This window comes from Bubalus bubalis, chromosome X (genome assembly GCF_019923935.1).
Source record: "Bubalus bubalis isolate 160015118507 breed Murrah chromosome X, NDDB_SH_1, whole genome shotgun sequence".
NCBI lineage: Eukaryota > Metazoa > Chordata > Mammalia > Artiodactyla > Bovidae > Bubalus > Bubalus bubalis.
Genome location: NC_059181.1, coordinates 66,832,297 through 66,904,385, shown reverse-complemented (window position 1 = coordinate 66,904,385; position 72,089 = coordinate 66,832,297). Strand labels below are relative to the sequence as shown.

The following is a 72,089-nucleotide window of genomic DNA, read 5'->3' as shown; positions in this document are numbered from 1 at the left end:
GTACAATAAAAGAATCTTACAACATGATCAAGTGGGATATATCACACAGATGCAGGGATGGATCAATATCCACAAATCAATGAGATATATTAACAAATTCAAGAATGAAAATAATATGATCATCTTAATAGATGCACAAAAAGCTTTTGGAAATATTCAAATTCCATTTATGATAAAAAAAAAAAAAAACCCTCTCTCCAAAGTAGATACAGAGGGGACATATCTCAAATTTAATACACATCATATATGACAAACCCATAGCTAAAACTATGCTCAATGATGAAAAACTGAGGGCATTTCCTCTAAAATAAGGAAGAAGACAATGAAGTCCACCCTCACAATTTTTATTCAATATAGTTTTGGAAGTCCTAGCCAGAGTAATCAGATAAGAAAAAGAAGTAAAAGGAATTCAAATTGTAAAGAAAGAAGTAAAACTGTCAGTTTGCAGATGACATGATACTATACATAGAAAATCTTTAAAAAGCTATGGGGGGGGGTGGTCCTAAGATGGCAGAGGAGAGGAATAGGACAGGGAGACCACTTTCTCCCCCACAAATTCATTGAAAGATCATTGGAACGCTGAGTAAATACCACAAAACAACTTATGAACGCTGGCAGAGAACACCAGGCACCCAGAAAGGCAGCCCATTGTCTTCAAAAGGAGGTAGGACAAAATATAGAAGATAAAAAGAGAGGCAAAAGAGTTAGAGATGGAGACCTGGCCCTAGAAGGGAGTTGTAAAAGAGGAGAGGTTTCCAAACATCAGGAAACCCTCTCACCAGCAGATCTGTGGGGAGTTTTGAAATCTCAGAAGGCAACATAACCAGGAGGAAAAAATAAATAAAACTCACAGATTACGTGCCTAGCCTAACTGCAACCCCAGCAGATAAGTAGCCCAGATGCTCAAGTCGGCCACCAGCAAGCGGGGGCTAAACAGGGAGGCGCAGGCTGCATTGCTTAAGGTAAGGACCAGGCCTGAATGTCCTGAGGTAACGTAAGATGGCAACCCAAACTGTGGGATAGCCAGAGAGAGGGGGAAGAAAAAAAAAAAAAAAAAACAGGAGAGAGAGAGAGAGAGCTTTCCCTGGAAAAGCTCTAATCTAAGGCACTGCTGGGCAGCTCACAGAACAAAGGACTGAGCGAATACCAAGGGAGAGCTAGCCGGTAGTGGACCAGCCCATCCATCCCCTGCCAGAGACAGGGAGGCAGGCAGGCGACAGCCAGAGCCATAAGGCAAGGGGCATCCTCTATCCAAACTGCGAGCAGGCTCCCAGTTGCTAACCAAGTCTTCCTGGGATCCTGGACAGTTGACATCCACCAGGAGGGTCGCAGCCAGAGATCAGCTCCCCAGAGACACATGGCACACATGAGACGGCACTCCCAATGTGCGCACCTGGGAAATCAAGCAGCCTGGACCAGGGAGGTGATAAGATGCAGTGCCCCACCTGGGGAGAGAGTGCTCACCAAGCACCTGGTTGCCTAAGCTGCTCCAACCTGGGAAAGGCATAAAACGAAGGCCCAACTGAGTCTGTGCCTTTGTGGAGTACCTGAGAACCTGAACCTGAGCAGCTTAGTCCTGGGAAGTGCACACAACCCAGAGCCCACCTTAGACAGTTCCCCTGCAAAGCAACCTGGAGCCAGCAATGTAGACTGGGAAAGCACACACATCGTGAGTGGAGGCAAACCCAGTGTGGCCCAGATACTGTGAGCATTCCCCACACACACCAGTGATATTTGTTTGCAGTGTTCCTCCCTCCCTGCAGCACAATTGAACAAGTGAGCCTAAATAAATGACCACCTTCCCCCCTTGTGTCAGGGAGGAAGTTAGATACTGAAGAGACTTGCAAACAGAAGAAGCCAAAATAAACAAAGAAGAGGGAACCACTTTTGAAGTAACAGGTGCAACAGATTAAAACCCTGTAGTTAGCACTGACTACATTGTAAAGGACCTATAGATCTTGAGAAGAAGTATTAGCTGGAACAAGGAACTATCTGAAACTGAATGGACCCCACACTGCCCTCAACAGCTCCAGAGAAATTTCTAGATATATTTTACTATTATCATTTTTAAATTTTTGTAAGTTATTTATTATTCCTTTAATTTTCATTTTTAAAACCTACTATTGCCTTGTAAAAAAAGACCCTATTTTTAAAGCAAATTTCATATTTTTTTATGACTTTTGCAATTTTGTTTTGTTTTTTTCATATTGTATTTTTGAGAGTCTAACCTCTATTCTAGATTTTTAATCTTTGTTTTTTTGGTATTTGTTATCAATTTTGTACCTTTAAAAATCCAATCTTCAGTGCCCATTTTTAGTTAGGAGTGTGATTACTGGCTTGATTGCTCTCTCCCCTTTTGACTCTCCTTTTCCTCCCCCAGGTCATCTCTATCTCCTTCTACCCCTTCTCTTCTCTATTTAACCCTGTGAATCTCTTTGGGTGTTCCAGGCTGTGGAGAACACTTAGGGAACTGATCACTGGATAGATTGGTCTCTCTCCTTTTGACTCCCATCCTCTCCTCCTGGTCACCTCTATCTCCTTCCTCCCTCTTTTCTTCTCTGTGGAACTCCATGAACCTCTCTGAGTGTTCCAGACTGTGGAGAGAAAATAGGGAATTGATTACTGGCTAGATTGCTCTCTCCCCTTTTGATCCCCCCTCTTCTCCTCTTTGTCACCTCTATCTCCATCCTTCCTCTTCTCTTCTCCATGTAACTCTGTGAACCTCTCTGGGTTTTCCTCACTGTAGAGAATCTTTTCACCATTAACCTAGATGTTTTATCATTGGTGCTGTATGGATGGAGAAGTCTTGAGGCTATTGTAAGAATAAGACTTAAAGCCAGAGGCAGGAGGCTTAAATCCAAAACTTGAGAATGCCAGAAAACACCTGACTCCAGGGAATATTAATCGACAAGAGGTCATCCAAAAGCCTCCATACCTACACTGAAACCAAGCTCCACCCAAGAGCCAACAAGTTTCAGAGCAAGACATACCAAGCTAATTCTCCTGCAATGCAGGAACATAACCCTGAGCACAAAAATACAGGTGGCCAAGTCACACCAAACCCATAGACACTTCAAAACTCACTACTGGACACTTCATTGCACTCCAGAGAGAAGAGATCCAGCTCCACTCACCAGAACACAGACGGAACCTTCCCTAACAGGAAACCCTGACAAGCCACTCATCCAACCCCACCCACAGGGAGGAACCTCCACAGTAAAGAGGAAGCAAAAACTTCCAACGTGCAGAAAGGCCACCCAAACACAGCAACCTAAACAAGATGAAAGGGCAGAGAAATATTCAGCAGGTAAAGGAACATGGTAAAAACCCACCAACCAAACAAAAGAGGAGGAGATAGGGAGTATACCTGAAAAAGAATTCAGAATACTGATAGTAAAAAATGACCCCAAATCTTGAAAACAAAATGGAGTTACAGATAAATAGTATGGGGACAAGGATGAAGAAGATGCAACATAAGTTTAACAAGGACCTAGAAGAAATTAAAAAAAAAAAAAAGAGTCAATCAATATTGCAGTATTGATTGACTGCAATAACTGAGATCAAAAGAAACTGGAGAGAGCCAAAGGTCGAATAACTGAGGCAGAAAATAGGATAAGTGAGGTGGAAGATAGAAGGGTGGAAATAAATGAAGGAGAGAGGAAAAAGGAAAAAAGAATTAAAAGAAATGAGGACAACCTCAGGGACCCCTGGGACAATGTTAAACACCCCAACATTCCAATCATAGGAGTCCCAGAAGAAGAAGACAAAAAGAAAGGCCACGAGAAAATACTTGAGGAGATAATAGTTGAAAACTTCCTTAAAATGGGGAAGGAAATAGTCACCCAAGTCCAAGAAACCCAGAGAATCCCAAACAGGATAAACCCAAGGCGAAACACCCAAGACACATATTAATCAAATTAACAAAGATCAAACACAAAGAACAAATATTAAAAACAACAAAGGAAAAACAACAAATAACACAAGGGGATTCCCATAAGGATAACAGCTGATCTTTCAATAGAAACTCTTCAGGCCAGAAAGGAATGGCAGGACATACTTAAAGGGATGAAAGAGAAAAACCTACAGCCCAGATTACTGTACCCAGCAAGGATCTCATTCAAATATGAAGGAGACATCAAAAGCTTTACAGACAAGCAAAAGCTGAGAGAATTCAGCACCACCAAACCAGCTCTACAACAAATGCTAAAGGATCTTCTCTAGACAGGAAACACAGAAAAGGTTTATAAATGCAAGTCCAAAACAACAAAGTAAATGGCAACTGGATCATACCTATCAATAATTACCTTAAATGTAAATGGGTTAAATGCCCCAACCAAAAGACAAAGACTGGCTGAATGGATACAAAAACAAGACCCCTATATATGTTGTCTACAAGAGACCCACCTCAAACCTAGGGACACATACAGACTGAAAGTGAAGGGCCAGAAAAAGATATTTTATGCAAATGGAGACCAAAAGAAAGCAGGAGTAGCAATACTCATATCAGACAAAATAGACTTTGAAATAAAGGCCGTGAAAAGAGACAAAGGAGGACACTACATAATGATCAAAGGATCAATCCAAGAAGATATAACAATTATAAATATATATGTACCCAACATGGGAGCACCACAATATGTAAGACAAATGCTAACAAGTATGAAAGGGGACATTAACAGTAACACAATAATAGTTGGAGACTTTAATACCCCACTCACACCTATGGATAGATCAACTAAACAGAAAATTAACAAGGAAGCACAAACTTTAAATGATACAATGGACCAGTTAGACCTAATTGATATCTATAGGTCATTTCACCCTAAAATAATGAATTTTACCTTTTTCTCAAGTGCATACGGAACCTTCTCCAGGATAGATTACATCTTGGGGCATAAAATTAGCCTTGGTAAATTCAGAAAAAATGAACTCATTCCAACCATCTTTTCTGATCACAATGAAGTAAGATTAGATGTCAACTACAGGAAAAAATTATTAAAAATACAAACATATGGAGGCTAAACAACATGCTTCTGAATAACGAACAAATCATGGAAGAAATACAAATATCCATAGAAACAAATGAAAATGAAAACACAACAACCCAAAACCTAAGGGATACAGTAAAAGCAGTGTGAAGAGGAAGGTTCATAGCAATACAAGCCTACCTCAAGAAACTGGAGAAAAATCAAATAAATAACCTAACTCTACACCTAAAGCAACTAGAAAAAGAAGAAATGAAGCACCCCAGGGTTAGTAAAAGAAAAGAAATCATAAAAATTAGGGCAGAAATAAATGCAAAAGAAACAAAGGAGACCATAGATAAAATCAACAAAGCTAAAAGCTGGTTCTTTGAGGACATAAATAAAATTGACAAGCCATTAGCCAGACTCAACAAGAAAAAACGGGAGAAGAATCAAATCAACAAAATTAGAAATGAAAATGGAGAAATCAAAACAGACAACACACAAATACAAAGGATCATAAGAGACTACTATCAGCAGCTATATGCCAATAAAATCCACAACATAGAAGAAATGGACAAATTCTTAGAAAAGTATAACTTTCCAAAACTGAACCAGGAAGAAATATAAAATCTTAATAGACCTATCACAAGCACAGAAATTGAAACTGTAATCAAAAATCTTCCAAACAAACAAAATCCCAGAACCAGATGGCTTCACAGCTGAATTCTAGCAAAAATCTAGAGAAGAGCTAACATCTATCTTACTCAAACTCTTCCAGAAAATTGCAGAGAAAGGTAAACTTCTAAACTCATTCTATGAGGCCACCATCACTGTAATACCAAAACACAGACAAAGATGCCACAAAAAAAGAGAACTACAGGCCAATATCACTGATGAACATAGATGCAAAAATCCTTAACAAAATACTAGCAAACAGAATCCACCAACATATTTAAAAGATCATACATCATGACCAAGTGGGCTTTATCCCAGGGATACAAAGATTCCTCAATATTCACAAATCAATCAATGTGATACACAACAGTAACAAACTGAAAGATAAAAACCATATGATTGTCTCAATAGATGCAGAGAAAGCCTTTGTCAGAATTCAACATCCATTTATGATTAAAAAAAAAACCCTCCATAAAGCAGGCATAGAAGGAACATACCTCAACATATTAAAAGCCATATATGATAAATCCACAGCAAAGATTATCCTCAATGGTAAAAATTGAAAGCATTTCCCCTAAAGTCAGGAACAAGACAAAGATGCACACTCTCACCACTACTATTCAACATAGTTTTGGAAGTTTTAGGCACAGCAATCAGAGAAGAAAAAGAAATAAAAGGAATCCAGGTTGGAAAAGAAGAAGTAAAACTCTCAGTTTAAAGATGACATGATCCTCTACATAGAAAACCCTAAAGACTCCACCAGGAAATTACTAGAGCTAATCAATGAATATAGTAAAGTTGCAGGATATAAAATTAACACACAGAAATCCCTTGCATTCCTATAAACTAACAAAGAGAAAACAGAAAGAGAAATTAAGGAAACAATTCCATTCACCATTGCAACGAAAAGAATAAAATACTTAGGAATATATCTACCTAACGAAACAAAAGACCTATATATAGAAAACTATAAAACACTGGTGAAAGAAATCAAAGAGGACACTAATAGATGGAGAAATATACCATGTTCATGGGTTGGAAGAATCAATATAGTGAAAATCAGTAGATTACCCAAAGCAATCTATAGATTCAATGCAATCCCTATCAAGCTACCAATGGTATTTTTCAGAGAACTGGAACAAATAATTTCACAATTTGTATGGAAATACAAAAAACCTCGAATAGCCAAAGCAATCTTGAGAAAGAAGAATGGAACTGGAGGAATCAAACTGCCTGACTTCAGGCTATACTACAAAGCTACAGTCATCAGACAGTATGAGACTGGCACAAAGACAGAAACAGATCAACAGAACAAAATAGAAAGCCCAGAGATAAATCCATGCACCTATGAACACCTTATCTTTGACAAAGGAGGCAAGAATATACAATGGAGAAAAGACAATCTCTTTAACAAGTGGTTCTGGGAACCACTTGTAGAAGAATGAAACTAGAACACTTTCTGACACCATATACAAAAATAAAATCAAAATGGATTAAAGATCTAAACATAAGATCAGAAACTATAAAATTCCTAGAGGAATACATAGGCAAAACACTCTCTGATGTAAACCATAGCAGGACCCACCTCCCAGAGTAATGGAAATACAAGCAAAAATAAAAAAATGGGACCTAATTAAACTTAAAAGCTTTTGCACAATGAAGGAAACTATAAGCAAGGTGAAAAGACAGCCTTCAAAATGGGAGAAAATAATAGCAAATGAAGCAGCTGACAAAGAATTAATCTCAAAAATATAAAAGCAACTCCTGCAGCTCTATTCCAGAAAAATAAACGACCCAATCAAAAAATGGGCCAAAGAACTAAACAGACATTTCTCCAAAGAAGACATACAGATGGCTAACAAACACATGAAAAGATGCTCAACATCACTCATCAGAGAAATGAAAATGAAAACCACAATGAGGTACCATCTCATGCCAGTCAGAATGGCTGCTAACAAAAAGTCTACAAACAATAAATGCTGGAGTGGGTGCAGAGATAAAGGAACCCTCTTACACTGTTGTTGGGAGTGCAAACTAGTACAGCCACTATGGAGAACAGTGTGGAGATTCCTTAAAAAAACTGGAAATAGAACGGCCATATGACCCAGCAATCCCACTGCTAGGCATACACACTGAGGAAACCAGAATTGAAAGAGACATGTGTACCCCCATATTCATCACCACAATGTTTACAATAGCCAGGACATGGACGCAACCTAGATGTCCATTGGCAGACAAATGGATAGGAAAGCTGTGGTACATGTACACAATGGAATATTACTCAGCTACTAAAAAGAATGCATTTGAATCAGTTCTAATGAGGTGGATGAAACTGGAGCCTATTATACAGAGCGAAGTAAGTCAGAAAGAAAAACACCAATACAGTATACTAACGCATATATATGGAATTTAGAAAGATGGCAATGATGACCCTATATGCAAGGCAGCAAAAGAGACACAGATGTAAAGAACAGCCTTTTGGACTATGTGGGAGAAGGCGAGGGTGGGATGATTTGAGAGAATAGCATTGAAACATGTATATTATCATATGTGAAACAGATCACCAGTCCAGGTTCAACGCATGAGACAGGGTGCTCAGGGCTGGTGCACTGGGATGACCCTGAGGGATGGGATGGGGAGGGAGGTGGGAGGGAGGGTCAGAATGGGGAGCACATGTACGCCCATGGCTGATTCGTGTGAATGTATGGTAAAAACCACCACAATATTGTAAAGTAATAAGCCTCCAATTAAAATAAATTTAAAAAAATTCAAAAAATAAAGAACATGGCATCTGGTCCCATCACTTCATGGCAAATAGATGGGGAAACAGTGGAAATAGTGACAGGCTTTATCTTCTTGGGCTCCAAAATCACTGCAGATGGTGACTGCAGTCATGAAATTAAAAGTCCTTTGCCTCTTGGAAGAAAAGTTATGACCAACCTAGACAATATATTAAAAAGCAGAGAGGTTACTTTGCCAACAAAGGTCTGTCTAGTCAAACCTATGGTTCTTCCAGTAGTCATGTATGGATGTGAGAGTTGGACCGTAAAGAAAGCTGAGTGCTGAGGAATTGATGGTTTTGAACTGTGGTGTTGGAGAAGACTCTTGAGAGTCCCTTGGGCAGCAAGGAGATCAAACCAGTCAATCCTAAAGGAAATCAGTCCTGAATATTCATTGGAAGGACTGATGCTGAAGCTGAAGCTCCAATACTTTGGCCACCAAAAGACACTGCTGGGAAAGATTGAAGGCAGGAGGAGAAGAGGACGACAGAGGATGAAATGGTTGGATGGCATCACTGACTCGATGGATATGAGTTTGAGCAAGCTCCAGAAGTTGTTGACGGACAGGGAAGCCTGGGATGCTGCAGTCCATGGGCTTGCAAAGAGTTGGACACGACTGAGTGAATGAACTGAACTGAACTGATGTCTTCTTTGGGGAAATGTCTATTTATGTCTTCCATCCATTTTTGACTGGGTTTGTTGGGTTTTTTTGTTGTTGTTGTTTTTTACATTGAGTTTTATGAGGTGTTTATTTATTCTGGATATTAACCCTTTATTGGACATATCATTTACAAATATTTCCTCCCATTTAATAGGTTGCTTCCTTGACTTGCTTTATCCAGCCAGAAACACAAAAATCACCCTGCAGCCTCTGGCCTGGAATACATATGACAGTGGAAGGGAGGTGAGGTCAAATACTCTGGATTCCCCTCCCCCTTCCTTATTACTTTGTGGTCAAAGCAGGGACTTAAGTACCCTTTTGGTAGCCAGCTGGTACTTGTTTTTACATGGTAGGTTAGACTTTACGTTTAGGGTGTTTTCATTTGGAAAGGCCCTCTTTGTCCAGCTTGGCATTCCAGTGTCGATCAGGTTCACTATCGCCAGGGTCTTTCATGGAGCCCTTAGGAAGTCTGAGAACGTTTTACAAGTTCCCAGAGTTTAGGGGTTGATTTGCTAACTGTAGTAGAGGTGAAATTGCTAAGGAACCATCCTTGGTGTGAACCTTCACTGATAGGCAGATGCTGAGTAAAATAGGCTGGGGCATTTTTATACCGTTACTCTTTGGGTATTTCTAGGAATGAACTCTTGAGCAACTTCACTTCACTTCAGGAATGAACTCTGGAGGTTGAACAGAAGAAGAAAAGTTTTTTTTTTGTTTTTTGGGGTTTTTTTGTAGAAGAAAGAAATCTTTTTTTTCCTAGGTGCAGCCCAAGTTGGGCTATTTGAGCCAGCACAGACTGGCAATGCCATTTTTCCTTTGTGGATGGGGATGTTGAGCTAAAATTACTTTTTTCTGCAACACTTGTTAATTTTTCCTTTTTTAAAAAACACTTATGCAAATGTGTATGTATATATATATATTTAATTGTTTTTTTCAAGAGACACTCTTTATTAGGTGTGAATCTCCATCCTAGGTGCTGTTGGAGACATTGTTTTGCTTAGTTGGGTTAAGGGGTTAACCCTGCATAAATTTCAGTTCAGTTCAGTTCAGTTGCTCAGTCATGTCTGACTCTTTGTGACCCCATGGACTGCAGCATGCCAGGCTTCCCTGTTCATCACCAACTCCCAGAGCTTGCTCAAACTCATGTCCATTAAGTTGGTGATATCATCCAATCATCTCATCCTCTGTCATTCCCTTCTCCTCCTGCCTTCAATCTTTCCCTCCTGCTTTCTCTTTTCTAAGCAGTCAGTTCTTCACATCAGGTGGCCAAATTATTGGAGCTTCAGTTTCAGCATCAGTCCTTCCAATGAATATTCAGGACTGATTTCCTTTAGGATCTACTGGCTTGATCTCCCTGCTGTCCAAGGGACTCTCAAGTCTTTTCCAACACCACAGTTCAAAACCATCAGTTCTTCAGTGCTCAGCTTTCCTTATGGTCCAACTCTCACATCTATACATGACTATCGGAAAAACCATAGCATTGACTAGATGAATCTTTTTTGGCAAAGTAATGTCTCTGCTTTTTAATATGCTGCCTAGGTATGTCATAGCGTTTCTTCCAAGGAACAAGTGTCTTTTAATTTCATGACTGCACTCACCATCTGCAGTGATATTGGAGCCCAAGAAAAGAAAGTCTCTCATTGTTTACATTGTTTCCCCATCTATTTGCAATGATGTGATGGGACCAAATGCCATGATATTAGTTTTTTGAATGTTGAGTTTTAAGCCAGCTTTTTGACTCTCCTCTTTCACTTTCATCAACAGGTGCTTGAGTTCCTCTTCACTTTCTGCCATAAGGGTGGTGTCATCTGCATATCTGAGGTTATTGATATTTCTCCTGGCAATGTTGATATTCCAGTTTGTGCTTCATCCAGCCGGGCATTTTGCATGATGTACTCTGCATATAAATTAAATAAGAAAGGTGACAATATACAGCTTTGTCGTATTCCTTTCCCAATTTGAATCCAATCCATTGTTTCATGTCTAGTTCTACCTGTTGCTTCTTGACCTGCATATAGATTTCTCAGGAGGCAGGTAAGATTAGTAAGTTTGGTAATAGATTTTTGAAGGTTAAAATAATGGGCAGAAGATCTGTATAGGAAATTTTTCCCAAGAAGACATGCAGATTAGCAACTGGTACATGAAAATATGTTCTACACAATTATTCATTAGTGAAACACAAATCAATACCACAATGAGATTTCACCTCATTCTATTAGAATGTAGGAAAGTGGTCAAAATGTAGAAACTTCCTGTTTAAGTTGAATAAGTACAAGAGATGTCATGTAAAACATGATGCCTCTAGTTAACACTGATTTATGATATAGAGGAAACTTAAGAGAATAAATTCTAAGAGTTTCATCACAAGGAGAATTTTTTTCATTTCTTTTTGCTGTATGTATATGAGATGACACAGATGACCTATGTTAATTAAACCTATTGCGGTAATCATTTCACAATACATGTAAATCAAACCATCATGTTGTATATATTAAACATATAGAGCTATGCATGTAAATTATTTCTCAAAATAGGAATAAAATAAGAAATGAAAGCCATTACCATCAACTTTATAGAAATTTAAAGGATTATAAGAGACTACTATGAAGAACTGTACATCAGCTAATCAGATAACCTAGATAAAATGGACACATTCCTAGAAACACAAAAATTATCTTCACTGTATTAGAAATTCTAGCTAGAGCATTTTGATATTTGGCAAAACTAATACAATTATGTAAAGTTTAAAAATAAAATAAAATTAAAAAAAAAATAACTCAAAAAAAAAAAAAAAGAAAGAAAGAAAAGTCATGATTTCCCTGTGCTTTCAATGCACGGTGTGCAGTTTTGATCCCTGGTCAGGGAAATAAGATCCCACATGCCAGGCAGGGTGACCAAAAAAGAAAAGAAATAAAAATCATTCAAACTGGAATGTAAAAAGTAAAACTACCCATATTTATAGATAACAGGATCCTGTATAGAGAAAACTGCAAAGAATCCATAAGAAAGCCACAAAAGCTAATAAATAATTTTAACGAAGATGTAGGGTACAAGAACAATACATACAAATAAGTTTGGTTTAAATAAATCAGCAGTTAATAATCTGAAAAAAGAAATAAATAGAGCAATTCCATTTATAATGCATCTAAAAGAATAATGAGGAGTAAATTTAACCTAGGAGATGAAAGACTGAAAAACTATAAAACACTACTGATAGAAATAAAGAAAACCTAAATAAATGAAGAGACATCAAGTTTTTATTGACAAAAATACTTAATATCGTCAAGACATTCATACTACTCAAAACAATCTATAGATTTAGTACAATTTCTAGCAATATTTGAACAGCTTAATTGGTAGATATGGAATATTGATCCTCAAATTCATATGGAATAGCAAAGGGCCCCAAATAGCCAAAATAATCTTTAAAAAAGCAGAACAAATTAAGAAGACATACACTTCTTAATATCAAACCTTACTACTAAGCTACAGTAATCAAAACAGTGACAGCATGATGCTAGCATAAGGATTGACCTATAGACAGTGCAATAGAAATATTCAGTCGCCATGTCATGTCAAACTCGTTGTGACCCCATGGACTGCAGCATGCCAGGCATCCCTGTCTCTCACCATGTTCTTGAGTTTGCCCAAGTTCATGCCCATTGAATCAGTGCTGCTATCCAACCATCTGTCTCTCACCATGTTCTTGAGTTTGCCCAAATTCATGCCCATTGAATCAGTGCTGCTATCCAACCATCTCATCCTCTGTTGCCCTTTTCTCCTTCTGCTTTGAATCTTTCCCAGAATCAGGGACTTTTCCAATAGAAATGAGAAGCCAGAAATAAACCCATATGCCTATGGTCAGTTGATTTTTCACAAGTGTGTTAAGTCCATTAAATGAGAGGAGGGGCCATGTCCTGTGGCAGAGTGTTGCTCTCTGTCAGGAGAGTGAAATTCCATGTTCTTGGACCTGAAGGCATGGATTGATCATCAAGCGAGGGTTCTTGGTTTCATGATGAAGGAAAGAATCCTAGAGCCAGACAAAGAAAAGTTAAGAGAAGAGGAAACAGGTCTAAAAATACAAAGAGGAGATTGGTTCAAGATGACAGGGTAGAAGGACATGTATTCATCTTTTCCTGTGAGAACACCAAAACTGCAACTAGCTACTGAAAAACCATCAACAGGAGGACACTGGAACCCATGAAAAAAGATACCTGACATCCAAGGACAAAGGAGAAGCTGCAGTAGGATAGCAAGAGGTGTGCAATCACAAAGGTATTCCATGCAAATAGAATTCATAAGAAAGCTGGAGTAACAAAACTCATTTCATACAAAATAGACTTTAAAACAAAGATTGTTATAAGAGACAAAGAAGGACACTACATAATGATCAAGGGCTCAATCTAAGAAGCAGATATTACAATTATAAATATATATGCACCCAATATAGGAGCACCTCAATGTGTAAGGCAAATACTAACACACATAAAGAGAGAATCAATCCAGTAATACAATAATAGTGGGGGAAGTTAATACTCCACTTTTATCAATGGACAGATCATCCAGATAGAAAACTAATATGGAAACACAGGCCTTAAATGACACTTTAGATGAATTGGACTATACATTCTTCTCAAGTGCACACAGAACATTCTCCAGGATTGGCCACACGCTGGACCATAAGAAAAGTCTTGATAAATTTAAGAAAATTGAAATTCTATCAAGCATCTTTTCTGATCACAATGCTATGCAATTAGAAATAAACAAGAAAAAAAAACTCTAAAAAAACACAAACACGTGGTGGCTAAACAATATGCTACTCAACAACCATTGGATCCCTGAAGAAATAAAAAAGGAAATACAAAATACCTAGAGACAAATGAAAACCAAGACACAATGGTCCAAAACTTATGGGATGAAGCAAAAGCAATTATAAGAGGAAATTTTATAGTAATACAATCTGACCTCAAGAAACAAGAAATAATCTCAGATAAACAAGCCAATCTTACATCTGAAGCAATGAAAGAAGGACAAACAAGACTGAAAGTTAGTAGAAGGAAGGAAATCATAAATATCAGAGCAGAAATAAATGAAATAGAGACAAAGAAAACAATTCCAAAGATCAATGATACTAAAAGCTGGATCTTTGAAAAGATAAACAAAATTGATAAACCTTTAATCAGACTCACAAAGAAGAAATGTGAGAGTACTCAAATCAATAAAATTAGAAATGAAAAAGGAGAAGTTACAACTGACGCCACAGAAATACCAAGAATCAGAGACTACGATAAATAACTGTATGCCAATAAAATGGATACTCTGAAAGAAATGGACAAATTCTTAGAAAGGTAGTCTCCCTAGAGTGAACCAGGAAGAAATAGAAAATATGAACAGACCAATCACAAGCACTGAAATTGAAATTGTGATTAAAAACATCCCAACAAATGAATGGGGGTATATCTTAGTGGCAGATCACATGCTTAGCATGTATGAAGCCCTGGGTTCTGTCCCCAGTACTTCCATCTTTATGAGCTTCTGAAATAGTTCCAAAAAATTGAAGAGGAAGGAAAACTTTCTAATTCATTTTATGAGGCCACCATCACCCTGATGCAAAGCACTGACTCATTGGAAAAGACACTGATGCTGGGAAAGATTGAAGGCAGGAGGAGAAGGGAATGACATGATGAGATGGTTGGATCACATCACTGACTTGATGGACATGAGTTTGAGCAAGCTCCGGGAGTTGGTAATGGACAAGGAAGCCTGGTGTGCTGCAGTCCATGGGGTCACAAAGAGTCGGACATGATTGACTGACTGAACTGAACTTGAGAAGATAAACAAAATTGACAAACCATTATCCAGACTCATCAAGTAAAAATGGGGAAGACTCAAATCAATAAAATTGGAAATGAGTATTGAGAAGCTACAACATACCTCATGGAAATACAAAGGATAATAAGAGACTACTACAAGCAACTATATGCCAATAAAATTGACAACCTGGAAGAAATGGACAAATTCTTCTAAAAGTACAACCTTCCATGACTGAAACAGACAGAAATAGAAAATATGAACAGACCAAACATTAATGCTGACATCAAAACTGTGATAAAAAAATCGTCCAACAAACAAAAGTCCAAGGCCAGACGGTTTCACAGGTTAATTTTACCAAACGTTTAGAGAAGAGCTAATGCCTATCCTGCTCAAACTCTTCCAGAAAATTGTAGAGAAAGGAAAACTCCTAAACTCATTTTACTAGATCTCTATCATCCTGATACCAAAATGAGACAGAGATATCACACTCAAAAAAGAAAATTACAGGCCAGTATCACTTATGAACATATATACAAAAATCCTCAACAAAATTTTAGCAAGTAGACTCCAATAACACATTAAAATGATCAGACACCATGATCAAGTTGGTTTTATCCCAGGGATCAAGGATTCTTCAATATATGCAAATCAATCAATGTGATACACCATATTAACAAATTGGAACATAAAAACCATATGATCATCTCAATAGATGCAGAGAAAGCTTTCAATAAAATTCAACACCATTTATGATAAAAACTCTCCAAAAGTAGGCATAGAAGGAACCTACTTCAACATACTAAAGGCCATATACAACAACAAACCGATAGCAAACCTTAGTCTCAATGGTGAAAAACTTAAAGCATTTCCTCTAAGATCCACAATAAGAAAAGAGTGCCCAGTCACCACCATTATTCCACATAGTTTTGGAAGTCCTAGCCATGGGAATCAGAGGGGGAAAAAAAGAAATAAAAGCAATCCAGATTGGAAAAGAAGTAAAATCTATTTGCACATGACATGATCCTCTACATAGAAAACCCTAACTATGCCCCAAGAAAATTACTAGAGTTAATCAATGAATATAGTAAAATCAAAAGATATAAAATTAATACACAGAAATCCTTTGCATTCCTATACACTAACAATAAAAAATCAGAAGGAGAAATCAACAATCCCATTTACCATTGCAACAAAAAGAATAAAATCCCTAGGAGTAAATCCACCTAAAGAGACAAAAGATCTGTATGCAGAAAAGTATAAGATACTGATGAAAGAAATCAAAGATGACACAAGCAGATGGAGAGATAGACCATGATCTTGGAGAGAATCAATATTGGGAGAATCAATATTGTGAAATGACTATACTACCCAAAGCAATCTACATTTTCAATGCAACCCCTATCAAACTAGCAATGCCATTTTTCACAGAACTAAAAGAAAAAGTTTCACAATTTGCATGGAGACACAAAAGACCCCAAAGAGCCAAAGCAATCTTGAGAAAGAAAAATGGAGCTGGAGGAATCAACCTTTCTGATTTCAGACTATACTGAAAGGCCATAGTCATCAAGATAGTATGGTACTGGCAGAAAATCAGAAATACAGACCAATGGAACAAGATACAAAGCCCATAGATAAACTCAAACCCACAGGGGCACCTTTTATTTGACAAAGGAGGCAAACATATACAATGGAAAAAACACAGTCTCTTCAATGAGTGGTGCTAGGAAAACTGGACAGCTACATGTAAAACAATGAAACTAGAACACTTCTGAACACCATACACAAAAATAAATTTAAGATGGATTAAAGACTTATATGTAAGACCAGAAACTGTAAAGCTGTTAGAGGAAAACATAGGCAATACACTCTGACAAATCACAGCAAGATCTTTTTTGACCACCTCCTAGAATAATGGAAATAAAAACAAAATTTTTTTAAAGTGGGACCTAAATATACTTTAAAACTTCTGCAAAGGAAACAATAAACAAGATTGAAAGACAACCCTCAGAATTGGATAAAATAATTGCAAATGAAACAACTGAAAAACAGAGTCCATAAAGCTCAAAATCAGAAAAACAAACAGCCCAATCAAAAAATGGCAGAAGACCTAAACAGACATTTCTCCAAAGAAGACATACAGATGACCAACAAACACATAAAGATGCTCAGCCACCACCAATTATTAGAGAAATGCAAATCAAAAGTACAATGACGTATCACCTACCTCACACAATTCAGAATGGCCATCATCAAAAAATCTACAAATAAATGCTGGAGAGGATGTGGAGAAAAGGAACCTTCTTAAACTGTTGATGGGAATATAAACTGATGCAGGCATTATGGAGAACAATATGGAGATTCTGTAAAAAACGAGAAATAAATCTACTATATGACCCAGCAATACCACTACTGGGCATATACCCTGAGAAAATAGCAATTCTAAAAAACACATGTACCCCAATGTTCATGCAGTACTATTTACAATAGCCAGGACATAGTGGCTACCTAGCTTGTCCAAAGAAAGGCAATGCGAAACTACTGCACAATTGCACTCATTTCACATGCTAGTAAAGTAATGCTCAAAATTCTCCAAGCCAGCTTCAACAGTACATGAACCATGAACTTCCAGATGTTCAATCTGGATTTAGAAAAGACAGAGGAACCAGCGATCAAATTGCCAACATCCATTGGATCATTGAGAAAGCAAGAGAGTTCCAAAAAAACATCTACTTCTGCTTTATTGACTATGCCAAAGCCTTTGACTGTGTGGACCACAACAAACTGTGGAAATTCTTAAAGAGATGGGAATACCAGACCACCTGACCTGCCTCTTGAGAAATCTGTATGTAGGTCAGGAACCAAAAGTTAATACTGGACATGGAACAACAGACTGGTTCCAAATACGGAAAGGAGTATGTCAAGGCTGAATATTGTCACCCTGCTTATTGAACTTATATGCAGAGTACATCATGAGAAATGCTGAGCTGGATGAATCACAAGCTGGAATCAAAATTGTCGGGAGAAATATCAATAACCTCAGATATGCAAATGACACCACCCTTATGGCAAAATCGAGGAAGAATTAAAGAGCCTCTTGATGAAAGTGAAAGAGGAGAGTGAAAAAGTTGGCTTAACTCAATATTCAGAAAACGAAGATCATGGCATCTGGTCCCATCACTTCATGGCAAATAGATGGGGAAACTGTGGAAACAGTGACAGACTTTATTTTGGGGTGCTCCAAAATCACTGCAGATGGTGACTGTAGTGGTGAAATTAAAAGACGCTTGCTCCTTAGAAGAAAAGCTATGACCAACCTAGGCAGTATATTAAAAAGCAGAGATTTTACTTTACCAACAAAGGTCCATCCAGTCAAATCTATGGTTTTTCCAGTGGTCATGCATGGATGCGGGAGTTGGACTATAAAGAAAACTGAGCACTGAAGAACTGATGGTTTTGAACTGTGATGTTGGAGAAGACTCTTGAGAGTCCATTGGACGACTGCAAGGAGATCCAACCAGTCCATCTTAAAGGAAATCAGTCCTGAATATTCATCGGAAGGACTGATGCTGAAGCTGAAATTCCAATACTTTGGCCACCTAATGTGAAGAACTGACTCACTGGAAAAGACCCTGATGCTGGGAAAGATTGAAGGCAGGAGAAAGGGACAACAGAGGCTGAGATGGTTGAATGGCATCACCGACTCAATGGACATGAGTTTGAGTAAACTCTGGGAGTTGGTGATGGACAGGGAGGCCTGGCGTGCTGCAGTCCATATGGTCACAAAGAGTTGGACACGACTGAGGAACTAAACTGACTGACTGAAACTGTCCATTGACAGATGAATGAATAAACATGTGGTACATATATACAATGGAATATTGCTCAGCCATAAAAAAGAATGAATTTGAGTCAGTTCTAGTGAGGTGGATGATCCTAGAGCCTGTACCTGTGGCGGATTCATTTCGATATTTGGTAAAACCAATACAATATTGTACAGTTTAAAAATAAAATAAAATTAAAAATAAAATAAAATATACCAAAAAATAAAAATGTTCAGAATTTTATCATAAGCACAAGGTACATGATAAAAAAAAAAAGATGAACAGGTGAAAGAAATAAAATGTTATTGTGGGAAAAAAAAGTGATATATGTCAGAAAGAGAAGAGCAAATATCATATATTAACATTATATATAGAATCTAGAAAAATGGTACTGATGAACCTACTTGCAGGGAAGGAATGGAGATGCAGATATAGAGAAAGAGCTTGTGGACACAGAGGGGGAAGGAGAGAGTGGGGCAAATGGAGAAAGTAACATCAACATATTAATATATACAGTATAAAATAGATAGCTGTTGACAAGTTTCGATATAACACAAGGTGACAAGCCAGGTGCTCTGTGATCACCTAGAGGGATCATGGGATGGAGGCAGGAGAGGCAGGCTCAAGAGGGAGGTGATATATGTATAATTATGGCTGATTCGCATTGCTGTACAGCAGAAGCCAACACAACATTGTAAAGCAATTTTTGTCCAATTATAAAATAAGCTTTAAAAATGGGCAAAGAACATGTGTACATCCGTGGCGGATTCATGTTGATGTATGGCAAAACCAATACAATATTGTAAAGTAATTAACCTCCAATTAAAATAAATAAATTTATATTTTTAAAAAAATAAAAAAAATTGACCCTTATTCTGAGAATGAAGTAAAAATCAAAAAAAAATTTTAAAATTAAAATGGGCAAAGAACTAAAATAGACAGTTCTGCAAAGAAGATTCCAAATGGACAATAAGCACAGGAGAAAATGATCAAAATCTTTGGTCATCAGGATAATTTAAATAAAAACTACAAAGAGGTATTACTTCATATCCATTAGTGTATCTATTATGTATGTAATTACAAGTGTTAGTGAGAATGTAGAGAAAGTAGAGGAGAAGGCACTGGCGATCCACTCCAATACTCTTGCCTGGAAAATCCCATGGATGGAGGAGCCTGGTAGGTTGCAGTCCATGGGGTGGCGAAGAGTCGGACATGACTGAGCGACTTCATTTTCACTTTTCATTTTCATGCACTGGAGAAGGAAATGGCAACCCACTCCAGTATTCTTGCCTGGAGAATCCCAGGGATGGGGGTGCCTGGTGGGCTGCTGTCTCTGGGGTGGCACAGAGTCAGACATGACTGACGCAACTTAGCAGCAGCAGCAGAGAAAGTAGAACTATCGTACATTGCTGTTGAAAAAGTAAAATGGTACAGCTGCTGTGAAAAAGTTTACCAACTTCTCAAAAAGCTAAACACAGAATTACCATGACCCAGCAATTCCATCCCTGCATACATACTAAAAATTGAAAACAGAGACTCAAACAGATACTTATATGTTAATGCTCATTGCAGCTTTATCACAATACCTGAAAGGCAGAAACAACCCAAGTGCCCATCATCAGATGAATGAATAAACAAATATTAGTATATACATACAATGGAATATCATTCAGCCTTAGAGGAATGACTTTCTGATACATGCTAAAATAAAAACCTTGAAAAATTACGCATGCCAGACACAAAAGCATATATACTATATGACTCCACTTAACATGAAATATCTAGATTCAGCAAATTCATAGAGCGAGAAAGAAGATATAAGGACACCAGGGTATGGAGTGAGAGGAGAATGGGAAACCATTGCTTAATGGTTAGAGAGTTTCTGTTATGGACAATAAAAAATGAAATAAATAGTGGTATGGTTGTACAACATTGTAAATATAATTAATGCCACTGACATGTGCACTTAAAATTATTAAAATGGCAAATTTTACATTATGTGTATTTTACCATGAAAAATAAAAACAGAGAAAAACATTCCTGGATAAATAAGAAATGAGAGAATATGATGCTAGAAGCTCTGCCTAATAAGAAATATGAAAGAAGTTTCTTTGGTATGAAAATAAGTTACCTCAGACCACTAATTCAAATTCATACACACAAAGAGTATCAGTAAAAGCATATATTGATTCATAATATAATTATAAATGAATATATAAATGCACATTTCTTTCCTTTTTGCTTTAATAAAAGCAATTGTCCAAAACAATCTGCATATAATGTAACATATAATACTATCATATACTAGGAGGGAGCAAAGCCATATCAGAGTAAGGAAATGATACAAGATAGTTAAGTTGAATCTACACAAAATAATGGGGGAAAAAAGAAATGATAAATAGGAAGGTTAATATAACAAACTCTATGACTATACTTTTGTTCTTTTCTAAGTTTCTTTAAAAGACATAAAATTATACAAAGCAGAGGAACCCCATGAGATCAAATTGACAACATCCATTGGATCATTGAAAAAGCAAGAAAGTTCCAGAAAAACATCTACTTCTGCTTTATTGCCTATGCCAAAGCCTTTGACTGTGTGGATCACAACAAACTGTGGAAAACTTTTAAAAAGATGGGAATACCAGACCACCTTACCTGCCTCCTGAGAAATATGTATGCAGGTCAAAAAGCAACAGTTAGAATCTGACATGAAACAATGGACTAGTTTCAAACTGGGAAAGGAGTACATCAAGGCTGTATATTGTTACCCTGCTTATTTAACTTATATGCAGAATACATCATGCGAAATAACAGGCTGGATGAAACACAAGCTGGAATCAACATTGTCGGGAGAAATATCAATAACCTCCGATATGCAGATGACACCACCTTTATGGCAGAAACTGAAGAACTAAAGAGCCTCTTGATGAAAGTAAAAGAGGAGAGTGAAAAAGTTGGCTTCCTTCAAAAAAAAAAAAAAAACTCAACCTTCAAAAAACAAAGATCCTAGCATCCAGTCCCATCACTTCATGGCAAATAGATGGGGAAATAATGGAAACAGTGAGAGACTTTATTTTGGGGGGCTCCAAAATCACTGCAGATGATGAATGCAACCATGAAATTAAAAGACGCTTGCTCCTTGGAAGAAAAGTTATGACCAAGCTAGACAGCATGTTAAAAAGCAGTGACACTACTTTGCTGACAAAGGTCCATCCAGTCAAAGCTATGGCTTTTCCAGTAGTCATGTATGGATGTTAGAGTTGGACTATAAAGAAAGCTGAGTGCCAAAGAATTGATGCTTTTGAACTGTGGTGTTGGAGAAGACTCTTGACAATCCCTTGGACTGCAAGGAGATCCAACCAGTCCGTCCTAAAGGAAATCAGTCCTGAATATTCATTGGAAGGACTGATGCTGAAGCTGAAACTCCAATACTTTGGCCACCTGATGCAAAAAACTGACTCACTGGAAAAGACCCCGATGCTGGGAAAGACTGAAGGTTGGAGGAGAAGGGGACGACAGAGGATGAGATGGTTGAATGGTATCACCAATTCAATGGACATGAGTTTGAGGAAGCTCCGGGAGTTGGTGATGGGCAAAGGAAGCCTGGGGTGCTATAGTCCATGCGGTCTCAGAGTCAGATACAACTGAGCGACCGAACTGAACTGAATTATAACAATGAACTGTTGGGTTTGTAACATTTAGATGTAATACACATAACAATAACAAAGAAGGGGAAGAAAGAATAGAGCTATACAGGAGTAACATTTCTGTTATTGGAATTAAGTCAGTATGAATCTAAACTAGATTCTGGTAAACTGAGATGTATATGGTAAGCCCTGCAGTCTAAAGTAACCAATAAGTAAATAACTCAAAAATATAGTGAACAATAATTAAAGTGTAATATTATAAAACTTAATACAAAAGAAAGTAGGGAAGGGAGAATGGAGGAACAAGAAAGATACACAACATACAGAAATGAAAAAGTAAAATGGCAGACATAAACTCAAGTACATCAATAATAATATTAAATGTGAATGAATTAATCAATACAATCAAAAGGCAGAGATAAAATGGATAAAATAATATCCAACTACATGCTGTTTATAGCAGAGAGTTTAGATTCAAAAATAAAAGTAGGCTGAAAGTAAAGATAAATCATGCAAAGAGCAGAGAGGGTGGGACAAATTAAGCGAGTAGCATTGATATATATACATTACCATGTGTAAAATAGATAGGTAGTAGGAAGCTGCTATATAACACAGTGAACACAGCTCAGTGCTGTGATGACCTAGAGAGGAGGGATGGGGATGGGGTGGGAAGGAGGCTCAGCAGGGGGTAATATATGTATACACATGGCCGATTCACATTGTTGTATGGCAAAAACCTACATAACACTGTAAAGCAATTATCCTCCAATTAAAAAACAGAGTATGGGAAAATAGGAATATTTGTTCCTTGAGAGATCAACTTGTGTCAAGTGGTGAGTGGGAACAGGCTCAGAGAAAGAAAATTATACCTGTCCATATTGTATGCATTAATTTGTATGATAAACTAATAAAGATGTATTTTAAAATTATGCAGAAAAAAAGAATAAAGTCGAAAACTTTCCTTACAATATACGTGTAAATCGACTGAAAAATGGACTATATATGATTACATTTATATCAAATGTTCAGCATCAGTTCAGTTCAGTCGCTCAGTCATGTCCGACTCTTCGCGACCCCATGAAGCGCGCCATGCCTCCCTGTCCATCACCAACTCCAGGAGTTCACCCAAACTCACGTCCATTGAGTTGGTGATGCCATCCAACCATCTCATCCTCTGTCATCCCCTTCTCCTCCTGCCCACAATCCCTTCCAGCATCAGGGTCTTTTTCAATGAGTCAACTCTTCGCATGAGGTGGCCAAAGTACTGGAGTTTCAGCTTCAGCATCAGTCCTTCCAAAGAACACCCAGGACTGATCTCCTTTAGAATGGACTGGTTGGATCTCCTTGCAGTCCAAGGGACTCTCAAGAGTCTTCTCCAACACCACAGTTCAAAAGCATCAGTTCTTCGGCACTCAGCTTTCTTCACAGTCCAACTTTCACATCCATACATGACCACTGCAAAAACCATAGCCTTGACTAGACAGACCTTTGTTGGCAAAGTAATGTCTCTGCTTTTGAATATGCTATCTAGGTTGGTCATAACTTTCCTTCTAAGGAGTAAGCACCTTTTAATTTCATGGCTGAAATGTTCAGCATAGGCCAATCCAAAAAAATAAGAAGTAGTTTAGTGGTTTCTAGGGACTGGTGGAAGGAAAATAGAGTGACTACTAATAAATATAGGATTTCATATTAGGTTGATGAAAATGTTCTGGCATTAGATTGTGGTGGTTGCTCAATTTTATGAATATACTAAAAACCATTGAATAAAATGTTTTAAGGGTTATTTCATGGTATGTGAATTATTTCTCAATAAAAAGTTGGCAGAAGACAAAGGCATGAAAGCTTACATACATTTATGAATGTGTGCTCATGTGCCAACATGAAAGCAACCAAAGAATTGCTCCCTGCTAGATTCCTCTACTTTCGTAGGGGATCTATGGAAGTAAGAGTAGGGAGGATACTGTAAAACTATACAACCCTTCCCCACATCACTTCAACTTCCCTTTTTCGTACTTGATCCAGTGATTTCAGGACCAGGACTACAATAGTACTTGCCAGAACCATGATGATCCCTAAGCAAGAAATTCTGTTTAAACCTTCAAAACTTTATGCCAGGATTTATCAGGTCCTTTTGGGATGGATTATACTTTTGAGAGAGTCAGTTTCTAGGCAGGTTGATAAGAAGTCTAGAGGTCCCCAAGGAGAGAGGGGTCTGGAATTCTCAAGGAGGAGGAAAGGACAAACTTTTTTTTCTCACTCTACATTCCTTATAGAATGTCTTAGTCATATAAAATGTTTTTTTTTTCTTTAAGCCTGGAACTGATGATTACACAACAAACAACTCAGTTTAAACTCTGTACTAGGGATTATATAACAACAATGTATCCTGCTTGAGGACAGTTTCTCCTTTCTGAAAACCTTCTGACTAATCCTATCTTAGAATGCATATTACACTGGGTCTGGGAATGGGTCTGGTAGGATCTTTCTATTGTTAAATTCTAATCCTGTTATCCTAAAATTTAAATTGTGGGAGTGGGTATGGTAAAATTTTTACAACCTTGAGACATTCTTTTGATTAATTGTAATAACCAATTTAAAAAAGTATATAACTCCCTTGCTAACACTAGCAAAGGAGGCACTCTCCATCCCCCTTGTGATGTCTATGTCAGAAGCTTTCTCTGTCCCTTTTCTTACTTTAATAAAACTCTGCTACACAAAAGCTCTTGCGTGATCAAGCCTGGTCCCTGGTCCTGAAACTAAATCTTCTTCAGAGATCACGAATCTGACACCATTCACCGTAAGCTATCATTTTCAACCCCCTACTGCAAAACTGGAATTGACAATGACTGCAGCTGTATTGCCTAGTGGCCAAGATAGCCCACTAGTCTTTTATCTGTGTAACCCTACTCTGTATGAATGGAAATGGACTGAAAGGAAAGCATTTGCTAGACTTACTGTTGTTGCTAGCAATTTGAACCAACACTATCACTGAATCTAACCTTCCTTCCAAAGATGGGAAGGTTTGGTTTAAAATCAATAACAAATACAAAGAAGGAAAAATAGCAACTGACGGTAAAAGAATGAATAAATGGCTTAATGGAACAAGAGGGGTCCAACATTACACTGGTTCTTCAAGAGAGGTTCAGAGGAAGAGAAAAATATTTATGCACACAGACTGGTATAATTATACAGATGCCCAACACAGGATGAAGCTGTATATGTGCCCAGACCAGTCCCATTTTGGACCTTAACAAGGTTAAATAGAAACCTGCAAGTGTGAATGGTATTACTCTGAGAGATATTCTGGTCATGTGCTATGATGATGAACAGTATCAACTGTTAATGGCTGAATGGAACTCTATTAATGTACCAGTATCTTTTGATTTATAAACAATATCATTTAGGAAGAAACTTCTAATAATTATGCTCTACTAAACTATCAAATCATGCACCATACAGCTACTGGAAAACTGATCACTGTGTTGACTGTAAGCTTTGGTCACCTAATATTTATGTTCCTGGCTATTATGGACAGAATATAGCAGGTGCATGCCTATGATGCTAAAATGTGCTGTGCATATCCTAGTTTCTGTATGCGTAAAGCTATTAAATAAAATAGAAACAATGGGTTTTTGATAGGAATAAGGTAGTAGGCATCGTAGTGTTAGCTTGTGTCCCCACAGGAAATGACCCTACCTTGAGGCAAGGAGGGCTTGGGGAGGCCTTTATGGCATACTTGGAAAAGGAAATGGCAACCACTCCAGCACTTTTGCCAAGAAAATCCCATGAACAGAGGAGCCTGGTAGGCTATGGTCCATGGGGTTGTGAAGAGTCAGACACGACTGAGCGACTTCACTTTCACTTGTCACTTTCACGCATTGGAGAAGGAAATGGCAACCACTCCAGTATTCTTGCCTGGGGAGTCCCAGGGACAGAGGAGCCGGTGGGCTGCCGTCTATGGGGTCGCACAGAGTCGGACATGACTGAAGTGACTTAGCAGCAGCAGCAGAGTAAATTACATCTAGGTGTAACTACTATCCATATAACCTTAGTAAGAAGGACCCAACACTTTCGGGTACAAAATGTGTTTCCTAGTCACACTCAGGCAATTAGTATACAATGGCAACAACATGCCTGGTAGACTGTTCCATAAGATAGAAGATATTGGTCATGATACAGAAGAGAGCTGTAGGAGAGACAGGTGCCAGTTTAAGCATCAAAACACAAACTCATTTCACTTTTAATGAGTGGCAAACAGAAGAAAAAGTTGTGTTAGTGAGAACAGACCAATCAGCAGGGATACTCTTTCAGAAGAAAAGAAAAGAAAAAAAAAAGAATGGGAATCAGCCTGGGGAGATGATGGAGCTTTAGTGAACTAGAGTGAGCAGATTCAATGAATAATGCTGTGCAATGCTAGGCCTCAAGGTTGGGAAAAGCCTTGCACTCTAATCCTCAACAGGGTCTCTTGACAATTTAAAAACAGACTGAGCCTGAATCAGCAATGGATCATTGACTCCAGCTAGGGCACATTTCTAGAAACATTTTAGACCTTCAGACTTATGGAAGTTCTCTGGGGGCAAAGAGTTATTTGCATTGATGTAACTCTGCTACCCTTCATCCCAAGAATGGATCAAAATAAGATATACCCTGTAGTGTAGTTATAGCAGGAATCAGAACTATACTGAATCACACTCTTCTACTTGCTGTAAGAAAGAGACAGGCCCTGCTACACAACAGCACACAATGGAGACAGTCTCAGTAAAAGCATGGGAACTACAAAGAGATGACTAGCTTTGTTTCCATATTAGGGACAAAATTCATATGTTGACCCTAACCTCCAGTAACTCAGAATGTGACTGTATAGGAGACAGGGCCTCTAAAGAGGTGATTAAGTTAAAATGAGGCCATTAGCGTAGCCCTTTCCAAGTGGCGCTAGTGGTAAAGATGTAAGAGATGCGGGTTCGACCCCTGGGTCAGGAAGGTCCTCTGGAGGTGGGCATGGCAACCCACTCCAGTATTCTTGCCTGGAGAATCCTATAAACAGAGGAGCCTGGTGGGCTACAGTCCATAGGGTCTCAAAGTGTCAGACATGACTGAAGCAACTTAGTACATATGTATTATGACTAGCATCCTTATAAGAAATGAGAGCATGCAAGTGAAGACATGGGATGTGTACACACAGAGGAAAGACCATGTGAGGATAGAGGAGGCAGCTATCTGCAAGCCAAGAAGAGTCCTCAGAAGAGACTAAACCTGCCAACAACTTTATCTTGGACTTCTAGACTACAGAACTAAGAAAATAAATTTCTACTGTTTAAGTCACTTAGTCTATGGTATTTTGTTATGGCAACACTAGCAAATTAATACACATATAACTTAGAACCTGGAAATTACCAAAATCCTGGCCAGTTGCAACAATCAGTTCAGTTCAGTCAGTCAGTCGTGTCCGACTCTTTGCCAACCCCATGAATCGCAGCACACCAGGCCTCCCTGTCCATCACCAACTCCCGGAGTTCACTCAGACTCATGTCCATCAAGTCAGTGATGCCATCCACCCATCTCATCCTCTGTCGTCCCCTTCTCCTCCTGCCCCCAATCCCTCCCAGCATCAGAGTCTTTTCCAATGAGTCAACTCTTCGCATGAGGTGGCCAAAGTACTGGAGTTTCAGCTTTAGCATCATTCCTTCCAAAGAACTCCCAGGGCTGATCTCCTTCAGAATGGACTGGTTGGATCTCCTTGCAGTCCATGGGACTCTCAAGAGTCTTCTCCAAACAATAGCCACACATAATAACATCTTGTAAGTGGATAAAGGCCAGTTATGCTGGAAAGTATAAAAGATACTTCTCTGATTTTTACTGGCATGTGGAAAGAAACAAAACTGGACTATAACCATAGTGTGAAAGAGTTTAATATTAGCATTGCTGGTAAGATTCTATTACTTCATATAAATATTGATAAGTTTATGTATTGGGAAATTAAATTAAAGACTCCTTAGAATGTGGTATCAATGGAAACCGATTGGTGTTAAAAGGAACTAGATGTAGTTAACATCAGTTAATTAATGTGATTCAATGAAGTTAATTAATGTGATTCTACACAAGTTTATCATAAGGTACAAATAACTATCAGGTAAAGACAAAGTAATACAAAAATATGGAGATTTATATAATGGTTTTATAGGATGGACTAGTTGTTTCTTCATGTCTATCAGTACCTCCATGCTGGGCATATTCATGTTAATATATTACTGTATATTTTATATAAATGCTATTCTAAATACAGGTACTAAGAAAAATACCATCATTTTCCTGTAAGTGAGCCAAAGATCAAGAGCGCAAATTTTGCAGGAAAGAGTTAACTTAGCAGGTCTTAGGTGCTCAAAATTTGCACACTCCCTAAAGAGTTTATTTTCATTAAAGGCTCTTGTCCAACTACTAGGAATTGAGCTCTTAGAATGTTTTAACTCATAGAACTGTTTCTGTACACTCGGAGCTTTGAAACACACTATACCAATATGTCTAGATGGTCTGTGTAAGTAATGTGATTTATGGTGAACATTTGCTTTTCTTAGGTGATCTGTTTTGCAAACTGATCAATCATGCAGGCACTGGGTACCTATGTGACCAAATCCCAATAAAAACTCTGGAGTCTTAAGCAAATGAACTTCCCTGGTAGACTACACTTTGCACACATTATTCCATCTATAGATAGAGGAATTAAGTGTATCCTGTGCAGTTCTACCAGAAGAGGACTCTTGGAAGCCTGTACCTGATTTTCTTCAGACTTTAGCCCATGCACCTTGATGATTGTGCTTCATATTGTTTTGCTGTAATAAATCATAAACATAATGAATTCTGATTCCTAATGAGTTCTGAGTGGTCTGGGGGATCCTTGACATAAGCACACATCAGTTCAGTTCAACACAGAAATACCCAATTAACATAAAAGAAAGCAGTAATGGAGGAATAGACAAACAAAATAAGATATATAAGACATATAGAAAACAAACAGCAAAATGGCAGATGTAAACCCTACTGGCACCCCACTCCAGTACTCTTGCCTGGAAAATCCCATGGACGGAGGAGCCTGGTAGGCTGCAGTCCATGGGGTCGCTAAGAGTCGGACACGACTGGGCGATGTCACTTTCACTTTTCACTTTCATGCATTGGAGAAGGAAATGGCAACCCACTCCAGTGTTCTTGCCTGGAGAATCCCAGGGACGGTGGGGCCTAGTGGGCTGCCGTCTATGGGGTCGCACAGAGTCGGACATGACTGAAGCAACTTAGCAGCAGCAAACTCTACTTCATTACTAATTGCATTAAATATAAATGGAAGAATAACAGCAGATGTATTAATAACATGCAAGAAAGATGGTGAAGCAACATCTTTATGCTAATGAAAGAATAAAAAAAAAAAACTGCCAACCTAAAATTCCACACTGGCGAAATATCTTTCACAGCAGAGGTGAAGGAACTTCCCTTGGCCATCCAATGGTTAAAATGCCACACTTCCACTGCAGCAGGGCATAGATTAGATCCCTGGTTGGTGAAGTAAGATCCTGCATGCTGCATGGCACAGCCAAAGAGTGAAAACAAAAAAAAGCAGAGGTGAAATGAAGACTTTCTCAAACACCCAAAAGCTGAAAGACTCTCTTACTAGGAGACCTGCACTATAAGAAAGATTAAAGGAAGTCTTTTGTGTAGAAAGAAAAATAATATGTGAAACCTGAATCTATACAAATAAATGGAAAGCACCCAATATGGATAAATTAAAATGACTTTTCCCCTTATTTCTTCTTACATAATTTTAAAAGATAACTGTTGAGAGCAAAAAATAATAATAACACATTGCAGAGTTGAACATGTGTAGAAGCAAAATGTATGACAATAACAGCACAAAGGCTGGGGAAGGGGGATTGGAAGCATTTTATGTTCTGAAAGGTGAAATAGATTGTGATAAGTTAAAGGTATATATACTATAAACCCTAAAGAAACCACTAAAAAAGCATTATATCTAATAAACGATTAAAAAAGACAAAATGGAATCATAAATATTCAATTAATCCAAAGAAGGTCAAAAAGAAGACAAAGCAAATAAAGAACAAATGGGACTTAACAGAAGGCAAATAGCAAAATGGCAGATTAAAACCAAGCATATCAATAATAATGTTAATTAAAATGATCTAAACACACCAATTTAAAAAGAGATTGTTGAACTGGATTACAAAAAGAAAGAGCTAACTCCAGGCTTCCTGAAGGAAACCCCGGGTTAAATATAAAAACATAATAAGTTAAAAGTAAAAGAATGAGAAAAAATATACCATAAACTATCAAAAGAAAGCTGGAATGTTTATATTAGTAACAGCCGAAGTAGATTTCAGAACAAAGAATATTACCATGGATAAAAGGAGACATTTCATAATGACAAAGTGTCAATCCATCAAGAGGACAAAACAATCTCAAAAGTTCATGCACTTAACAACATAGCTTCAAAACATATGAAGGAAAAACTGATAGAATTGAAAAGAGAAACAGATGAATCCAAAATTTGTCTGAGATTTCAACACCACCTCTCAATAATTGATGGAAGGAATAGACAGAAAATTTGTAAATAAATCAAAGACCTGAGCAACACTATCAATCAACATAACCTAATTGACATTTATAGAACACTCCATGCAACAACAGTAGTTATACACATACTTCTAAAGCACACAGGGAAGATTTACCAAGAGAGACTATAGAATGAGCCATAAAACAAATAATTTAAAATTGAAAAGGATTCAAATCATATGAAATGTATTCTCTGAATTAAATTAGGAGTCAATATTGAAAAGGAATCTAGAAAATCCAATAAATATTTGAAAATTATATAGCACATTTCTAAACAGCCTTAGGTCAAAGAAGAAATCAAAAGGGAAATGAAAAAGTATTTTGACCCAAATGAAATGAAAACACATTTCAAAATTTGTGGGGTGTAACTAAACCAGTATGGGAAATTTGTACCATTAAATGCTTACATAAGAAGAAATGTCTGAAAAAAAAAAAAAGGAATGTCTGAAATCAAGTTGTGGCCACCAGACCAGCAACATGGGTATCACCAAGGAATTCACATATGCAAGTCCTTGGGCCCTACTTCAGACCTACTGAAACAGAAACTCCAGGCGTGAGGCCCAGCCATCTGTGGCCCTCCAAGTGATTCTGCAGGACGTTCAACTTTTGAGAAACACTGATGTATACTGCTTCTTGTTTTTATTGTGTTAGGATTTCTTCAACACGGAGTCTACAGTTTATACTGTGGTAAAGTTCATGTCATTAAAAACAATATATTTTTGGATAGTCTGCTAATTTTTTGTCATTTACAAAACTTCCTGGGCTCAAAGAGTCCTGGCAAGTGATTGTGCTGTGCTTAGTCATTCAGTTGTGTCCAACTCTTTGCAATCCCAAGGACTTCTCTATCATGGGGATTCTGCAGGCAAGAATACTGGAGTGGGTTGCCATGCCTTCTCAACCCAGGGATTGAACCCGGGTCTCCCGCATTGCAGGCGGATTCTTTACCATCAAGCCACGAGGGAAGCCATCAGGCAAGTGATTAATTCTACAAATAATGCTTCATTTGTTAAAAAGATCCAAACTTCAGAAGACATAGTTACAACTGTTTTTGAAATCTCCAGGGGAAATGTAACACCACTGAACAATTCCTACTGCCTATAGTAGGAATTCTCTTCATGTTGGAACAAAATATAATCAATTACCAATCATGTATAGTGAAGAAAAGGAACAAAGACATATTAAATTTAAATAGCTGATAATATAAAATTAATTTGCTTGAAATATGGTTTTATAACTATATTCAAATATGAATTTGTCTCATGTTCTAGAAAGTCACTTCTAACAAAATATTGAAACCCTAATATAAGCACTACCTCAGAAGCACTGATGCCTACAGTGGTAAACAGCATCTTTCCAACTAATTCAATGCATCAACCTAAAGAAGCTCTGGTCTCTATCTAAATTTGCTGACTCACATCTTTCCTGGGATAAGGAGAGAAAGATTTTGGTTTCAACGCACTTCAGTTACAGCTTCTGCTAATCAGGAAAAAAGGAAATCCACATTGTATCAAAATATTTAACTGACAAATATAGATGATAAGAATATGAAAGCAACATTTGCCTTGGAAGAATTGTAATATGGGTAATCTATTAATCTTGGTTTGTTATGACAGTATTCAAAAATAAAGGGAAAAATATAGTGAAGTGCTTCTAGACTCCAAAGGGAAAATGTAATCCATTCTATACCAGTTTTTCTTCCTTTTCCCAAATCTTTGCTGACTTCTATCAGCTTTGGTTTTCTGTGAGTATGGTTTCAGTGTGTCTGTCCTCTGATGCCCTCTGGCAACACCTACCATATTACTTGGGTTTCTCTTACCTTGGACGTGGGGTATTTCTTCACGGCTACTCCAGTAAAGCGCAGCCACTGCTCCTTACCTTGGACGAGGGGTATCTCCTCACCACCGCCCTTCCTGGCCTTCAACATGGGATATCGCCTCTAGGCCCTCCTGCACCCGCGCAGCCACCACTCCTTGGACGTGGGGTTGGTCCTCCTGGCCGCCGCCCCTGACCTCAGATGTGGGGTAGTTCCTCTCGGCCGCCACCCCTAACCTCGTACATGGGGTAGCTCCTTCCTGCCACCACCCCTGATCTCGGACTTGGGTAGCTCTTCTCTGCCGTTCCTGCGCCGTTGCAGCCTGGCACTCTCGGCCGCTGCCCCTTACCTCGGACGTGGGGTAACTCCTCTTGGCCACCGCCCTTCGGGTATGGGTTCCCTCGGCTTCTGCCCCTGAGCTCGGACGTGGGGTAGCTCCTCTCGGCCGCGCTTAGTGCGCCGGTCGCAGCCGCCGTCGCGCTTAGTGCGCCGGTCGCAGCCGCCGTCGCGCTTAGTGCGCCGGTCGCAGCCGCCGTCGCGCTTAGTGCGCCGGTCGCAGCCGCCGTCGCGCTTAGTGCGCCGGTCGCAGCCGCCGTCGCGCTTAGTGCGCCGGTCGCAGCCGCCGTCGCGCTTAGTGCGCCGGTCGCAGCCGCCGTCGCGCTTAGTGCGCCGGTCGCAGCCGCCGTCGCGCTTAGTGCGCCGGTCGCAGCCGCCGTCGCGCTTAGTGCGCCGGTCGCAGCCGCCGTCGCGCTTAGTGCGCCGGTCGCAGCCGCCGTCGCGCTTAGTGCTGCGATTCATGGGGTGGCGAAGAGTCGGACACGACTGAGCGACTGAACTGAACTGAACTGATCTGCTTTGGTTCTTTTTAAGAAACTGCCTGCTACTCTTTTCGGGTTTTTTTGTTTATTTGTTTTAAACAGAAGCCACAACAGCTGCCTATGGGACTATGGGAGTATAATCAATCAAGTAATCAACCAGCCACCACTGTTAAAATGTTTTAATATCAATGTAAAATGAGATCAGGATTTTACAAGCAAGTTTCAGAATGTGAACAGCGATTTCTAACATGATTTCTCTTCTTTTCAGGAGCCTAAATATAAACACATATAAGTCTTAGGATTTTTTTAATATCAAGGTATTTTTCCCATTTTAATACAACTATAATTGACAAACATGCAAAATAACTAAGCTCCAAATCAAAGACTTTTAGTAGAAACATCCAAGTGAAAAATGAAGCATTCTAATTTACTTATTGGCCATAAACTCAGCAAGAAACCATCTTTCCTCCCATATCTCAGAAAAACCACCAACTAATTTATTTCTAGTGCATCAATACCATTAACACTATTTAGCCCTCCTTTGTCAGCATCCAGATATCCCTGGTTCAGACTAAGTAAATTAATGTCACAGTTCCAGTGCTGGAAATGCCCTACCATCCTCTTCACTGCATTACACTGACAAGGCACCTACCAATAATGCATAGGGTAGGAAACGAGCCTCGAAGAACATAATGGCTTGACTGAAGAGTGCCAATTGAGTGAGGATATTAGTGGAAATGTAAAATTCTAGGAGGTATTCTTTTTTCATTCTCTCCAAGTTACCAACATGTATAGTACCACAAAGTAAAGAGTAGGGGAAGGTAACAACAGCCACATACATGAAATCTCCCTAGAACTAAAAGCAAACTAAACAAAATGCAAACTATAGTGGGCCAATGAACTGACTTCCATTTGGGTTTTATCTGTGGCTGCAAGAAACCTCTAAACTGAGGTTCATAAATTAGGCAACAGTTTCAATGCACTGAGGAATCAGCAATTTGTATAAGAGCATTATTAAAGCATTTTCAGAGTTGTATGTGCTTCATTGTTGAATTTGGTACCAACGGTCAAGAAATAACTAAATAATAATAAAAAAAACCTCAAGTATTTCCTTTTTACTATACCTACTTCCAAACATTACAAAGTATCTTTAACACAATTTTCTATGTCATCCCTTAAGTGAATTAGCCAAACTGGTAGAAACTCAAAACATAACTGTAATATTACACAGAAGAATAATTTTCCTTCAATAACTTAGTCTGTTCCAAAGTATTTCTGTCCAAAATGTGTAGGTGCAACAGGATGAACTTCAGTAGTTAAAATTGTGATCTCTGGAAACTCTTGAATGATTGATTTGGCACCTTCAAAAATAAAAGAAAAATTGTCATTATGGTGGGATTTTTTTTATAACATTACCTAGAATTCAGTAATTTTATGGTCAGTCAATAGGTCTACTACTGACAGAAGACAGAGAGCAATAACCTTTGGACAAATAGTTAGACTTGGTTAATCTCTTATTTATATAATTTCTGATACCTGAAAAGTTTTTATAGTAGTCAGACTATGTTTCCACCCATTCACTAATAAATTCTTAGAATCAAACTGTTTTGTATTCAATACATGAAAAATATATTCAGTTATAGCAACTTTTCCCCTAACGAGTCGTTTGTTTTATTTTAAAGGCAGCTGATAGAGAGAATACAGTCCTTCTGGAAACAGGATCATACATTAGATGATGGTTTCTCAATTGGAACACTGTTGAAACAAGTGCAAAGACTTTTTTATTATATCACAGAAAGCTACTTTTTGAGAATTTATAACTCTAGCCTGGGCGGGGAGGAGGTGGAGGAGGAAAGGACAGAGACTAGCTTGGATCCCAGTCAAACTAAAAAGCCATAGCAAGGATGCTACAGAGTAAGATTTTTTCATCTATAATGTCAAAGAATGAGTATCCTATTCTACTAACGCATATATATGGAATTTAGAAAAATGGTAACAATAACCCTGTATGCAAGACAGCAAAAGAGACACAGATGTATAGAACAGTCTTTTGGACTCTGTGGGAGAGGGCGAGGGCGGGATGATTTGGGAGAGTGGCATTGAAACATGTAAATTATCATATGTGAAACAAATCGCCAGTCCAGGTTTGTTGCATGATACAGGGTGCTCGGGGCTGGTATACTGGGATGACCCAGAGGGATGGGACGGGGAGGGAGGAGGGAGGGGGGTTCAGGATGGGGAACACATGTACACCCATGGCGGATTCATGTCAATGTATGGCAAAACCAATACAATATTGTAAAGTTAAAAAATAAAAAAAATAAAAAATAAAAGAACTAACAGTTACTTTTCTACTCCCAAAGACAGAAAACCCAATAATTATTTGGTGATCTCAAAATTTACAATGCTACCTCTGTTATATAGACAGATGACCAAGCAAATCAGCCTTTGTAACCATCAACATTTGAACTACAGGTAATTATTCATTATGAAATAGCAAAATAATCAATGGCCTACTAAGTGTGACTCTCTCAAGTGGTTTTTCTGTAGCCTCTTCATGGTTGACTGAGATACGGAACCTTTGGAAATGAGGAAATGCTCTAACTAGAAGCAACACATTTCTCTTATGAAACAAATACAAATTCATTGTAGAACATTTGGAAAATAAAAAAAAGCTTAAAAAATAACATAAGTCACTTAGAATTCCACCACCCTAAGATAACCACTATTAATTTAAAATAAAAATTGAATTAGTATTGTGCATCTGTCTAGCCTCTCATGTTGAGGAAAGACTTATTAGGTTTCATGTTAAACCCAAGTCAGATTTTGGTAGTCATAATAATTTGTATTAGTCATCTCTAAATTTGGTGATGACATTTTATCCTATTCTAATGCTGTTGTGTTTCTGTTGTTTTGATTGACCAAATTTTTTTATTGTTGCAATGATGTCAAAACGTATCAAATTTTACATTTTAAATATGTGATATATTGTATGTCTATTATAGCTCAATAAAGTTGCTAAAAATAGATTGATCAAACGTGAGGAAAACTGTAAGCAGGTCCTGGATATGACCTTCCTATATGTAAAGCTAAAGTCACTCCTTTTCTGACTCTTAAAAAAGTCTGCAGCCTAACTCATAGTTCTGCAAGTCAACAGAAGATTGTGGTGATGGCTGAGTTGTCAGCCTCACTAAAGCTATCGTTCATTCTGCTCCTACATTTAGATTTTCTGACATCATTAAATATTTTTTCAAAAACATGATTTAACAGTTTTATAATATTACATACAGTTGATCCTTGAACAACATGGAGGCTAATCCACATATAACTTATAGTCAGCCCTCTGTATCTGTAGTTCCTCTACATACATGAATTCAACCAACCATGGATTGTGTTGTACTATAGCATTTACTACTGAAAAATATCCATGTATAAGTGGATCCACGCAGTTCAAACCAACATTGTTCAAGGGTCAACTGTATATTTATTTAACTATTTCCAAGTAAGTCACTTATATACTTTCAGATTTTTTCTTACATGAAAATGATAGTCTCTCCAATGACTATCTGAAACACTGAATTTCTACATGCCTTTATGATTTTTTTTAGGATACTTTCATAATTGTCTTAGCTTATATGGCAAAGAAACCCAGTGTCTTAAATTAGGCTTACTTCTCTCAGTAAATGAAGAATACAAGTTCTTTCATCATGCCCTTTGAGCAGAAGGCTAAGTTTAAAAACTTCTGCTCTTTGCTTCATACTACAAAGCTTACTTCAGAAAGACCACAGGGCTAGCTAGAACCTTGATTTTCTTGCTGTTTGAGAGCATTTCTCAGGCTCACGTGGGAAGCCAGAGAAATAGGGACCTTTCAGCCACCAGCAAGCTCTACTCAAACAGGGCCACTATGAAAACAATTGCAATTCCCTTCAGTGTGGTTAGTTCATACTTTTCCATTTGAATTTGAACAACATTAGAATGGTTGAATGGTGTAAAGTATTACAACTAAGCTTAGAGATGACAAACACAGGTTATAATTATCAAAATTCAGTTAGGAATTAATGTGAAAGCAAATGAACTTTTCTTCAGGATGAATGGTTGGACAGATGCACGCTTAACCACTCCATGACCATCCAGAGCCCCAGCTGCTGCCTCTTGTTGAACTCACCATGAGGAGTGGAGAACAGACTGAGTAGGATAATAACACTAGGTTGAACTCCATGTTCTATGAGAACCTTTACAGCTTCAATTACAGTATTTCCAGTACCTGAAATCAAATGAAAATCAAATGCATTGGCAACTTTAACATTCATCTCAAAATACCTTTGAAGTTGCTTCAAAGTAAAAGCAGTTTAGTAATCTAACATAAGATACTCCTAGATAAAGCTTCATTTGAAGACGCCCATTTTTTATAAATGATGTTATTTTCAACAACAGACATAACCCACGTACTTTACAGCTTTCAAATGCACAAGCCCTAAATTCATTCAGTATTTGAGATATCAAATGTAATACCCACCTGCTACCCCCAACTCTAGGATCTGAGCAAGCATAGGAAAAGACTAGAATAGGAGAAAAAAATATTACCTCCAAAGAGAATGAATCCTTGAGAAAACCATTGCTATACTCTGAGCTAGAAAAGGGACATATTTTAATATATATTCCGTCTTCTATGTATTTTGCCTCATTAAATCTTTTGCTTCAATCTGTTAATCTTAAAATAGAAGCTTTTTGGAGCTAATAAAGTTTGACTAATGTGTATTTTCTTATTACACAATAAAAATTCCCCAGAGAACTGCCCAGGGCAACTCCAAATCCAACTGAGAAAAACAAAAAAAGAACACATTTAGAAACAGTTTCATTTTTAAAGAAGGGTACCTAGAAGGTAGGCACTAAGCTGAATTTTAACCTTAATCAAAGGTTACAAATTAAATGCAAACAACTCACTAAGAATTGGATACATCAGAAGGACTTTTCTTCTGTAAATGTCTGGGGGGAACTTGGCATAATATACTTTGGCTCTTTGTGTCTCCTCATCACTCTGAATCAGGATCTTTCCAATTCGTATGGATCGACAGCAGTCTCGTAAACCTTGTTCCATTGCCTCACCTTGAAGTAGGAAACAAAAAAGAGTGATTAAGAGTAGATAGAGTGAAAGTCTGAGAATAAGCCAAAGAAGAGCTTGTGACTATTATTAACACAATAAAGACACTGTCAAAATGGAAGCAATTCTTCTTAAGCTAACAGCTTCCACTTCTGATAAAACATGATTTTATACTTAGTTCAGGTCAATGAAACTAGATTAAGGGCTGGTCAACGAAACTAGGATAAGCTAACTTTACTGCTGGCTTACAAGTTTTAGAGTTGTCATGCTTCCATGATTACAGGTAATAAAGCATTTAAGCTGCTCTCTGAACTTTTCTATATCAGGAACATTTTAATTCTATTATTTTAAGGACACTGTATTACTTTCATCAGACAAAAATATAAAATATTATGGAAGAATGAGGGCTGTAGACCAAAGGCTCTCCATTTAGATCAAGCTGACATCAAGAGATATCATGTAGCCCCAGCAATGACTTCAATGGCAGAGGCTTGGCTGGTAAACAGTGCAAGAGTAATATGCTGTTCCCTCTTCCCCCAGAGATCCAGACCAAAACCACCATTATCCCCTTGGTTTCTGAAGGTAAAGCTATTTTTGAGTCTGAATTCATTTAAGGAAGTGTTTGCTAAAAGTCAATCATTCTCACATCATCTTCAAGATTTTAGGCCACATGAAAATTCTTCTTGTACAATTATTTACTTAATATTTTTCTTTAAATTAATTATTTTTGTTTACATTTAAGAGGAAACTGTATATCACTAGTGAAAATATAAAAAGTTTCTTTCTAATAGATATGGAAATAAACCAAGAGCTACTAAAGTTAAAAACACCCTCTCTATGCATCACTCCAAGGTCGTTTGGTATACACTAGGGGTGCGAGGACCATGCTGTTGCCTTTAGGGCAGAAGCTGGACTAAAACAGAAGAAATTGTGCCTTAAAAGTCCATCTTCATTGTCTTTACCAGTTTTAAAAGGTTGAACAGCATTGTTCTGAAAATCCTATCATTACTTAAGAGCTACTTTCTATTTTAAAAAAAGGAGCTTAAAGCTCCTATTTTATTTGAGATACCCAGTTGTTCACAAACAGAACTTCATAGCCAGAGAAGCAATGGGAACGTTTATATGTGAAAAAAAAAAAAATCCGGGGACTTTCTTGGTGGTCCAGAGATTAAGACTCCACACTCCCAGTGCAGGGGGCATGGGTTCAGTCCCTGGCAGGGCAACTAAGATCCCACATGCACAAGGTTCAGCCAAAGGGAAAAAATCCATCTGTTTCCAATGCAAGCAAGTGAGGATTCTACCATACCCTGGATCTTGTACAAAGAATAATTAATGAATTAAGTTGCTGAATGGAAATAATCATCCCCATGTAACAGGTATAGGTCCTAGTTATAGGCATGTGATTTTGCTGCACAAAGGTTAATTTACAAGGGCAACTGGTTGGACTCAAACACAAACACATTAGACTAGCAATTGGAAACACTTAGAGTTAATCACAGTTAAGTTCTTTTGCCTACATAATCACATACTCATCAAACATAAAACTAAAAATATTAAACAAGCCATTCAGTCCAGCTCCTGACAGGGTAGGACTGTTCCTCACAAAAGAAATTTAAAAATCAGAACAAAGATTTTCTCTAGTCGAGTGCTCAAAGTTCTACAGGTCTGAATTTGTGCTATTACATACTCCATCAATCTTCAAGCTTCCCTATTCTTCCACTCTCCTCTGAATTTTTCAAAGCTGGCTTGCCCATGGGGACACACCACTAGGGAAGATGCTCTGCAATTAAAATTAGCCAAACTTGGCAACACATGGGCCATGATTCAAAGGCACGATGAGGATAGACAACACAGGTGGTGAGATTTAAGCTCAGGAGACAAGCCTGCCTCTCAGAAAACAGCAACTGTATCTAAGAATGCAGAGACAAAGTCACACATACACAAACCTACCGCTTCTCATTATGCTGACCCCACAATTTCCCTTTTCAAATTTCACTCCTTCATACTTGTACCCTGTTGGGGAATAAAACCAAATAATTTAACTTTCATCATTGGAGCAACTATTTATTTAATAAAGTATGGTTTAAAGTAGATGGGCACAGAACAACTGTTGTCCAAACACACTGTATAACATCTTAGGTTCCCTGTGAAAGCAATAAGAAGAGTCATGATTTTTCATAGTTAATTCTTCATAAGAAGCCTGTGGGAATAATTGGGAGAGGTAGACTTCATCGAGCAGGAATAAGCCTTATGATAATCACATACACGTTTCTTAAATTGAATTTAGAGGAGAATTGTTACATTCCAAGAATGCTGCTGCTGCTGCTGCTGCTATGTCGCTTCAGTCGTGTCCAACTCTGTGCAACCCCATAGACAGCAGCCCACCAGGCTCCTCTGTCCCTGGGATTCTCCAGGCAAGAATACTGGAGTGGGTTGCCATTTCCCTCTCCAATGCATGAAAGTGAAGTCGCTCAGTCATGCCCGACTCTTAGCGACCCCATGGACTGGAGCCTACCAGGCTCCTCTGTCCATGGGATTTTCCAGGCAAGAGTACTGGAGTGGGATGCCATTGCCTTCTCTGTCCAAGAATGCTGCTGCTGCTGCTGCTAAGTCACTTCAGTCGTGTCCGACTCTGTGCAACCCCATAGACGGCAGCCCATCAGGCTCCACCGTCCCTGGGATTCTCCAGGCAAGAACACTGGAATGGGTTGCCATTTCCTTCTCCAATGTATGAAAGTGAAAAGTGAAAGTGAAGTTGCTCAGTCATGCCTGACTCTTAGCGACCCCATGGACTGCAGCCTACCAGGCTCCTCCGTCCATGGGATTTTCCAGGCAAGAGTACTGGAGTGGGGTGCCATTGCCTTCTCCAGCCAAGAATGCTAGAAACCCCATAAATTCAAACTAGGAGCCCACTGTGAGCCACAGCAGAGAGCCTCCTTATTCCTGTCCACTTTTATTAACCTGCATTCTGTGTTTAAAAGCAGAAGAGAAAGACTGAAGTAATTATCAAGACACATTCATGCCTTGATCTCAGACTGAATTTGTATAAATTTTGATGCAGCAAGGTTAATCCCTAATTTTCACAAAATCAACCTCTGGATATAACAGTTTCCATTATTTAATAAAGAACCATATCAGAATTTCAAATCCCTAAAATAGGGATCCTTGACTGTTCTCTGTTAGAGCAGAACAATTCTAAATACTCTTCTCCAATCCTCATCGTTTTTATTTTCTTTTTTACTTTTTTTTTTTACCTGGAGCTTCCATTGCTAAACCACGCCACTCATTTGTTAACACCAGCATCTTCCCCACAAAGATGAAGGTAAGCTGACAGCAATTCTTAGATCTGGTCCCAATGTGCCATCATCAAAGGTAACACCCGAATGCTGAAGAATATTTATTAACCTTTAACTTAAACTGACAAGCAAGCTATTAACAAAAGTCATTCACATAAATTTCTTTACTAAATGTCCCCAAATTTAATAAGTTGTTTAAAAGAACAGCTCCATGCAGATGCCTCATTTTGCATACTGATTTACTCAGACTGCTTTCTTCTCATTTTCCCCCAATTCCACCCCAGAATTTTTATGAGAATATGAGAGTAACAGCCCTGATTACCTGTTGGAGTGGTCACCATGCATTCTTCATATGGCAGCTGATTCAATCCCTCTTCCACAACAAGTCTGATCTAGAGAGTCAAAGGAAGAATAATTTGAGAACTTGCTAAGAATCTCCTGTTAGCTGTTAGCCTCGGGAGTTTAACACCGGGCAAAAGTCAGCAACATACTAGGCAAGGATTTAACTTACAGTAGTAGGAAGGGCCGGAGAAGGCAATGGCACCCCACTCCAGTACTCATGCCTGGAAAATCCCATGGACAGAGGAGCCTGGTGGGCTGCAGTCCATGGGGTCGCTACGAGTCGGACACGACTGAGCGGCTTCCCTTTCACTTTTCACTTTCATGCATTGGAGAAGGAAATGGCAACCCACTCCAGTGTTCTTGCCTGGAGAATCCCAGGGACGAGGGAGCCTGGTGGGCTTCCGTCTATGGGGTTGCACAGAGTCAGACACGACTGAAGCGACTTAGCAGTAGCAGTAGGAAGGGCGACCCTATTATGTGTTAGATTCAGTTCAGTTCAGTTCAGTCTCTCAGTCGTGTCCTACCCTTTGTGACCCCATGGACTGCAGCATGCCAGGCCTCTCTGTCCATCACCAACTCCCGGAGTTTACTCAAACTCATGTCCATTGAGTCGGAGATGTCATCCAACCATATCATCCTCTGTTGTTCCCTTCTCCTCCCACCTTCAATCTTTCCCAGCATCAGGGTCTTTTCAAATGAGTCAGCTCTTCTCATAAGGTGGTCAAAGCATTGGAATTTCTGCTTCAGCATCAGTCCTTCCAATGAATATTCAGGACTGGTTTCCTTTAGGATGGACTGGTTGGATCTCCTTGCAGTCCAGGGGACTCTCAAGAGTCTTCTCCAACACCACAGTTCAAAAGCATCAATTCTTCGGCACTCAGACTTCTTTATAGTCCAACTCTCACATCCATACATGACCACTGGAAAAACCATAGCCTTGACTAGATGGACCTTTGTTGGCAAAGTAATGTCTCTGCTTTCTAATATACTGTCTAGGTTGGTCATAACTTCCCTTCCAAGGAGCAAGCGTCTCTTAATTCCATGGCTGCAGTCGCCATCTGCAGTGATTTTGGAGCCCAAAAAAATAGTCTGTCACTGTTTCCAGTTTCCCTATTTGCCATGAAGTGATGGGACCAGATGCCGTGATCTGAGCCTTCTGAATGTTGAGTTTTAAGCCAGCTTTTTCACTCTCCTCTTTCACTTTCCTCAAGAGGCTCTTTATTTCCTCTTTGCTTTCTACCATAAGGGTGGTGTCATCTGCATATCTGAGGTTATTGATATTTCTCCCGGCAATCTTGATTCCAGCTTGTGCTTCATCCAGCCCAGAATTTGCATGATATACTCCACATATAAATTAAATAAGCATGGTGACAATATACAGCCCTGACATATTCCTTTCCTGATTTGGAACCAGTCTGTTGTTCCACGTCCAGTTCTAACTGTTGCTTCTTGACTTGCATACAGATTTCTCAGGAGGCAGGTCAAGTGGTCTGGTATTCCCATCCCTTGAAGAATTTTCCACATTTTTTTGTGATCCACAGAGTAGAAGGCTTTGGCATAGTCAATAAAGCAGAAGTAGATGTTTTTCTGGACCTGTTAGATTTTCTGTTAGATTCAGAGATAGAACCAAATGTCAGGCTGCTTGCTGCTAGGTATCCAACCTTGGTGAGGCACGTGATTGCCACTAAAAGGCTCAAGTATGCCTTCTGATTATCATGCAGTTAGTCCAGGCTATTGTAGGAAAAATGCAAAACCACAGCAAGTGCAAGAGTCATGGCTGGAACACTTGGACATAATATACTTCTGGTAACTCTGGAAATAGTGCCCACCGGGAACTGCTTTGCCTTATTTAGTACTTTGAAATTGTTAAGTTGGATGCTTTTTAACAAAGGCCCACCATGATGCGAAATAAATCCTGAATTTCTTAGGAGGAAATAATGAGTGGATGGAACTGAACCAATTTACTGAGCTTGAAGTAGGATACAGTTGAATGTATTAGGACTTCCCAGCTTAAAGAAAAAAGGCTCCTAATGATCTTAATGTGTACAGAGCAAAGAATCCATCAGAACTACAAGGAATATCCTCCAAAACCCATCAGATATTCCTATGAACATCCAGAGGCCACTACAAAAAGGCAGTGCTGAGTCTGTAGAGCACATTTTCTCCAATCAGTATTACATTACTGATTAAGAACAGCAGGGAGAAATGTCAAGCCCTATGCTCTGTTATCACAACAAAACACCCTGCTGCCGTTAAAATGATAAATGTTAAATGGGCTGCACTATGTCAACCTGGAGTACCAGAGGGTCCAGGAACCTCATGAATACTGTGTGTGTGTGTGTGTGTGTGTGTGTGTGTGTGTGTGTGTGCATACTCACCTCTAGCCACCACAATCTGTAGAGATTAATGTTTCTTATGAGCAAAGTACAAAGAAAGAAGAGGATCATTTTCTTTGAAGAGCCTTGTTTTCCTTCTAGTAATACTCCTCCAAAGAGTCTTACCACCTGCCCATCTCCTCCAACTTTGGGACAAGAATTAGTGTGTCCAAGATTTACAGGAGAACATAAACCAGAAGAAGGGTTTAACCTCTTCTCAAGAGTTAAAATTCAAAATCTGAGTGCCAGGAAAGCCAATCCTGACAAATTCAGGACAGAATTAATGTCAACTATAACAGGACCCTTGTGCTAGAAGAGACAATATACTAGAAATTCCCATTATCAGAAACCTCAACAGCTCCAGTCCCTACCACAACCACAACTGACCTTCCACACCCCGCACCCCCAATATCAGGACCTTCAAATCTAACTGCAGAGAACAGAGAGGTCCAAAATTACCATCCACTCAGGTGAATTTTGCCCCGGGTCCTTATTATCTCATTTGACTAAGATATAATGCCTGCCCTTTCAAGCAAGCATTTGATAATAACCATGATCTTAATTCCTATGTTCTATAGGAAAATGGCACAAGGAGAGCAAAAGAAAGAAAGAGAGAGAAATCATTTTCTATCAGTGAACACCAAGATCTCTGTTTTCCCCCACAGCAGCCACTGACACAACTGTCTTGAACCCTTTGATTTGATAAAAGCAAAAAGAATAACCTATCACTCCAAGAATGTCAACTACATTTATCTTGATGCAATCCAAGGATTTTTACTGCCCCTGGAAGCTCAAATAGAAGTGGCCTTTGAACCAAGAATACATAAAAGTCAAAAGTAGAATATGTGCTGTCTACACTCTTTTGGAATAAAGATTTCCCTAGGAAAAATGCAAATGAAGAGTTTCATACCTCCCCCTATCCAACATCATCACATTCCCTTTAATAATCTATCTTCTACTATCTAGTATCTGGTTATAACTATAAGCTTAATAAGTCACTTTTCTTTCTTTCCCAGACTAAACAATGAGAACAGTATTTATACTGTAAACCACACAAGATCAGGGACCATGTCTTTATGCTTTACCACTGAATCTCCTCCCACCTACAACACAGTCTGGCACAGTGTCTGACTCACATGAGTTCAATGTATATTTCACGAAGTAATGAATACTAGGAACCACAGTAGACCATCTGTCAACCTCATTCCAAGCACGAAACAAACTTAGATATACACACAAGAAGTAAACAGGGCTTACCTAAGACAGCCCAATTTGGCCTGAGATCCTCTCAGATGACACTAGCTAAACAGAATTGGGCTTTGTCAATTCTTAACAGGAATTCCCTAAGTGTAGACAGTATCCACATGTGAAGATACTACAGAAAATAAGAGGCCAAATAGATATCCATCCCCATGTAAACTATAAGATAGCTATTAGCTTTTGTGCATTCTATGGACACCACAAGGGTAACTACTAGGTCTTTTTACATCTTTAGTTTCCTTTTAATTTACTTCACTTCACTGACCTAAGAAGAGGTACTTAAGACTGAGGATAAAGTTACCAAGATCCACTTGAAAAGTAGTGGTACGTCAGAACCATAGACAGTGAGTTCGTAGACAATGATTTGAGGTGAATGGAATTGAGGCAGAGTTTTAATGAAAAAGTAGAAACAACACTTGCAAAGTCTAGCAAGATGTTACTTGGTACCATCTCTCTCAACCTCAGAATGTTCTCAAACAAAAAGCCCCTTGGGCTACTATGATTATAACACTAGGAACAACAACGAAATGAAGATTGAAAACCTCCATCCACCTACCAAACGATCCGCAGAAAACATGAAGTCCCCTCTACTGGCTGTCCTAAAAAAAAAAAGTACAAGTTTTAGTCTAGATTAGAGCTTTAAAGTGAAATATTATTTAACATATATACAGTAACACAGATATTAAAACCTATTACATGATAAAAGCTTACCTGTAATAGACTATTATTGAGACATGATGTTTTTCACTAGGATACAGGAACCTAAATGGCATGACTTGATATTATTGAAAATGCTCATCTGATATCATTACAGACAGAAATTGAAAAGATCATGTAGTTTCCCACTGAACTGCTCAAGTATATACTCTTCAACCAGGAGATGAACAAGTTTGTCCTGGAAAATGGCAGCATATCCAGAGCTTAAGTTAAGAAAAAAAAATTGCAGTAAGAAAACCAGGTTCTCCCCATTCTCACGCACCATTCACCCCAATTTAAAATGCTTATTACCAACATAAGTAACCATCTACTTTGCCTCTAATTCTTTCTGGAATGAGAACTGTACAAACAAGTTAATCCTCTATTTTTGTTATTGCTTCCAAGAACACATAACCTAATTAACAAGACCTCTTTTGCAAACTATTGATAAATTGTTCCATTTTTCAATCAAATAGCTTATTCCATAGATCTTTCTACCAATTTCCTGTACAATTCCTTCTGGTCAGTATTTTCAGATCCTGAGGTACCCAAGTAATAATAACCCAGGGTTGCACCTACCCACAAACTGTTAAACAGCCAAAAGGGAAATGTTATAAGGCTGACATTTTTTTCTTTTGTAAAAATCTATTATTGTTCCTTCTCCTTCTCTCATGTAACTTAAATGATCTGACTGATTTAGTTTATATACTTAAAAATCCCCACCTGCCTGCCCATTGCATACCTAAAATATTCCCCAACATAGCATCAAAATGGCATATGCGAGCATATATTATCTCAGTATACCGTTAATCACAACTCTTTTTCAAGCTGCATTTATTTCTCTGACAGGAAAAAGCAATGAAATATCCCTTACACAAATGGAGTTAGGTTTCTTAGAGTAACCACAGTTCTTTCATTATTACAGATACTAACTCTCTAAAATATAGCAAGAATATACGTCTAGGTCTGTATTCTTTATATATAAATACTCCCTAAACTCAGAAAACTCTATCCACATGACTACACACAGAGAGCTCATTTAAAACAGGCTTTAGGGGCTCCCCTGGTGGCCCAGTTCAGTCCCTGATCCGGGAAGATCCCACATGCAGTGGAGCAACTAAGCCCATGCGCCACAACTACTGAGCCTGTGCTCCAGAGCCCAGCAGCCACAACTACTGAGCCAATGTGCCACAACTATTGAAGCCCACACACCCTAGAGCGCATGCTCCACAGCAAGAGACGCCACTGTAATGAGAAACCCCCACATGGCAGCTACAGAGTAGCCTCCACTCACTGCAACTAGAAAAAAGCCTACATAACAACGAAGACCCAGCACAACCAAAATAAATAAATAAAACAGGCTTTATTTTATGTATTGCAGTTTTCAAATGAAAATATACTATTACATCAGCACCTTTCATTTCTATAATAAGTCTTCACAACATGCTTGTCAAAGAAGTAAAAGTCAGTGAACCACACACACACACAAAAGAAAATACTGAAGACTACTACCCTGTTTGGTAGACCTACATAAACTTGTCTAAACAGCCAGAACACAGTTTTTCAATAGGGTAGAAAAGTCTGGATTCTTTAAGAAAAGTCTTTAAAAAATATCCAGTAATATATTTTGAGAACACACCTGAAATACTTGTCTTTAATTTCTGATCAGTTACACATAAATATATTACAAAGAAAAGTTATATTAGGTTAAGTGATTGGAGTTGCTCAAATTCATTATTTTACTTTAGGATGAAACATTTTAACATCTTCACATTCTCCTTAAAAATATCAGCTTCAGTTGACAGCTTTTGCATGATAAACATTTCTCTACATTCCAAAAAAAGTACACGATGTGAGAACCTAATAAGAACTATCATCTCTTGATAGTTATTTAACTTCCAGTAAAACTCAGTCATCCCACTATAAACAGTAATTACTAACCTATACACTGCTGTTTTTGACAGACTTCAGACTCATTCCATTCACTTTGAATCAATTTAGAAATTAAAGTAAAGCTAGAATACAGTAACTTGGTTGCATTTTGAACAAAACCCACAGTGTTCTTCAATATCCACATCTAAATCCTTTACATTGTTTATACCAGAGTTTCATTAAGCAGATATTTCCTGTTAGATCAATCAAGTTGCATATAATCTCTAGGCCCCTACTTTAGACCCAACACTGGACTAAAGTATGCGTTAATAAAGATGTTTTAATGTAAACCAGATCCCAGGTCTTATTCACTCCATATACTTGGTTTCAAATCATAACTCTATTCACCTCTGTCTCAAAACCATTCTTTAAAAAAATCTATCATACTGTAAACAAAGTTTTGAGAGACATTTTAATCATTTTGTATCTGATAACTTTCCCAAATAAAATCTAATACAAGATCATCACAAAACAACAAACACACTGACACACACCCCTGGATTATTGTATAATATATTCAAACATTTAAACAGTGATATCCAGGCGCTCATAATTCAAAGCACAGAAATCTAATTAATGTTGAGTACCTTTTAAGTTGTGTGAACTCCAAATAGGATTAATAATGCAGACCTAACCATATCTGACCGGAAAAGGCAATGGCACCCCACTCCAGTACTCTTGCCTGGAAAATCCCATGGACGGAGGAGCCTGGTAGGCTGCAGTCCATGGGGTCGCGAAGAGTCGGACACGACTGAGCGACTTCACTTTCACTTTTCACTTTCATGCATTGGAGAAGGAAATGGCAACCCACTCCAGTGTTCTTGCCTGGAGAATCCCAGGGACGGGGGAGCCTGGTGGGCTGCCGTCTATGGGGCTGCACAGAGTTGGACACGACTGAACAGACTTAGCAGCAACAACCATATCTGAGAAAAGTGTCAACTTATCTTGACACTTTGCCCAACAAATGTGTCACACATCTGTAGTAACAAAATGAAAGCCAAAGATACCATTAAAAATATATATATATTTCACAGTGAAACAACAAAAGAATGAGAATCACGCCAGAAACCATATCCTCACTTCAATGTGGATTTGGTAAATCGGACTCTTCCCTACTTAAGACAGTATATAAAGCACTTTAAAGTTTCCAGGGAAGCTACAGTAATTGAATATAGTTTAAAATATGGACATCTCAAAGCAGACCCAAACCAAGATGAAATCAAGAGAAATCTCTGACCTTTCTTTCAAAATGGGCCAATAGGTATTTACTTATCATCCACAACATATGGAACTATGAGAGGAATGTTTTATAATATGAAAAAATTAAGACTTCAAGTAGAGATCTTTTCCTCTCTTCTTACTAGACCTCACTACTACTACTAACTACTTTGCTGTTGCTGCTACTACCACTACTACCACTACTACCACCACGAGAGGAATTCTCTAGAGTTTTGGAAGACATCCTTTCCTGGGGCAATTACAACTTCAATTGCTACAGCAGAAACTGCCATTTGATCACTACATGCTACTTATCTATTCAAAATAAACTTGAAAACCTCACCTCTTGATAAGAAAAATCATTTTAATAACTGTACACACACACACACAAGCATACAGATTTATTTAAAAGGATTTACTTAAATGGTCCAAAAGTAACAACAGGTAACAGTAATATACATATATTACTCCCTTTCCCACAGATCATCATTTGTTAAAAGCTTCCTTGGTGCTAAGTATTAAGCACTTTTGATGCATTATCTGATCTAATCCTCATATAATCTTAACAAGTAGAGTCTGCTATTATCAATACCACTTTTCTAGTAATGAAAGTAGAGAGGCTTACAGAGGTGAAGAATTCCAAGGCTCTCCCCAGCCTGAAGCTAAGTCCCTGAATAAAGCTATTATCTATATTTTGCTATAATAAGGGAACCTTTACTAAAAAGTAACCACTTTTTAGGTGATATTTATCTCCCTGTGAATCAGACGTGCATTTACATACAATGCAAATAATGAAATAAAGATTCTGGCAGGCAAATCATTAAAATGTTCCTTTTTAAGATGGAGAAGCTACTATTATAATGTGGCTTGTAAAGAGTTTATTGTTGTTGTTGTTCAGTCGCTCAGTTATGTCCAACTCTTCACAACCCCATGGACTGCAGCACACCAGGCTTCCCTGCCCTTCACCATCTCCTGGAGCTTGCTCAAACTCATATCCATTGAATCAGAGATGATATCCAACCGTCTCATCCTCTGTTATCCCCTTCTACTGCCTTCAATCTTTCCCAGCACCAGGGTCTTTTCTAGCTGGTTCTTTGCATCAGGTGGCCAAACTATTGGTTTCAGTTTCACCATCAGTCCTTCTAATGAATATTCAGGATTGATTTCCTTTAGGATTGACTGGTTTGATCTCCTTACAGTCCAAGGGACTCACAAGAGTCTTCTCCAACATCACAGTTCAAAAGCATCAATTCTTCAGCACTCAGCCTTCTTTATAGTCCAACTCTCACATTCATACATGACTACTGGAAAACCATAGCTTTAACCAGACAGACCTTTGTCAGCAAAGTAATGTCTGCATTTTAATATGCTGTCCAGCTTAGTCATAGCGTTCCTTCCAAGGAGTATGAGTCCTTTAATGTCATGGCTGCAGTCACCATCTGCAGTGATTTTGGAGCCCCCCAAAAAATAACATTTGTGACTGTTTCCATTGTTTCCCCATCTATTTTCCATGAAGTGATGGGACCAGATACCATGATCTTTGTTTTCTGAATGCTGAGTTTTAAGCCAGCCAGCTTTTTCACTCTCCTCAAGAGGCTCTTTAGTTCTTCTTAGATTTATGCCATAAGTGTGGTGTCATCTGCATATGAGGTTATTGATACTTCTCCTGGCAATCCTGATTTCAGCTTGTGCTTCATCCAGCCTGGCATTTCACATGATGTACTCTGCATATAAGTTAAATAAGCAGGGTGACAATATACAGCCTTGACATACTCCTTTCCCAATTTGGAACCAGTCCATTGTTCCATGTCCGGTTCTAACAGTTGCTTCTTGACCTGCATACAGGTTTTGCAGGAGGCAGGTAAGGTCCCATCTCTTTAAGAATTTTCCAGTTTGTTGTGATCCACACAGTCAAAGGCTTTAGCACAGTCAATGAGGCAGAAGTAGATGTTTTTCTGGAATTCTCTTGCTTTTTCTATGATCCAACAGATGTTGGCAGTTTGACCTCTAGTTCCTCTGCCTTTTCTAAATGCAGCTTGAACATGTGGAAGTTCTCAATTCATGTACTATTGAAGCCTGGCTTGGAGAATTTTGAGCATTACTTTGTTAGCATGTGAAATGAGTGCAATTTTGTGGTAGTTTGAACACTCTTTGGCATTGCCCTTCTTTGTGAGTATAAAGGGTATATAATTAAGGTTAATACAAGAATACACTCTATTCAAATGATTAAATTAAAACCTGTGACTCATAACTTAAAAGACAATTTAATTTAAATCAAACCTCATAAATACAAAAAAAGATTTAAAATAAGTAAAAAAAATAAATCAAACCCTAGCAGTATTGAATTAGGTACTATTTTTGAAAATGAGGATTATACACAAGGATTGTCTTTAGCATTTGCTGTGGGAGAAGTTAAGTCTGGGCATAAAGTTGCCACATTTAGCAAATAAAAATACAGGACACCCAGCTAAATTTGTATTTCAGAAGTGTGTCACATACAGTGTTTAGGATATATTTATACTAAGAAAAGTATTCACTGTTTATCTGAACTCAAATTTAACTGGGAGTCCTGTATTTACCGAGCAACCTAAGCTAAGGAGGAAGAACTAATTCGGACTCAGTTTTAGCCCAATATGATCTTGTTTGTTTTTGTTTAAGCAACAGGTTAAAGGGAAGTAAAAATAGAAGTTTTTCTGGCAGGTTTAAACCAAAGAAATGTTTCACTAAGAGTTAATGTTTAGTGGAAGATCCAAAAAACATAAGCTCTACTTCCATGGTGGTTGTGGTAGTTTAGTCACCAAATCATGTCCCACTCTTGCAACCCCATGGACTATAACCTGCTAGGTCCTCTGTCCATGGGGATTCTCCAGGCAAGAATACTGGAGTGGGTTCCCATGCCCTCTTCCAGGGGATCTTCCCAACCCAGGGATCAAATCTTCGTCTCCTACACTGCAAGTAGATTCTTTACCACTGAGCCATCAGGAATAGCAAGCTCTACTACCATAGCTACTTTTTTATGTTATCATTACAAAAAGAATAGCTCCAATGTTTGTCATGGTATGCAGATGATTTAGAAATTATTTTCCTCCTCCTCCCTTCCCCCTCAAAAAAAAGAAAAAAAAAAAAAAAAACCAGTCTTGGAGCAAATCTAATCTGACGTGAAAAACAAAAACAAAAAATAGTTTTTAGAGTGCTACCTGCCAAATACAAGTCATCAGGACCACAGCTCTTTAGAAACTTAAGAATCTCATAAAATAGTGGCATTAATTATTTATTCACACCTCAAGGCAGAGTTCAATGCAAACATTTGAGATCAGGTAGAAAAATAAGTTGTTCAGTAGCTCAGTTGTGTCCGACTCTTTGTGACGCCATGAACTGCAGCACACTAGGCTTCCCTGTCCTTCACTATTTCCCGGAGTTCGTTCAAACTCATGCCCATTGAGTTGGTGACGCCATCCAACCATCTCATCCTCTGTCATCCCCTTCTCCTCCTGCCTTCTATCTTTCCCAGCATCAGAGTCTTTTCCAGCATTGGAAAATACAACAGAGACATGTATAAAGAAGCAACACCCTCACTCCTGGCCTTAAGCCAGTTAGAAAATTCACACAGAAAATCAAAATCATGTCCATGATTTAAATAACTTGTAGGTCACAGTGTTTTCTGTGATTGACTTTTTGGTTTTGTACAAGTTGAAGGGGTTCTGAGATTTATCCAGTCTCAGGGTGATGGCAGGCCAGGCTCTCTAGGCTGGCTCTGTGCAATTTAGAATCCCTGGTTCAGCCTATACCCCACAACCAAAACCAGCCAAATTACGATGCGAGGGAGAATAGCCATTCTCCCATGGTCAGTGGCCCTGACTGAGTACAGCACAAACATATGTGGTATCTGAAAAGCTACAAGCACTCAGATTCCACCCAACTATTATTCAACTCTAAGGATGGGTTCCAAAAAAAAAAAAAGACTCCCCAAGCAATTCAAATGAACAGCATTGGTTAAGAACATTACCAAGACAATTGACTCAAATCACATCAAGTTGCCTTCATATTATGGCTGCACAGGATGTTCATCCATCCTGAGGTTAACGGTCTTCCCATCAGGTGACTAAAAAAGTCCACAAGGCTGAATGCGCTCCTTCTTTAGTGCTATTTCATGGACTAAAATAAGATTGTTCAACTTTCATCCAAGCTGCCTGCTGCCATGGCAAAATCCCTTTGAGGGCAAATATACAGGAAACATGCAATAGTTCATGAAACAGCTTTACTTTAATGTTTCAGGAGGCGAAAACCAACAACAACAATAACGGCAGCGCAGGGGGTGATCTTTTCAATACACTGCACTGCCTTATATATGAAGTCATCAACTATGTTCAAGCGAACTGTGCATTACACTCAGATTTTACTGCGTTTAATGTATAAAGGAGGCAGAAAGGGAAGGATGTGTGGTTTAAATCCATTGCAGCAACAAAAACTGTAAATGAAGTAGTTGTTTCTTTCTGAGTTCACCAGTGACACCTGTGTGACTGAGTAAATTATCTGATCATTTGATATTTAGATTACTGGATACTCAGAGAGAAAACCATTTCTTTGAAATTCAATAATACAACCAACATATTATGTTGCAAATATTGTGCAGTTCAAAAAAACAAACACATTTAAAATCAGTGCAATGTTCTCAACATTACCTGCTTTATGTATTTACAACATGCAGTCCTCTTACTCAACTCCATTTCTTCATGCCAAAGTCAATTTAGAAAGCAATTCCTTCAGTAAATAGATACTAAGGACCAGGAACAATAAAAGGAATAACAACTACTCCAATGGCTTCCATCATGAGACAGTTCCATAGTGCACATACATAATGTCACATCAAAATAGAGAAGAGCATAAGGGTCCAAGGAAGACAGAATGTAATAGGTACGATAACTATAGCCATGTAAATAAAGCTGCTTTAACCACCAGCACTCTACACCAGTCCCTCAAAGGGGATGAAACAACAGGTCCTCTTTGTGTGAGAGGATACCAATTTTTGAAGATAAAGGAACAGAGGCCTCTATTAACAAACAGATTTGAGTAACAAAAACAAAACTAAGTGTCTCCATTCTAAATAACTAAACATTGATCCAGTTCAGTTCAGACGCTCAGTTGTGTCCAACTCTTTGTGACCCCATAGACTGCAGCATGACAGGCTTCCATGTCAATTAGTTATCAAAATTAGCATCAATTAGTTATCAAAAATTGTAGTGAGTTTTTCTATTCTGTATCATAGCAGGATAAAAATTATCTAGGCTCTCTCCGTGTTTTTTTTTTTTAATAAGAATGTGAGTTCTATATTTTGGAGATTAATCCCTTGTTGATTGCTTTGTTGAAAATACTTTCTCCCATTCTGGTTGTCTTTCATTTTGTTTATGTTTACCTTTGCTGTACGAAAGTTTTTTTTTTTTTGTAATTTATTTTTTAATTGAAGGATAATTGCTTTACAGAATTTTGTTGGTTTCCACCAAACATCAACATGAATCAGCCATATGTTCCCCCCTCTTGAACCTCCCTCCCATCTCCCCCCTCATCCCACCCTTCTAGGTTGTTACAGACCCCCTGTTCGAGTTTCCTGAGTCATACAGCAAATTCCAATTGGCTATATATTTTACATATGGTAATGTAAGTTTCCATGTTATTGTCTCTATACATCCCACCCTCTTCTTCCTCCCCCTGCCTCCATGTTCATAAGTCTGTTCTCTATGTCTGTGTCTCCATCGCTGCCCTGAAAATAATTTCATCAGTACCAAGACCTAAATATAAGACCAGAAACTATGAAACTCTTAGAGGAAAACATTGGCAGAACACTCAATGACATAAATCAAAGCAAGATCCTCTAGGACCCACCACCTAGAGTAGTGTAAATGAAAACAAAAATAAATAAGTGGGACCTAATTAAACTTAAAAGCTTTTGCACAGCAAAGGAAACTGTAAACAAGATGAAAAGACAACCCACAGAATGGGAGAAAATAATAGCAAATGAAACAACTGACAAAAGATTAATTTCCAAAATATATAAGCAGTTCATATAAGCCAATAACAGAAAAACAAACAACCCAATCAAAAAGTGGGAAAAAGACCTTAACATACATTTCTCCAAAGACATACAGATGCCTAACAAACACATGAAAAGATGCTCAACATCATTCATTATTAGAGAAATGCTAATCAAAACTACAATGAGATATCACCTCATACAGGTCAGAATGGCCATTATTAAAAAGTCTACAAACAGTATATCCTGGAGACGGTGTGGAGAAAACCGAATTCTCTCGCACTGTTGGTGGGAATGTAAATTGATATAGCCACCATGGAAGAAGGTATGGAGATTCCTTAAAAAAAAAAAAAAAAAAACACTAGGAAAAAACCCATCTTTAGTTAGTTAGTTCAGTCGCTCAGTCGTGTCCAACTCTTTGTGACTCCATGGACTGCAGCATGCCAGTCCTCCCTGTTCACCACCAATTCCCAGAGTTTACTCAAACTCACATCCATTAAGTCGGTGATGCCATCCAACGATCTCATCCTCTGTCATCCCCTTCTCCTCCCACCTTCAATCTTTCTCAGAATCAGGGTCTTTTCAAATGAGTCAGCTCTTCACATCAGGTGGCCAAAGTATTGGAGTTTCAGCTTCAGTCCTTCCAGTGAATATTCAGGACTGATTTCCTTTAGGATGGACTGGTTGGATCTCCTTGAGTGCAAGGGACTCTCAAGAGTCTTCTCCAACACCACAGTTCAAAGGCATCAATTCTTCCGCACTCAACTTTCTTTATAGTCCAACTCTCACATCCCTACATGACTAACGGGAAAACCATAGCCTTAACTAGATGGACCTTTGTTGGCAAAGTAATGTCTCTGCTTTTTAATATGCTCTCTAGGTTGGTCATAACTTTCCTTCCAAGGAGTAAGCGTCTTTTAATTTCATGGCTGCAGTCACCATCTGCAGTAATACTGGAGCTCAAAAAAATAAAGTCTGCCACAGTTTCCACTGATTCTCCATCTATTTGCCATGAAGTGATGGGACCAGATGCCATGATCTTTGTTTTCAGAAAGTTGAGCTTTAAGCCAATGTTTTCACTCTCCTCTTTCACTTTCATCAAGAGGCTTTTTAGTTCCTCTTCACTTTCTGCCATAAGGGTGGTGTCATCTGCATATCTGAGGTTATTGATATTTCTTCCAGCAATCTTGATTTCAGCTTGTGCTTCATCCAGCCCACTATTTCGTGTGATGTACTCTGTATATAAGTTAAATAAGCACAGTGACAATATACAGCCTCGACGTACTCTTTTTCCTATTTGGAACCAGTCTGTTGTTCCATGTCCAGTTCTAACTGTTGCTTTCTGACCTGCATACAGGTTCCTCAAGAGGCAGGTCAGGTGGTCTGGTATTCCCATCTCTTTCAGAATTTTCCACAGTTTCTTGTGATTCACACAGTCAAAGGCTTTGGCATAGTCAATAAAGCAGAAATAGATGGTTTTCTGGAACTCTCTTGCTTTTTCGATGATCCAGCAGATATTGGCTATTTGATCTCTGGTTCCTCTGCCTTTTCTCAAACCAGCTTGAACATCTGGAAGTTCACAATTCATGCATTGTTGAAGCCTGGCTTGGAGAATTTTGAGCATTACTTTACTAGCACGTGAGATGAGTGCAATTGTGCGGTAGTGTGAGCATTCTTTGGCATTGCCTTTCTTTGGGAATGAAATGAAAACTGACCTTTTCCAGTCCTGTGGCCACTGCTGAGTTTTCCAAATTTGCTGGCATATTGAGTGCAGCACTTTCACAGCATCATCTTTAGGATTTGAAATAGCTCAACTGGGATTCCATCACCTCCACTAGCTTTGTTTGTAGTGATGCTTCTGAAGGCCCACTTGATTTTGCATCCCAGGATGTCTGGCTCTAGGTCAGTGATCACAGCATCATGATTATCTGGGTCGTGAAGACCTTATTGTACAGTTCTTCTGTGTATTCTTGCTACCTCTTCTTAATATCTTCTGCTTCTGTTAGGTCCATACCATTTCTGTCCTTTATTGAGCCCATATAACCCACCAACCCACTCCTATGCATATACTCTGAGGCAACCAAAATTGAAAAAAACACATGTACCCCAATGTTCACTGCAGCACTATTTACAATGGCTAGAACATGGAAGCAACCTAGATGTCCATTGACAGATGAATGGATAAAGAAGCTGTGGTACATATATACAATGAAATATTACTCAGCCATAAAAAGGTATGCATTTGAGTCAGTTCTAATGAGGCAGATGAACCTAGAGCCTATTATACAGAGTGAAGTAAGTCGGAAAGAGAAAGATAAATATTGTATATTAATGTACATGGAATGTAGAAAGATGATACTGATGAAAGTATTTGCAGGGAAGCAGTGGAAACACAGACATAGTGTTTTTTTTTTTTTTTTAATTCTTTTAACTGAAGGAAAACTGCTTTACAGATGTGCAAAGCTTTCAAATTCTATTAAGTCCCATTTGTTTATTTTTGTTTTTATTTTCATTATTTAAAGAGATGGGTCAAAAAAGATCTTGCTGCATAACTTAGAGTGTTCTGCCTATATTTTCCTATAAGACTTTCATGGTGTCCAGCCTTACATTTAGGTCTTTAATCTATTTTGAGTTTATTTCTGTGCATGGTGTTATGGAGTATTCTAATTTCATTCTTTTACATGGAGCAGTAGAGTTTTCCTAGCACCACTTACTGAAAAAACTGTCTTTTCTCCACTGTACAATCTTGCCTCCTTTGTCATAGGTTATTTGACCATTGGTGCATGAGTTTATCTCTGCACTTTCTATTCTGTTCCATTGATCTATATTTCTGTTTTTGTACCAGTACCATACTGCCTTGATTACTGCAGCTTTGATTATTTGCAAAGCAGAAATAGAGACACAGATGTAGAGAACAAACTTATCAATACCAAGTGGGGAAGGGAGAGAGGGAGAAAGTGGGAGACTGGGATTGACATTTATACACTACTATGTACAAAAGTAGGAAGTCAAGAAACACCTGGAGTAACAGGCAAATTTGGCCTTGGAATACAGAATGAAGCAGGGCAAAGACTAATAGAGTTTTGCCAAGAAAATGCAATGATCATAACAAACACCCTCTTCCAACAACACAAGAGAAGACTCTACACATGGACATCACCAGATGGTCAACACCGAAATCAGATTGATTATATTCTTTGCAGCCAAAGATGGAGAAGCTCTATACAGTCAGCAAAAACAAGACCAGGAGCCGACTGTGGCTCAGATCATGAACTCCTTATTGCCAAATTCAGACTTAAATTGAAGAAAGTAGGGAAAACCACTAGACCATTCAGGTATGACCTAAATCAAATCCCTTATGATTATACAGTGGAAGTGAGAAATAGATTTAAGGGCCTAGATCTGATAGATAGAGTGCCTGATGAGCTATGGAATGAGGTTCCTGACATTGTACAGGAGACAGGGATCAAGACCATCTCCGTGGAAAAGAAATGCAAAAAAGCAAAATGGCTGTCTGGGGAGGCCTTACAAATAGCTGTGAAAAGAAGAGAAGTGAAAAGCAAAGGAGCAAAGGAAAGATATAAGCATCTGAATGCAGAGTTCCAAAGAATAGCAAGAAGAGATAAGAAAGCCTTCTTCAGCGATCAATGCAAAGAAATAAAGGAAAACAACAGAATGGGAAAGACTACAGATCTCTTCAAGAAAATTAGAGATGCCAAAGGAATATTTCATGCAAAGATGGGCACAATAAAGGACAGAAATGGTATGGACCTAACAGAAGCAGAAGATATTAAGAAGAGATGGCAAGAATACACAAAAGAATTCTACAAAAAAGATCTTCATGACCCAGATAATCATGATGGTGTGATCACTGACCTAGAGCCAGACATCCTGGAATGTGAAGTCAAGTGGGCCTTAGAAAGCATCACTACAAACAAAGCTAGTGGAGGTGATGGAATTCCAGTGGAGCTATTTCAAATCCTGAAAGATGATGCTGTGAAAGTGCTGCACTCAATATGCCAACAAATTTGGAAAACTCAGCAGTGGCCACAGGACTGGAAAAGGTCAGTTTTCATTCCAATCCCAAAGAAAGGCAATGCCAAAGAATGCTCAAACTACTGCACAATTGCACTCATCTCACACGCTAGTAAAGTAATGCTCAAAATGCTCCAAGCCAGGCTTCAGCAATATGTGAACCATGAACTTCCTGATGTTCAAGCTGGTTTTAGAAAAGGCAGAGGAACCAGAGATCAAATTGCCAACATCCGCTGGATCATGGAAAAAGCAAGAGAGTTCCAGAAAAACATCTATTTCTGCTTTATTGACTATGCCAAAGCCTTTGACTGTGTGGATCACAATCAACTGTGGAAAATTCTTGAAGAGATGGGAATACCAGACCACCTGATCTGCCTCTTGAGAAATTTGTATGCAGGTCAGGAAGCAACACTTAGAACTGGACATGGAACAACAGACTGGCTCCAAAAGGAAAAGAAGTACGTCAAGGCTGTATATTATCACCCTGCTTATTTAACTTATATGAAGAGTACATCATGAGAAATGCTGGACTGGAAGAAACACAAGCTGGAATCAAGATTGCCGGGAGAAATATCAATAACCTCAGATATGCAGATGACACCACACTTATGGCAGAAAGTGTAGAGGAACTCAAAAGCCTCTTGATGAAAGTGAAAGAGGAGAGTGAAAAAGCTGGCTTAAAGCTCAACATTCAGAAAACAAAGATCATGGCATCTGGTCCCATCACTTCATGGCAAATAGATGGGGAAACAGTGGAAACAGTGTCAGACTTTACTTTTGGGGGGCACCAAAATCACTGCAGATGGTGACTGCAGCCATGAAATTAAAAGACGCTTACTCCTTGGAAGGAAAGTTATGACCAACCGAGATAGCATATTCAAAAGCAGAGACATTACTTTGCCAACAAAGGTCCATCTAGTCAAGGCTATGGTTTTTCCTGTGGTCATGTATGGATGTGAGAGTTGGACTGTGAAGAAGGCTGAGCACCGAAGAATTGATGCCTTTGAACTGTGGTGTTGGAGAAGACTCTTGAGAGTCCCTTGGACTGCAAGGAGATCCAACCAGTCCATTCTGAAGGAGATCAGCCCTGGGATTTCTTTGGAAGGAATGATGCTAAAGCTGAAACTCCAATACTTTGGCCACCTTACGGAAAGTGTTGACTCATTGGAAAAGACTCTGATGCTGGGAGGGATTGGGGGCAGGAGGAGAAGGGGATGACAGAGGATGAGATGGCTGGATGGCATCACTGACTCGATGGATGTGAGTCTGGGTCAACTCCGGGAGCTGGTGATGGACAGGGAGGCCTGGCATGCTGTGATTCATGGGGTCGCAAAGAGTTGGACATGACTGAGCGACTGAACTGAACTGATGTACAAAATAGATAATTAATGAGAACCTACTATATAGCACAGGGAACTCTACTCAGTGCTCTGTGGTGACCTAAATAGGAAGAAAAACTAAAAAAAAATAAGGGATATAAGTATATGTATAACTGACTCATTTTGTGGTACAGTAGAAACTAGCACAACATTGTAAAGCAATTATACTCCAACAAAAAGTTTTTAAATAGAATGTGAATTCTACATACAGTTAAATTCCCTTTACTATTTCCCAATAGCTAAAAAAACCAGCACTTATGCAATCTGAACCATGCACAAATCTAAACATGAAGGCTGAAAATGCCTCAAATGCACATAGCTCTTCAGAATTTATAATAAATGTTCATAGACAGTATCTTGCTTTAGCCTCCTTGGAGTTTCATGAGATATTATGAACTTACTCATTTTACAAATAATAAAGCTGAAGCACAGAGATGCTAAGCATCTTTCCCTAAGATCACTCTGGATCCTGCTGTCTCCTTCCAAATTTCAGAAGAAAAAAAAAAAAAAAGGTTTTGCTTATGCCCAGGTTTACTATACCACCCAGGCTTTTCTGAGTAATGAAGTAAAATCAGGTATTGATGCTGTCATATAGTCATATATGAATACTGAATGCCATGACCTCTCCAAGTTTTATAAAAATTGTGAAATCTGATGAAAGCAAAGGAATCCTCATCCCATAAAAAGACACGTGCAAATGTTCATAGTAGCATTATTCATATTAGCCAAAAAATGGAAACCAAACCACCCAAATGTCCATCACCTGATAAATGGATAAACAAAAAATAAATAGTGTACTGATAGAAGATGGGTAAAGCTTGAAAACACTAGGCTAAATAAAAGAAACTAGTCACAAAAGGCCACATGTTGTATGATTCCATTTACATGAAATGTCCAGAATAGGCACACCAATAGAGACAGAAAGTAGTTTAGTGATTGTCTAGGGCTCTTGGTAGGTTGGAGGAAAATGGGGAGTGACTGCTCATGGGTATGGGCTTTCTTACTGAGGTGATAAAAACATTCTAAAATTTAATGTGGTGATGGTTACAAAGCAATGAACACACTTTAAACCCATTGGATTGTACACTTTAAAAGGTGTACTGTATGTACATAAATATAGCTCAATAAAGATGTTATTTTAAAAAAATTACAAACAGACATACAAATAACATTTGCCAGATAATTTCTGAAGGTTTGCTAAAGCTCTGAAGCCCATCTACAGGTGAAACACAAGGTCCAAGACAGCACAGGTCCAAGATACAAGGTCAGTAACTCTTGCTCTATAGAAACAAGAATCATCCTATTTTCTTTTTTACAGATAAGTTTTATTTCAGTTCCCACTAACTCAACTGCGAAATCTATGCCTCCTACTTTTTAAGATCACTACTTTATTAGTTCACAAGACCACAATTTTCAACACTGATTAATTAAAAACCCTTAAATAGTACTTTCACAAATATAACTTTAAGAGCTACAAAGAACTTTTAGTAATTGAGTGACAATTGCTTGAAAGACATAGCTGGAATTCAAACATATAAAAGATAAAATTTCTGCCCTCAAGTAACTTAAAATTGAATAAGTGAGATAAAAGTAAAACAACAGCATACAAAACAGACGGTGAATCTTGCATTAAAAAGGAAAGATTAGCAAGGAAGAATGATTGAAGGAAAGCTTCTTGGCAGAGGTAGACATTTAATGTTGAAGAATAGGTAGGATTTGAACACACAGAGGAAAAGTAAAGAGAATTCCAGGTGCGAGCAGAAGTTGGGATGTTTCAGAACTGTTCCTAGCAACCATAAAGAAGGGCCTTAATGTCCATCTAAGTATCCTGACTTTATTTGGTAGGCTCAGAGAAACCAAAGGAGGCTGCTGAGTAGGGCAGTTAGCTAATCAAAGCAGTATATTAAGAAGATTAATTGTTCAGTAATTCGGGGGAACATGTAGAAGAAAGAAAAACTGGAGACAAGGAAACAATTTGGGAGTCTGTTAAACGTTATGAAGTGAAAGAGCTACGCTATCTGCCCTGTATCTGTTCAACGTGGTAAACCCATAACCCAGAAACTGTTGCTGCCCACGTGAAGAGGCACAGAGCAGATAGCACGTTCACCTGATTCGAATGACTGAGGAATCAGTCATTCAGTCATTCGAACGAATGAATGAGGAATCAGTCATTCGAATGACTGAGGAATGACTCGAGATAAAAAAGAAACCGAAGGTTACCTAAAATTCTTCCTCCCTACACAAAGCGACGTTAAGCACCAGTACTGGGCAAGAGAGCAGAAGGCCTGTGTCACGTGACACCGCCCCTCAAAGAAAAGGCCCTGCCCAGATCCCAACAGACCAGCTTCCCAACGCCAAGAACCTTAGCCAATCTCACTTCCAATCCCTGCCCACCCCCGCGAGACCCTCCACCTCCCCTACCCCTTCCGCTCTTGCTTACTTGTCCCTGATGATAGTCTGCAGCTCCCGGATCTGATCATTCATTGGCAGAAGCTTAAGCTGGGCCCCGATCTGCCGGGAGATTTCGCAGTCCCCTAGGAGGGAATCGCTGGCTGGAGCGTCATAGTTGCCAGTGCCACCGTTGTTTTCTGAGTTGAAGGTGGCGCCGCCGGAGGCCTGAGGGTCCAGCTCAGCCGGTACGCTAGAATGGGCGTGCCCGCTGAGGAGAGTCAGCGTGGCCGCGGAATCGCTGTTTCCCCCATTGTGGGCCAGGATCAGGTCTCCAGCTTGCTGCGGCTCAGGGTTTTGGGTCGAGGCAGAGTTTACTTGCTGATTGTGACAGGGCATGGAGTTCGGACACCGTAACTCCGTGGCCATACACCAGGCCCCGTGCTGCCCCCGCAGCTACCGATCCCTACGGATAAAGAATAGCAGGGAGAAACGGCCAAAGCGCCTGTGCTCTCCCAGACGTCCCGCCTACTAGCAACCTCTAACCCCCCTCTGCCCTCTCACCCCCTGGCTTCCGCCGCTTCCCTTTTACGCTACGTCAAGGCCCACACCAGACGTAAGGGCCCGCTTAAACACATGATTGGCTTTCCTCCCTGCCGCTCTGCAGCTCACCGCTCGTTAACCCTTTGCGTTACCCTGGCTGCTTGACAGAACCTGACAGACGGGTGAGGCTAGGGATGCTTGGTTCTCGGGTCTTCCAGGACCCCTTAGGGATGCCATGCAGAATTTGAGTGAGTGATAGAACCAGGAAAGAACTAGGAGTGGAGGGTGATAAAATGGTGATACACAGAGGCCCACGTTTTCAGAATTTGTGTCTTGCCAGAAAAGTTAAACTTAAGGAACTACTGTAATCTATTGGGCTTCCCTGACGGCGCAGACAGTAAAGCGTCTGCCTGCAATGCGGGAGACCCGGGTTCAATTCCTGGGTCGGGAAGATTCCCTGGAGAAGGAAATGGCAATCCACTCCAGCACTTTTGCCTGGAAAATCCCATAGGCGGAGGAGCCTGATAGGCTACAGTCCATGGGGTCCCAAAGAGTCGGACACGACTGAGCGATTTCACTTTCACTTTCAATCTACTGTAAGCTTGCCTGTGTAACACCAAAAGGACATTAAAAGCCTAGCTGCCAGCTGAAGAGCCGACCCTCTACTAGACTGTTCTACCAGCTGAAGCTTCCCAAGCGTGCTTGGCTGCTGGAGCTTTCCTTTATCTCTATTGGTTGAGCCCTACACTGTACAGTTACCATGGGAATTCTAACAGCATTTCAGGTCCACTACCTCTTTGTTTCTTTTAAATATCTGAAAAGACTTTTTTTAGTGTGCAGTCTCAGTATAAAGGCTTGAGGTAACGTCTAGGGCAGTACTTTTCAACACCTTTGTGTATTAGAACAATTGTAAAGTTTGTTCAAATGCAGGTTGTTATGACTTACCTTTAAAATTCTGATTCAGTAGATCTGAGGTGGGACCCAAGAATCTTTATTTTTCACATGTAACCCAGAAATTCTGATTTTTTTTTAAAGCAGTACTTTTTGAGAGCAGGTGACTTACTGACTCCCTTTTTGAGGAGCCTGAAAGTCAGTAACCTACTAATTCTACTAAAAAATTACTGAGCAGTATTTAACAAGTTCCCTTTGGTCTCTGGACTTGACTTTGCCCACCTATAAGTGAGATGCATTAACTATTTGACCCCTAAATGTTCTTCCAATTTTGACATTCTATAATTCTATTTTGCCCTCCAAAAACCAATTCTTAAAATTCCTTGTTCCACACAGTAGCATAACCAACACGTGCAGAGATTCAAGCAAATATGATTAATGGTTAACAGGAATATCGAGGCCTTTGATGAGACTTGAGTCTTGGTCTGGCTCTCTTTTCCATTTTTTCTTTGTTTGGTTGTTCTTTCCGTATTGGTATTAATGGTATTTTTCACCTTTTTTGTCTCCCATTTTCTCTGCTTTGTGTCTGACCCTCTAAGTCGGTACACTATTGGTTGTAATTATAGACAGCTTAAGTTTGATTGGACGAAAAAAATTGCAGCCCTGTACTATAATCCCATTCCTTTTTGAAAGTCTGTGCATCTTTTTTCCTAGCACAGAGTATGACTCAAAGGATCTCTGGGTTTAAAAACTGAATCTGCTAACTTGAAGTGGGCAGGAACAATTAAATGGCTACTTTGCCAATGAGTACTCTAAAGGAAAACATGGAAATATACTGTTTTTTATTACTGATAATTTAAACAGAGTACAGTGAGACATCGACCAAAACTGTACTGAAGTCATTTTGTTTAGTGTCGCATTAGGCAAAGGACTTTGTTCTCAGTCCCACAGAATATGAATTAGAGCAGTACAACCACCAGTGTTCTTGTGTTTTCAGTCTTAGGAAACAGCCATTCGTATACTTACCTGTTCTAACCAATAATCATTAGCAAATCTATTTACCTAGTCAGTTTAATTATTCAAGATGCTATTGAAGTAAAATTCACTAATGATTTATGAGAACACCTTTAATTTGGTGGTTTATAATCAATAAAGAGCTTCTATACATTCTCTTTTAATTCTCAAAAAAAAGTTTGAGGATTATCAAGCCTCATTTATAGATGATATCTATGTAATTCTTTTTCCTAAAGTGATTTCTCCAAAGTCACACAAAATAGAGTAGAGCCAAGACAGGAACCCCAGTCTTTTCAACTTAAATCCACTCTTTTTTTACACACACCTACAGATTCATTAAATCATTCTGTTAACAAATAGTGGTTGAGTTCTTACTGTTTGCCAGGAATGTTTCTAGGTGCTGGAACAGATACAAAGAAAAATGGATGAATATCTTAGAATTCTCTGTGGTTGTAGAGGTCATAGACGTAGTGGGTAGTATGGATCTTTGAAAACCAAAGGATAATAATAAGCAGCAAAGAAGCCTACACCAAAGATACTAACAGCAAAATTGACAGACATGAATATAGTGCTTTTGTTTCCCACTTTTTGATGGAAATACAAAGCCAGATAAAGAAAAAGCAGAAAAAGTCTCCTGTAATAATTGAGATGACTGTAAACTTCATTTTAGGTTTTGAGTTATAAATTTGAGATGAGCTCTAAAAAATATGGGAAGCAATAAACCAACCGCATGTATCAGTAGACTTCCTTCACATGCATCTACATAGTGTTGTTCAGTCACCCAATTATGTCCGACTCTTTGAAACTGCATGGACTGCAGCATACCAAGCCTCCCTATCCCTCACCATCTCCCAAAGTTTGCCCAAGGTCATGTCCAATGCATCAGTGATGCCATCCAACCATCTCATCCTCTGATGCCCTCTTCTCCTTCTGCCCTCAATCTTTCCCAGCATCAGGGATTTTTCCAACGTGTCTGCTGTTCACATCAGGTAACCAAAATACTGGAGTTTCAGCTTCAGCATCAGTCCTTCCAACAAGTATTCAGGGTTGATTTCCCTTAAGGTTGACCCGTTTGATCTCCTTGCTGTCCTAGGGACTTTCAGGAGTCTTCTCCAGCACCACAGTTCAAAGGCATCAATTCTTCTGGCACTCCACTTAACGGTCCAGCTCTCACAACCATACATGACCACTGGGAAGACCATAGCCTTGACTATATGCACCTTTGTCAGCAGAGTAATGTCTCTGCTTTTCAATACACTGTCTAGGTTTGTCATAGCTTTCCTGCCAAGAAGCAAACATCTTCTGATTTCACAGCTGCAGTCACCATCTGCAGTTTTTACAGCCCAAGAAGAGGAAATCTGTCACTATTTCACCTTTTCCCCCTCTATTTGCCATGAAGTAATGGGGCAGGATGCCATGATCTGTTTTTTTTTTTTTAATATTTAGTTTTAAGCCAGCTTTTTCACTCTCCTCCTTCACCCTCATCAAGAAGTTCTTTATTTTTTTCTGCCATTAGAGTGATATCATTCACATATCTGTGATTGTTGATGTTTCTACCACCTATCTTGATCCCAGCTTGTAGCATCCAGCCCAGCATTTCTCATGATGTGCTCAGCATGTAGATTAAACACGGTGACAGCAGACAGCCTGGTTATACTCCTTTCTCAATCTTGAACCAATCAGTTGTTCCATACAGGGTTCTTACTGTTTCTTCTTGACTGGTTTCTCAGGAGACAGGTAAGATGGTCTGATATTCCCATCTCTTTAAGAGCTTTCCACAGTTTATTATGATCCACAGTCAAAGGCTTTGGCATAGTCAATGAAACAGAGGTAGATATTTTTTTCTAGAATTCCCTAGCTTTCTCTATAATCCAGCGAATGTTGGCAATTTGATCTCTGGTTCTTCTTCCTTTTCTAAACTCACCTTGGACATCTGGACATTCTTGGTTCACATAATGCTGAAGCATAGCATGCAAGATTTTAAACATGACCTTACTAACATGGGAGATGAATGCAATTGGTCCAATGGTTAGCACATTCTTTAGTACTACCCTTCTTGGCAGTTGGGATGAGGATTGACCTTTTCTAGTCCTGTGGCTACTGCGGGGTCTTCTGTATTTGCTGACATATTGAATGCAACACCTTGATGGCATCATCCTTTAGGATTTTGAATAGTTCTACTGGAATCCCATTGCATCCACTAGCTTTATTAACAGCAGTGCTTCCTAATGCCCAGTTGACTTCTCTCTCCAGAATGTCTGGCTCTGGGTGGCTGACCACACCATTGTAGTAATCCAGTTCATTTAGATCTTTTTTGTACAGTTCTTTCGTGTATTCTTTCCATCTCTTCTTGATCTCTTCAACATTGACTAGTCTTTACCATATTTGTCCTTTATTGTGCCCATCTTTAAGCAAAATATTCCCTTGATATCTCCAATTTTCCTGAAAAGATCTCTAGTCTTTCCCCTTCTGTTGTTTTCTTCTAGTTTTATACACTGTTCATTGAAGAAGTCCTTCTTGTCTCTCTATGCTGTTCTTTGGCAATCTGCATTTAGTTGAGCATAACTTTTCCTTTCTCCCTTGCTTTTTGCTTCTCTTCTTTCTTTAGCTATTTGTAAGGCCTCTTCAGATAACCACTTTGTCTTGCTCTTCATTTTCTTTGGGATGGTTTTGTTCGCAGCCTCCTGTACAAAATTATGAACCTCAGTCCATAGTTCTTTGGGCACACTGTTTATAAATTCTAATCCTGTGAATATATTCATTACCTCTACTTCATATTCATAGGGGATTTGATTAAAGTCATACCTGGCTGGCCTAGTGGTTTCCATGTTTTCTTTAGTTTAAGTGTGAATTTTGCTAAGAGAAACTGATGATCTGAGCCACAGTCAACTCCAGGTCTTGTTTTTTTGCTTACTGTATACAGCTTCTCCATCTTCAGCTACAAAGAATGTAATCAGTTTGATTTTGGTATTGACTGTTTGGTGATATCCATGTATAAAGTCATCTCTTGTGTTGCTGGAAAAGGGTATTTGATATGACCAGTGCATTCTCTTGGCAGAATTCAGTTAGCCATTGCCCTGCTTTATTTTGTTCTCCAAGGCCAATCTTGCCTGTCACTCCAGGTATCTCTTGACTTCTTATTTTTGCAGTCTGATTCTCAATGACAAATAGAACATCTCTTTTTGATGTTAGTTCTAGGAGGTCTTCTAGGTCTTCATAAAACTGATCAACTTCTGCTTCTTTGGCATTGGTGGTAGGATCATAGGCTTGGATTACTGTGATGTTGAATGGCTTTCCTTGGAACTGAACCGAGATCATTCTGTCATTTTTGAGGTTGCACCCAAGTACTGCATTTCAGACTCTTGTTGATTATGAGGGCTACTCTATTTCTTCTATGGGATTCTTCCCCACAGTAGTAGATATAATGGTCATCCAGATTAAATTTGCCCATTCCCATCCATTTTAGTTCACTGATTCCTAAGATATCGATGTTCATTCTTTTGAGTTATAAATTTGAGATGAGCCCTCAATGTGCTTCTCTTGTGACTCAGCTGGTAAGGAATCGGCCTGCAATGCGGGACACCTGGGTTCAATCCCTGGGTTGGGAAGATCCCCTGGAGAAGGGAAAGGCTACCCACTCCAGTATTCTGGCCTGGAGAATTCCATGGACTGCATAGTCCATGGTGTTGCAAAGAGTCAGACATGTCTGAGCGACTTTCACTTTCACTAAAAAGTACAGGAAGCAGTTAACCAATTGCATGTATCAGTGAATATCCTTCACATGCATATACATACTACCTGTACAGAACACTTTTATATAGGTTATCTCATTCAACATTGTGAAGCAGTTAAGACTCCGTATTATAATTCCTGTTTTACAGGTGAGAAAATTGAAACTTGGGAACCTAATTTATAGCCACATGAAAGTGGTAGAGTTGAGAGAAGGCAGAAAAGTTAATTTACTATTAAATTATTAACTCTACTTTCCATGCCAGATGCTTCAGTAATCTCACTTAAGCCTTTCAACAACCTTAGGAAGCAGACTCTATTTTGTTATCCCCATTTTATAGATAGAAAAACAGATGTAATGAGATTAAATTGATAATGTCACACAGGTGATAGATAAAGTGCAGGAGCCAAGATTGGAACCTAAGTGAGATCAAGTCAATTTGTTTCTATAGCCCAGGTCCTTAGATTAATCCAGATTGTAGTCATCTCCTATAGTAGAGACTCATCCAGATTATATTCCTCTGTCTCACCTGCAATACCAGATTTAACCTGTGGACCAAAAATCATACTTTATGACTGAGCTGGGTAACTCTGATACAATTTTCTATTAATGCTTAGTACTCTGATGAACTCTTTGGCAATCCTTTTGTGCCATGAACTCAACAGTTCTTTAATTCAAGTTGAATTGGTTATGCTTATTAACATTGCATTGTCATTTTAAATTTCTTGTGAAAAAAATCTATTAATTAAAAGGATGACCAATGTTCTGAACAAATAGTGTGATTCACTTTTCTTTCCAACTGAATAGCTGTATCACCTTTCAGATGTATACTTGACTTCATTCTGTTTTTTCCAATGACCTCAAAATGTCTACTTGGATTTTTTCAGATATATATCTTACCTTATTTACTCCCCCTTCTTCCAATATTTTTGAATGACTTTTCAAATGCGTATTGCCAGCCTTATGAAGTTAGTTAACTTGTGAGTATAAAACCTCTCCTGTAAATCTTAAACAATTCCTCGTAGATGTGTGGGGCAGGAAAGGCAGGTCTTGTATTAAAAAATTATACCATCTTGTATAAAAGAGTATACCTTGTATAAAAAGTGTAAAAGAGAACCTGTAAAAATGATATATTAAGAACTGAGATGTCTCATTTAGTGTTTTGTTGATTTTTTTTTATTGGCATGCTTTGATTCAATTCTATTTTTCTTTCATGTAAATTCTAGAGATTTATGTTTTGTGGTTACCTTGGGAGTTACCTAAGATATCTTATAAGAGCCTAACTTATTAATAACTTAAGTTCAGTCATAGACAAAAACCATACGCTTTAACTTCCCTCCAACTTTATTGTTGTCACAATTTACATTCGTCCCTATGTGTATCTTTAAACATATTTTATAGCTATTTTAAGTAATTTTTTAGATTTCACTTTTAATTGACAACATACAGTATTTGTTTTTCTCTGTCTGACTTACTTCACTAAGCATAATATCCTCCAGGTCCACCCATGTTGTTACAAATGGGAAAATTTCATTTTCTATTATAGCTGAGTAACATTCCATTGTATGTATACCACGTCTTTATACATTCCTTTGTTTTGATGGATATTTAGGTTGCTTCTATATCTTGTCAATAGCATTTTTTTATAAGGTCGGTTGAGTGGTGATGAATTTCCTCGGCTTAGGTTTGGGAAAATATCGCTCCTTTATTTTGAGGAACAGTTTTACTGGGATGGTATTCTTGGCTTTTTTTTTTTTTTTTTTCTTTCAGTACTTAGAATGGGTCATCCTACTCCATTCTTGTCTTCCTGGTTTCTGCTGAAAAAATCCACTGATTGTTTCATGGAGATTCCACTGTATGTTGCCAGTGACTTAGCTCTTGATACTTCCAAAAAACTCTCTTTTTTTTTCTTTTTTTTAAATATAAATTTATTTATTTTAATTGGAGGCTAATTACTTTACAATATTGTAGTGGTTTTGCCATACATTGACATGAATCTGCCACGACTGTACATGTGTTCCCCATGCTGAACCCCCTCTCCACCTTCCTCCCCATCCTATCCTTCTGGGTCATCCCAGTGCACCAGCCCCAAACACCCTGTCTCATGCATTGAACCTGGACTGGCGATCCGTTTCACATATGATTATATATATATATATATATATATATATATATTTCAATGCCATTCTCCCAAATCATCCCACACTCACCCTCTCCCACAGAGTTCAAAAGATTGTTCTATACATCTGTGA

At 38.7% G+C, this 72,089-nt stretch overlaps 1 protein-coding gene across 2 annotated transcripts; it reads right to left on the bottom strand.

The window, feature by feature from the left end:
• Positions 1-33,773: 33,773 nt before the first annotated feature.
• UPRT (uracil phosphoribosyltransferase homolog) lies at positions 33,774-64,225 on the bottom strand. Of its 2 annotated transcripts, none has more exons than XM_006068273.3 (7): positions 63,712-64,225; positions 46,540-46,582; positions 42,329-42,398; positions 40,661-40,723; positions 38,554-38,715; positions 37,775-37,873; positions 33,774-34,970 (listed from the first exon to the last, which is right to left on the bottom strand). In XM_006068273.3, exons 1-7 carry the CDS (start codon positions 64,086-64,088, stop codon positions 34,864-34,866), a joined length of 921 nt encoding a protein of 306 aa, XP_006068335.1. In that variant the 5' UTR covers positions 64,089-64,225; the 3' UTR covers positions 33,774-34,863. The 2 variants fall into 2 exon arrangements, with proteins under 2 accessions (XP_006068335.1, XP_044792515.1); XM_044936580.1 differs by lacking the exon at positions 63,712-64,225 and adding an exon at positions 46,695-46,836.
• Between the last annotated feature and the right edge of the window lie 7,864 nt (positions 64,226-72,089).

Coding starts and splice junctions, on each gene's coding strand:
- UPRT (XM_006068273.3), bottom strand. CDS start 64,088: ATGGCCACGGAGTTACGGTGTCCGAACTCCATGCCCTGTCACAATCAG. Junction 46,583..63,711: donor CAGACTATCATCAGGGACAA/GTAAGCAAGAGC, acceptor TTTTTTTTTTAG/GACAGCCAGTAGAGGGGACT. Junction 34,971..37,774: donor TCTGTTCTCCACTCCTCATG/GTGAGTTCAACA, acceptor TTATTTTTGAAG/GTGCCAAATCAATCATTCAA.